This window comes from Eptatretus burgeri, chromosome 8, assembly GCF_056783735.1.
Source record: "Eptatretus burgeri isolate ZD-2024b chromosome 8, Ebu_testis_v1, whole genome shotgun sequence".
Lineage (NCBI taxonomy): Eukaryota > Metazoa > Chordata > Myxini > Myxiniformes > Myxinidae > Eptatretus > Eptatretus burgeri.
In genome coordinates, this window is record NC_140968.1 from 100,766,113 (window position 1) to 100,838,201 (window position 72,089).

Sequence of the window (72,089 nt, forward strand, 5' to 3'; positions counted from 1 at the left end):
GTCCCAACTTATAGTATTCCTATCAGTGAAGTGACAGGTAGTGTTTGATAGTCTAAAATACATACATCCAGCAAGTGGATTAGCAAACACTAGTCCCAGAATGCTTTCCCTCCATGCCCTTCGAATCTCCTCTCTCATCATCACTCGGTTATTACATAAACGAATAAACTCTCGACCATTCCATGAGCCATCGTGTTTGTATTTAAAACATTTCAAGATCATGTTGTTCTTATTTTGTAATGAACTTTGAGATTTTGTAAAATAATTGTGAAAACATTGTTTATTTAATTTTAAATGAAAAATAAACATTCCTCCGACTCCTGCCCTTGTCCATTTCCACAGGTTTTCCAGAATGATGCTGTTGAGGATGGAGGGATGTCTGTGGTTCGCGACGTCGCGTTCATCGTGATTTCCTTCCTTTTATTTTACGTTGTAATCACATTTGATCCGTCATGTTGGTTCAACAACAAGGGGAGCCCCAAAAGAAAGCTCTGCATTCACTGGTAAAGAACACAAGTGACTTATTCATCAATATCTATCATACCTTCATCCAGGAGAGAACAAGATCGCTCAGATATTTGGAGAGAGTTTATTGTGTACGATGTTATGTTGGATGAACAGGACGAGAATTTTTTTTGTTAAATATGAAATGTGTTGTTTAATTGCTGGAGGGGATGATAAGGTGTCCAAAATCCATTGGTAACATTTTTTCATCCAATGTTATGGGGCCATTTTGAATTTCAAGATGGCCACCATGTTTCACCAAATTTCCCAACAACTTGGGCTGTGAATGTCATATGAAGTCTATTTTGGTGGCAATACCCACATTTGTCATGCAAAAAGTTAGTTTTTTTAAACGTAATTAAAAAAAATTTAATTTTTAAAAAATTTAAAATTAAAAAAAAAAAAAGTCATGCAAAAATTTTCTCAAAGTTCTGGATGGTGGCCATCTTGGATTCAAAATGGCTGCCATGAACAAACCCACTTTTGCTGCATGAATCAAGTTAAATTTGGTGTAAATACCTCATTGGTCATTTGCAGGTCCGGTGGAACGTTGGAAAGCCTTCACTTTGGGAAGCTGTTTGTAATTATAGTTGTGTATTCACTAACCTGTGTGTCAAAAAAAAACCTGCAAAAGTTTCAGCAGTCTGTCTTGTAATTCATGAAAAATCTGCACTTCTGCAATTCAGCAATGTCGATATACTGCCCCTCATCAACTTGGTCTTGCAGAACACTGAAGAACTCTCAGTCTGTGGCAATAAATGCAACACTTACAAAAGGCTGGATGATTCGTACCCTGTTTTCAAGTGTTTTCGCTTCATAACCTGGACGCTGAATGTGCTTTTCCCAGTTTTTTGTGAAGCAGGACGTGCAGTGGTTCAAAACGTCACGAGACAGTGAATCTCCAGAAGACAGAAATCTCCAGAAGACGAGACAGTGAATCTCCAGAAGACAGAAACCTCCAGAAGACGAGACAGTAAATCTCCAGAAGACAGGATAGTGAATCTCCAGAAGACGGAAATCTCCAGAGGATGAGACAGTGAATCTCCAGAAGACAGCATGTCGGCAAGCCGAACTTTCCAGGCATCATTATGACTGCTGTTTACAATTAATTGGATTGTTTCCTCCCATGTTACCAGGAATTGTCCCTTCTGGAGTTTTTCAGGTGCTTTGGCTCTTCCTCATCTGTGATTCCTTGACAAAATACACATTTTGATTTGACAAACACTGTGCTGCTGAAACCAGTATACTTAATAGATTCTGAAGCGCTGGGTCGTCCTCTTTGTCAGTGAAGTTGTCTTGTGAAGGAACAGCAAGTTTGCGTCTTCTTTCATCTCGATCCAGGTGACTCAGTTTTATCCAGGTGACTCGGTTTTTTAATGTCAATCTCTGTGTAAAGTGGCTTTCTTCGCTTTAAGCTTGTCTGCTCCAATTCAAAGCAACCTTTGTCCAACTCACACAAATTCTGGATTGTCATAATCTGCCTTTTTCTGTGCACACTTTGGAAAAGTTTCAAATGCTGATTCTTTGAAGGTTCTTTCTGTTTTAAGTATCAACAAGCTTTTCATCAGTATCTGTCTGGCAATACAAGCAGAGTTTAATTATCTTGCCAAAACGAAGTTTTTGCAAGATATGTTAGTCAGCTTGTATGTTTTTTTTTTTTGTCTGTAATCACGTATAAAAAAATTCTGCAGAGCACAGTTATCATTGGAAATTTTTGTAACTTCGCATATCAGAGGCCTATAGAGGTCCCTTTCAGCACATAAGATTTTGAAGGTCAGGGTCAAAGGTCAAGGTCACTTTGTCGCAAATCAGGGGAGTCGACGAAACCCTTATTTTTTGAGTAATTTTGATCGGATCGTCTTCAAACTTCATGGGAATATAGTTCATGGTCTGACGCTCAGCTTATTCATTTTTGGTGGCGATTGGCCTTGACCTTCATTAGCACCTAAGGTCAAACATATTTGACCCCAAGGCCAAATTTTCAAGTTTTAGGAACCATATCGTGTAGTACCTCAAATTGAACACCTCGATGAGTGCTTTCTAGTTATGTCAAGCTTGAGACATTATGACGTCTTTTGGTGATGTTATGAGGAAAATGCATATTTTTCATGGTTACTCTGTAGAACGATTCTCATCGGAATCTCTCGTCGACAGATATTCCTCAAGGAGTCGCTCCTGGTGGATAGCAGCTCTGTTCACCTCAGTGTGACCTTAAAGAAGTCACACGTGGTCACCTTTTGGCAAGATACGGGTCACCCTGCGGGTGACATTGGTTTATTCTGTTGTTGGTTTGTTGAACAGGAGCTCTTTTGGAGATTCCATCATGTTTCCCATAAGATAATGTGAAACATGAGAAGTTGATGATTATTCAAGTGAAAGAACAACGAGCTTTTTGTTTTTGTCAGAACAATCTATCTGAAATAATGAAGGATAACCAGACATGGATAGATTCCACGTGATGATTTCCTTGATATTCAGATTGATTTTGTTATTGAATGTGTAAACAGTACATTTTCCAATTCACCAAATGCTTGTTCCTTGTTGCCTCCGTATTTTGTTAATTTTTAACACAGTTTCCTCATCGCACTTGCTATTTACTGAGTGATACTTTCTTCTCACACAGCTCTTTCTTTCTCACACTTCTTCCTTTGAAAACTTGATCCATGGTGAATGTTCTAAAAAAGTCCATTCACCATTATCTTCGTCTATGAAGTATAAGTGCTGTAATTTAATTTCTTTTTGCATAGCACGTGATTATATGAATGATGTTCCACGAATGTAACACAAGTTGAAACATCTGACTGGATTTTACGTTCACACAAACTGACAATGATGTTTTAAGGAAGACTCTTAAAGGTTACTCATTTAACATTTCTTGTCAAGATAAACTAAAACTCCAGCTACTAAGTGTTCATTTCCAAGGAAGAGTTTGTTGGTCAATATCAAAGTTGTGGGAAAAAATACTTCTGAAACGGCAGCTATTTTAAAAATCCAAGATGGCCACCAAATGACGTCAAAACAAAATGTTATCAATGGAATTCCAGCAAAGTTAGGCTTGATTTACAAAAAAGTCACAATTTCCATCTCCAGCAAAAACAAATGCAAAAGTTCATAACATCCTCGACCATTACATGAGATTCTTCAAATAATCAAGTGTGATTCATCGTTCCACACCGTTCCTACGGACATTGTTTAAGTTACATCTGCATACTCCATATTCCGTATCCTCCAGAATTGTAACACTCGTGGAACATGTTTGTTTATGCTTTACAAAACCATGTGTTCAATACTTTTCATGTGATGTAAAACTTTATTTAAGCTTGAACTGAGAATGTTTGTTTGTTTTGTTGCAGTTTACGATGTCGATGCAAAGTGAAACAGAAAAATGAATCAAAACTTAATCCACCGTTTGTAACGGAGGTTCGGGAAACCGAACACCTTGAGATTCAGAAAGCAGAGAGAAAGGAGGTTCTGGAAATTACTGACAAAATGGAGTTCACAGCAAAACAGAACTTTGGTGATGATGAACAAGAGGAGGAAGAATATCAAAAAGAGAAAGAAAAGGTTTTACGAGCAGAGGAAGAAAAGCTTCAGGAATATGAGGCTCGGTTGGTCGAAAATGAAAGAAATCTTGTACAAAGAGAGAAGTTTGTGCAGGAAATGGAACATGAGTTGATGGAAAAGGACGTGCAATGGAAACTGGAAAAAGAGTTATGGCAAAAGGAGGAAAAGGACCGGAAGAAAGGAGAGGAGGAACAGCAGAGGCAGAAAAATGAAAAAGAAGAGAGAAAGATAAATGAACAGGAGAGGAAAAATGAGGAAGAACAGAGGAAAAATGAAGAAAAGCTCAGGATGAGAAAGAAAGAAGAATCCGCACGAACCAAAGACCAATTCCAAGTCCGAATGTGGATCAAACGCAAAAATAAAGAACTTAACCAGAAAATGCTGGTTGTGGAAAATAGAATGTTCGAGATTCAGAACTGGAAGAAACGTGTGCAGCAGCAGGAGCAACACCTGCAGACAAGTAAAGAAGAGGAGCTGGAGCGACAAGGTGCGTTTGAAGCATTAATGAATGGGAAAGACGAGGAGATATATCAACGGCAGATTCGTATGCACGAAAAAGGAGAGGAGCTCAACGATGGAGAGTGCAGGCTGCGTAAATTGGAGGAAGAGATTGGTGTTCGAGCGAGAGAACACCAGGAAGAACGAAAACAATGTGAAATTAAATGGGAACTGAAAGAGTTCATGTTAACGGTAAGAGAGAAAGAGATGAGGGACAGAAAAAATAATGTGGAGGGAAGGGAGAAGGAGGTCTTGGAAAGAGAGACCAAAGTCAAAGATACAGGAAAGCTTCCTGAGAAAAACGAGGAAGAGATTCGTGTTCGAGAGAGAGAACACAAGGAAGAACGAAAACAATGTGAAGTTAAATGGAAACTGAAAGAGTTCATGTTAACGGTGAGAGAGAAAGAGATGAGGGACAGAAAAAATAATGTGGAGGGAAGGGAGAAGAAGGTCTTGGAAAGAGAGACCGAAGTAAAAAATACAGGAAAGCATGCCGACAAAAACGAGGAAGAGATTCGTGTTCGAGAGAGAGAACACAAGGAAGAACGAATACAATGTGAAGTTAAATGCAAACTTAAAGAGTTCATGTTAACGGTTCGAGAGAACGAGATGAGGGACAGAAAAAATAATGCGGAGGGAAGGGAGAAGGAGGTCTTGGAAATAGAGACCGAAGTAAAAAATACAGGAAAGCTTGCTGAGAAAAACGAGGAAGAAATGCTTGGAACGAATGACGAGCTGCAGCAGCAACAGCAGAAAGAGGGCAATGTTGGTTTGCTGCCGTCGACTGAACCGAACCCTCACAGTGATGACGAGCTGCAGCAGCAAAAACAACTGTACAGTGTTGTCCTCCAACAACAACCGAAGCCTCAACGTGAAGTCAGGTTACGTCAGCAGAAGCAGCACGATGTTCATCGGCTGCCACCCAAACGGGAGCCACAACATCCTTCTCAATCTGAGTTTCTCAAGGACGAAGGAGCGGAAATTGAAAGGCGCAAAAACAACCTCATGTTCCGTGGAGTGAAGGAGGGAAAAGGTGAACATGATACGGAGGCTGTGGCAAAATTAATAAAAGCCATGAACCTGGACATCGAGCCTGAACGGACTTTCCGCATTGGACGCCATGTTGAAAACAGCTTCAGACCCATAAAAGTTGTTTTCAGATGCGAGTCTGACAGGAATCAGGTTCTTACGAATAATAAGAAGATCCGGAATTTGAATGATCCCTCTCTGTGGACAAGAAATATATTTATCACTCCAGACTACACTCAGCTCCAAAGAGAAAAACAAGAGTTGCTGCTGAGTGAACTTGACAAAAAGAGAGAAAGTGATCCAAACGGGCAATACACCATCAGAGGAGACAAAGTCATCCTCGTGAAGAAGCCCAAGGACAACCCTCATCTCCGTAGATGAGGACCATCCCGCCTCATCTCCAAAGATCACCACCCTCGCTCCTCATGTCCCATCTCACATGATACAGTGTCCTCATGCTGCACACGATAAAAGAAAGACAGTATATTCTATTGAAAACAATTTCCATCAACACACAGTCTCTTCCAAACAAGTGAATTTACCTGAGATCATATCGGAGCCATAACCGAAACCTTTTTTGGAAACTCCAGTCAAGGATAGGGAATTTCACTCCTGATGGACATTTTACATTTCATCAGAACACGATCCTAAACTTTTGGAGTGAAGACACCAAAGCTTCAGAAAACCATGGTGGGGTCTCATTGTTGACAAAAAGCAATTAATCACCAACTTACGTTTCTCATTCGCTGCATCCTCAACGGAAACCTCACCATGACGAATGGCCGCAACAGCAGAAGCCATATGCGATGCAAGACCTTCAACAGGTAAGCACTTTTCGATACCTTTTGACAGGTCGGGTGAACACACCGAGTGCAAACACAGCTCACCCCAAGATCAAAACATGAAGTTGAAATAAATTTTGGCACTTTGTCTTTCACAGACATTGCTGTTTACACTTCCTTCGATGAAGAAGAATATCATTATAATTATAATTTTTGTGGGAAGGTATATTGTTGAAATGGTTATCCCCATGCAGAATATAGAACAAGAACTTCACCTCCCTTCGATTGGATGAGATCACCTGATTCACCTTTTCAACGATTACCTGTTCCATCCATGCATTTCCTTCTGTGGCCCTTTCTGAACAAGTTGTCAAACTGATGAAGATATCAATGTGTTTAATCTTTCATATTTGTGTTGTTTTTCCCAAAGGCTCCTCAGAAGGTGCTCTGTCCAGCTCACCTGAAACCATCGTACCAGTTGGAACGTAAGTTGCCAAGATTCTTGTCTTACATTATAAACTATTCCAAACATGGTCCAAACTACCTGTTCTTCACCTGCATCATGTCCCGTTTTGTCTGCGCCTCAACAGTGTTGAAGACAAACAAATATTTTGCTGAACTCGAATCCAGACAATCAGCAAACAAACCTTCCATTTGGTGGAAGTCCAGTATGAGTGTTAATGTACACGTGTCAGTCATTGCGTAGACATGGACGATCAATAAAATTAATTGTTTGAATCATCCAGTGGGAGCTTGTGATGAAGACAATGAAGATGTGAAATTGAATGCAAAAGAAAGAAGAAAAAATTAACTGAGATGCAGAAACCAATTGATAGGATATAATATTTCCAGGATTGCGATGGAAGACTTAATAATGATGGAGATGATGAGGACAATGGTATTGAGGGATTTTGACCTCCTTTTGTTGATGTGGGTGCAGAGGAAGAAGTTTCAGGAACGGCCACTGGAGAAGAAGATGTGATGCTCAGCAGTAGATCCATCATCACTCTGTCGTACAAGCACTCCAGGAAAGTAAGATGAAACATCAGACTCTGACAGACGGCTGATCCGACATTTTAAAAAGATAAACATCAGTCTCCAGAAGTACAGGTAATTAAACCTTCCATAGACCTTAATCACTTGCACCCTTTTCGTGTCCATGTGTCCATGCAACTCTACCTCCACGGGGGGTTGCTCGGTTTCAAACCAAAATTTGAAAGGTAAGGACACATAGCGATCTGTTTTTTGGATAAGATAGAAGACATTTATTTATTTTATTTTACTTTAGGGTTTTAAAAAATTTATTTCTTTTATTTATAAGAAAATGAGAAGTTTGTTCCTGAAGAAAAGGGTAACATCTGGTAGGTTTTTGATAAAAGTGTTGATGTACGTTGCGTAGATGGTCAAGTTGTGTAAAATAGCGGAGGCCTTACGTATTGAAAGGATCACCGAGTCTGGCAGCGCGGGAGACGTGGGATTGTTATAAAGAGTGACCGAGTCGAGAGGGCGGGAAGCGCAGGATTATCGCCAAGTCACTATTTGGGAGGATAGGCGAGGAAGGGGCCGCGGAGGGCTGGTAGAAAGCAGAAGTGGCCAAAGGGTTTAATCGCTCTAAAGGACACTGAGGAGTGGTAAGAACGAGATAGAGCAAGGGAAAGCACGCGCAGGTGCAAAGAACGACTCAACAGAAGAAATCGCTGACGAGTGTTTCAAGAGATCGAAAAGGAAACGCTGACGAGCAGTTATGGGGAATCAATAACAAAATATAGGAGACCAGGATGCGCTCCTGGCGGGTCAAATGCCAAGTGTATGAAAAAAACAAACGGGTCGAGAACTTCAAAAGATGTGAAGTTGTGGACAGAGAACAGAAAAAGCAAAGATTTCACCCCGAATAGAATTGAAAATCTAAGAAGAGAAAGATTGAAAGAGAAAAAAAAAATCAACTCGAAGACCAGTTGATTGGAGAGCTGAAAAGAGCCTCGAGAGGAGCAAGTGAAAAGCACAAGTTTTAGAGGAAGTTTGAAAGACTACAATATACTTTTTTTTTAAGTTCATAAAATATTACCAGCGATAGCTTTCCTCCCAACAGCGGCAGTGGCGAGACCAGGAACCAGAGTGATTTACAAGCCATAAAAATGCAAATGAAAGATTATGATGACAATCCAGAAGGATTCATGGAACAAATATTGTTTTGTAACAAAGGAAACCACGAGGATGTGGTAGGATTGACAGCGGTGTTGCCAGTCAGGATATGGCGGAAACCTAAGGAATTAGTCACGTGGCCGGATGTCGCACTGGAAGGACAAAACGAAAGAGGTTATAATGCTCGAGTGCAACAATGAATTCTTCATTTTAGAACAGCAATAATCCCACCTGAGATTAATTGAGGAAAGATACAAGGCTGTAAAAAAACAACAACAAAAGGAAAAACCGGAAGAGTTCAGGGGGGCGGGGGGGGTGTATCTGCAAAGTTGGTTGAAAGAACAATTGATCTTCAGATTTAGCATAAACGGGTGAGGTCATCATTCAGGATTCAGTGGAGAGTGTGCAAACGTCATTGGAATAATAAGATATTATTTAAAAAGAATATATAGTTTTACATTTCGAGAAAAGGAAAAGAATGAACCTTAAATGAAATGTAAACAACAGCAGTTCACGTACAGTGAGGCGGGGTAGGAGTACACCCTGCTGTGAGTGTGCTTGTTTCCTGGGCCGTGTGTGTGAGATTTAGCAGATGGGAGAACAGGTGGGGACCTGCTTGTGAGAATCTGGTTGTGGGATTAAAAACTAAAACAATTGTTCGATTGTTGTTGTCGTCAATGACAAAGTGCTCTGTCATTGACAATGATAAAACCGACAATTCTTTGAGCATAAACAATAGATCGGTTGTATAAGCACGATTGGTTGTATCACTGTATTATGATCTGAGTTTTTGCAGTCGACTGTTGCAGGAATTTGTGATTGATCGGTGTGCAAATAATGGCTTGCTTGCCTCGTGAAGCACGATTCGGGATGTTTGGTGCCTTGCGTGTGAAGCACCAGGACAGAGGTTTACAGTTGAAGGATATTGTAACTTCTTGAAGTCGAAGCCAATGTATTCATATCAAATTGAGAGAGAAATGAGTACCTCATGTGATGGAGAAAAGATTTAAAATTGACGGTAAAAACTATTCAGATTTGGTGGAAGGTGCTGCATGGAGGAGCATGCAGGTGCAGGTCGCTCATTGTGTGGGCGGATGCTGGCAGATGAGGATGCCAGGCGAAAGCCATGACGAACCGGTGACTACACTGGAGTTTATACCTCCGCAAAGATTACATAAGGTGGTTTGCCATTGCATTTCTGATTCCAGCTGTTTGTATAACTCCATGAACCATGGGTCAAGGTTTCTGATCACCATGGTTACCATGGCATGTTTGAATGAGTAATGATATAAATCGTTCACGATGGTGAAAAACCATTTTCTCTGTGTGACGGCTGGGGGTCTGTGGGTAATGCCTGTGCCTATGGACATAATACATACGCAACTCAGCCGGGCACAACGGCTACATGGATGTTGGAGGGTCGCCTGGTATTGGGGAGCACTTTTGAAGAGCAGAATTGGCATTCGAATGGTTATGCCAAGACTGTTGTGTAGTTTATGAAGTTGCTCATCATTGCCGAACAAATATGCAAATATAATATATAAATGGCCATCAATACTCATGCTGTTATGTTCGCAAACGGACTGCATCAAAGTACATTCCGCCTCTCGGATGGACGTTGATTGAACGTCTGAGAGCATTGGTTTATGAATATTGATGAGTTTGTTTGAAAGGAACTTTTTAAAATGGTATCTCAAATTGCACTATTTGAACTTGTGCGAGTTCCTTCGGGTTTCTGGAGGTGATTGTTCAAGTCACGTCTCTTGATCCACATTCAATGTTTATTAGAACAATGGGCCCATGTGAGAGATGGCTGAGCTGAATTTGGCAGAAAAACAAACAAATTTCCCGTTATAGAACATTGGGTATGGCATCACGATGGAAATATGGCAGAATGGAATGAACCCCTGCACTGTGTAGGATTCTATGATGTTTGAATGAGGGAATGTGAATTATGCAAATGAATTACAGAATGTGGAATTCAAAATCGCAACAATTGATATTTGGATTGGATTGGAGGTAGAATTTACACAACAGTGCTATTTTATGGACCAATCCATGAATATAACATCGCATGTTTCATTAACTGCTGCAAAAGGATAAAGAGCAAAGGAAATTGGGCCAATAATTATATAAGTGGGGGGTTTGTCAAGACAGTATTTGCTTCAGGTATGAGGCAGAAATGTGTATCGCCTGAAAGAGAATGGAGGGAACGAAGGGATGATGCCACATTGTACTGACTGAAGGGTCTACCTTGGTCAATGGCGTACCTAAGGTATAGCAGGTATGGCACATGCTCTGGGCGCTACTTGAAGGAGTGGCGCCACAGAGCAGGACTGCGTCTCTGTCAAGAATGGAATATTGAAGTTGAAAGACATCAAAGATTAGAGAAACGAATAGCTGATGACAACTCGAGTGACGCTGGGTTAACAACCAATGAGGAAATGGAAAGAGTCATGAAGGGAACACTCGACCGTCTTCACAGAGAAATGGACGGAATGTTCGCTCGTAAAGTGTCTATAAAACATATGGACATATACATGATGGACAAGACAAATATTAACTTTTGTGCTGCATTAACAAAGGTTGTCAAAGAGTTTGACTCACAGGTCAGACAAGCACGAGCAGACCAGCTGCAGAGGAACACCACAGCATCCAGCCTGGCGACGGATCGCTGTATGAACATCAAGGATGCGATTGAACATCAAGGTGTTTAGACGGAGGAATGCATTGAAGACACGTTGGACTGGACCACATCAGGTATTATTGGTCACCACCACAGTTATCATGTACAAAGATAAGATTCACGCATCTCATTGCAAAAAGCATACAGGAAGTTGTAAAGGGAAGAAAGGAAATCTGCAAGTGGGAAGAACGTTACCGGAGGTTTATGACACATGTGGCAGTGCTCTTGATTAGCACGTGCATAATTGGGAGAATATGGATGATAACAGACAGTGAGGGTATTATGAGAATGTCATGGAGAACAGAATGTTTGGTTGGTTGAGAGCAGGGGAAACGATGAATGGGTCGTGACAGAGGACGCAAAGAAGAAGGAGGAAAACATAGGGACCATTTGCATGAGATAGCCACGTATGGGGCAAACACCTGTATGACCCATCGATGTAATTATGCACCCCATGTCACACGGGATTAAGGGGACGTAGACACTGTATGCCTGAAATGAGGCATAAGTGTTACATGAAGGGATAACTGAACATCCATTGAACATCTTGTTAGCAATATCTTTACAACATGCTGAAAATATGAACAAAAGCAAGTGTTGGGTTTGCTCACAGCTTCCCCACTTCGTCAAGTATGAACTGCCCCTCTCAGCAGTCCCATTTTCAGGGGAAGATACAAGTCAGTACCTGGATTGTAGACAAGCTAATCCAGTCCGAACGAGAATAGGAGGGACAAAAGGGGATGTAAGTGCGCAAGTAAGAGAGATAACAAGTAACTGGAAAAAGGAGGGATACAAATGTACTGACTATTGGCACTGGAACTAACCTAGGAATTGGGTGAGACGTAACTTCCTTTATACAAGGGAAAAGATGATCACACTCCCCGATAAAGGACAAATTTTGCCTCAACATCTAAGGGGGAAGAAGAAGTAATCATTGAGGGACAAATTACTGGGACAAGGATAGAAATAAGGATTCGAATGAAAAATCTTGTAGAACCCCAGGCATTATTGAAGGTACATATCCATGACGTGGTACAACATGTAAGGAAGGTAGCTGCAGAGTAACATGGCTCTTTTAAGGAAGGAGGGTTTGGATCTTGGTTAATGGGAGTGTTTGGTGGAGGAGGAACATGGATACTCCACATGTTGATCGTTGGGCGATTATAATCATTGCTATTGTTGTCATCATAGCATGCATAAAAATTTTGATCGGTGTGTACGTGTGTGTGTTTGTGTATGTGTGTGTGTGTGTGTGTGTGTGTGTGTGTGTGTGTGTGTGTGTGTGTGTGTGTGTGTGTGTGTGTGTGTGTGTGTGTGTGTGTGTGTGTGTGTGTGTGAGTGAGAGAGAGAAAATTTACCACAGTAACAATGGTGGTGGCACATCAAGTTTCCCTGGACCAATCATCTCTGAAGATCCAGAAGATCCAGAAAACCCAGAAAATGAAGACCTTAGTATAAAATTAAGTCGAGACACCGTGACGGTGGAACCTTTTGGAAAATATGAAAGTACAGACACTTGTGCCTTTGGGAATGACAAAAACCCAGTTGAAAGAATTCACCAATGATTGCTAACGAGCCAAAAGCAGATGGTTGATTATAATAAAGAGATGTGGAATGATAGAAATACCTTTAAAACTTCAGGGGAAAATGAATTCAAGCGGTTTACTCAAATAAAATTTGATTAGTAAAAATGGAAAAGGCGATTACCTATTGGATGAATATGTTCAGTTTGCACAGGGTTCTTTCCTTCCAAAATCGCCTGGGCGCCCCAACTCTGTGGAGGGAGGTGGTGGCACCGCGTTGTATTGCATCCACTTGCCAGGTTGTTAACTCACCACAGAGCGCAAGTCTGGATGACGCGGTGGAAACGAGCCTACCGCTAACAAAACGACAAATGTTGATTTTTAGTTGGTTTGTCGTAACAGAACAAACTCTTAGGATTGCTCTGTCAAAAACAAAAGGGGGAAACTGTGAGAGCTGGATTATTAATCGGAATACAATAATCATATAAGAATCAAAATTTACTTCGTTATTTGCTTTCATGATTCAATCAACTGAGTTTCGAAATAATTTACTGGTTGAGCAAATAGACATGAAAACTGATAAAACTAAAATATACATGCTGAGTGAGCTTGGTATACATGCTGAGTGAGCTTGAAAGAAAAACACACACATAATCTTTCCTTTCATGCAAATAACCTCTTGTTAAGTCATATCTGATAATAAACTCTTGACCTGTGATCATGAAGTCAGCAGAATGAAACAATGACTCTCTCTTACTCCCCCCACACCCCTCCCCTTTTGTCAGAAAACAAACTCCAACCATTGTAAACCATTGTCGGAGGAATCTTTTGACAGACTAATACCATTGTATGTGGTTTATTTGAAATCAACACAGTTCCATCTGATATCTTGGTAAAAACTGTATAGAAACGCTCAGAAAAGCTCTGTAACCTTGTATTCAGCTTGCAACTATGTTTCTGGCTGGGTTCTTCCTTCCGTGCATGGAAGTGTCTTCTATCTTCCGGAATAAACGGCTGGTACATGAACTTACTTGATTTCTTTCCTTGAGGTAGTTGGCCTCGGCCCCGACAGAGGTAATAAAATCGAAGCTCACAGAAGTGCAAGGTGAAGGATGAAATGAGCTAAGAACGGCATCTAAGTTTTTTTTCCTATGGTATCCAAGGCCATCTCCACTCATGGCTCGCAGACTTCCTCTCCTGTCACAGTCATCGTGTGGCCCTCAATGGAGTTCTTTCATCCCCTCTTCCTGTCCAGGCTGGAGTTCCTCTACGCAGCGTTCTGAGCCCTGTTCTTTTTATGGTTTCATCAATGATTTCTCTGAATCTCTGGAAAATCCTCTTTATCTCTTTGCTGATGACTCCACCCTCTGCCGTACCATCTGTCATCCATCAGACCGGCAAGCAGCAGCTTCTTCGCTCACTGCAGTTCTGGGTAAAATCACAAACTGCTCCAACACATGGAACATGTCTTTCAATCCAGACAAATCTCACACTCTCACTGTGTCTCTCCGAAAGGACCATTTGGAAAAAAACCCCACCCACATTCTCAATAATCCTGTGGAAGAAGTCCTTTCTTTCAAGCTTCTGGGTCTCACCATCTGGCACGATCTTTCCTGGGAAAGCCACATTTCCAACCTGGCCTCAAAAGCCAGTTGCCGACTGGGAATCCTCCATCGTGCAAAGTCCTTCCTCAGCCCACCTGAGGTCCTGACCACATACAAAGCTTTCGTCCGCAGCCTGATGAAGTACTGCTCTCCCCTCTGGGCTCGTGCTCCTTCCTCTCACCTTTCTCGGCTTCACGCTGTGGAAACCAAGGCATTTCGAATCATTGGCATCTCTCGCACCAAGCCCTTTCTGGTAAAACTACCAAAATCACGAATCACTGCTCACCTTCACTCTTTCATGCCTCTTTTTTTCCCACCTTTGGAAATGAACTCCTTCACTCTGTTCAATCCCATTCTTCCCTCCAGGCCTTCAAAACACCTGTTCACCACCACCTCTCGTCGTCCACCATCCCAATCCTCAATCTTTTCTATTCACGTTAATTCACCCCAAACCCACCTCCTTCAAATTCCCTGCTTTCCTTCTTGAAAGTACCTGCTATGTCCATCTTGTATCCCCTGTGTTCCCTGCTGTTTTGCCCTTCCCACTCTTGCCCCTCTTACCTCATGCCCCCCCGAGTTGTGCATTGTGTTTTGCTCTCACACGAGCCTCGACAAGGTGTACAAAAAAGGAAAATAAAAGAAGGATGAGAGAGGGAGAAGCAGAGCAAACACAGCAACCTGAAAGGAAAAGGGTTTGCATTGGTGGCGTTTAAGAGCGGAGGTGGCCTATAGCGAGCGGAGAAAGGATCGTCAGTGGAAATGCGAGATGACAGTGACGCATCACTTGCTTGAAGTCCTGGAGAGAGCAAGGTGATTGAACCATGTGGAAGGAATTTCCACAAACGGGAGAAAAGACGTTGAAATCTGATGTGTGTATTTTGTGGGTTTAACCAAGAGGGAGCAACTGGAAGGATTAGAGGGCTGAAAGAGCAGAGCGAGCTATAGTAGAGCCAGACACATTATACATATCCACATAACATGACTGAAAGGATTCAGCTATTTCAGCCACACCCATTGCTGACAGGTGTATATAATCAAGCACACAGCCATGCAATCTCCATGGACAAACATTGGCAAACCGTGTTGAAGAGCTCAGTGACTTTCAACGTGGCATCGTTATAGGATGCCACCTTTCCAACAAGTCAGTTCGTCAAAGTTTTGCGCTGCTGGAGCTGCCACAGTCAACTGTAAGTGCTGTTATTGTGACGTGGAAACATCTCGGAGCAACAACAGCTCAGCCGCGAAGTGGAAGGCCACACAAGCTCACAGAACGGAACCGCCGAGTGCTGAAGCGCAGAGTGGAAAAATCGTCTATCGCCGATTGCAATACTCACTACTAAGTTCCAAACTGACTCTGGAAGCAACGTCAGCAGAGGCACTGTTCAGAAAGACCTTCAGGAAATGGGTTTCCATGGCCGAGCAGCCGCACACAAGCCTCAGATCAAGATTTGGAATGCCAAGCGTCAGCTGGAGTGGTGTAAAGCGCACCACCATTGGACTCTGGAGTGATGAATCACGCACCACCATCTGGAAGTCTGATGGATGAATCTAGGTTTGAAGAACGCTACCTGCCCGAATGCATCGGGCCAACTCTAATGTTTGGTGGAGGAGTAATCATGGTTCGGGCTCGGTCTCTTCCTTTGTTCCAGTGAAGGGAAATCTGAACGCAACAGCATACAATAACATTCTAGACGATTCTATGCTTCCAACTTTGAGGCAACAGTTTGAGGAAGGACCTTTCAGGTTTGGGAGCGACAATATATTCATATGTATTGTGAAGATTGTATGTTGAGGTTGTCATGATTTCTTATCAACAACACAAATTTCATTGTTTTCGTGTTTACTCATGTGCCTGCTCTAAAAACGAGAAGGGCACTCAGGAGAGCGCACACCTCCACCATGTAATACCTGATCCACGAGAACATATCGGGCCCAATACATTCTTGAAATATCATGCAATACAGTACTAAATTGTTTTGGGCTAATTCTCATATCCAGATCCAGATTCGGATCTTCACCAAATCACTCCGTCCTTGTGACACACCCAACCTGTCCACCAAGTTTCATCCGAATCCGTCCACAACGTTTTGAGATATTGTGCTATATATCGGTTTTGCCCCATCTCTCAATGATGAAGAATCACTTTAAAAATTCTAGTAGTCGGATCCAAATCCAGATCTTCATCAAAATCTAATCAGTTCGTCCTCGTCACATACCCAACCTGTCCTCAAAACTTCATTGGGATCCGTGCACAGCTTTTTGAGATATCCTGCACACAAACAGACAGAACGGGGTGAAAAAATGACCTCCTTCACCTTTGGCGATGGAGGAAAAGATTGCTTTACACAGGTTTATTACAACACCTCCTGATCGTTTACTCACGACGGACACACGTTACTTGTAGATTACTCATAAGTCGAAACACGTCAAGGTAATATTAAACATACCCGCAACCTAATTTTCAACCAATGGGTAACGTCCTTTTAACCTATGAGTTTAACCTATGAGCGTGCTCTGAAGCTATGTTTAACATGCTTGAAACCTATGAGTAACGTGCATTGAACCTATTTGTAACTTGCCTTGAACCAATGACTAGCGTGCTATGAACCTATGAGTAACATGCGTTTAACCTATGTGTAGCATGCTTTGAACCTAAGTATAACGTGCTTCTGACCTTTGAGTAACATGCTATGAACCTCTGTGTAAAGTATCTCAAACGCACATTGTCGTATGTCGACGAATTAGATTGACGTCTTCCGGACGACCACAGCACTTACTGAACGTGTTTCTAACTTACATCTACCATGTAATGGCATATTGGCAGCGTTAAGGGGATTTGGATTTTACAAATGGGCTTCACAAGAGAAACCCATCATTGTTCCAGACTCCATGTTGAGTAGATGTCAATGCCAGTAGTATCAGTAGTAGTAAAACTATTAGCAGTAGCATTGGTAGTAGTAGTAGTATGTCTCTGTCAGTAGGAGTATGTGAGCATGATGGGGAGGGTGTGGGTGATGAGGAATCCTCTTATCGTCCACGAATAGGAGACTACTTTGCACCATTGTTCAATGTTCTTTTCGGCTAATTTTTTTTCCTCATTCCCACGATGAAATATTTCTTTGCTTTACTTTTTAAAGTATTAAAAACGACTTTGCCAAATGCATAATGTACTAGTAATGAACACAGAACGCTTCGATAACTTATCGATAAGTTATACCAACAATTGTTTATCGTGTTTTAGTCGTCCACAACCTATGCCCAACGATAGTCGAGTGTATGCATAGCGTAATAATTCCCAAGCACGTTATTCAGAGGTTATAAATAAGTCACGGGTACCCTAAACATTACTTTGATGTGTTTCGACGTATGAGGAACTTTCAAGTAGCGTGTTGCGAAGTGTGAACAACATTCGTGTAGCATGCTTACAAAACGTTACTCATAGGTTAGAAATAAGTTTCGGGTACGCGAATGTTACCTCTGCGTGTTGACTAATGAGTAACACAATTAACGTGTGTCAACGATCGCATAACATGCCTACAACTTATGGCCAGCGTAGCGGAACGTGTAAGCCAAACGCCGAGTACGTCGTAAAATTTCAAGCATGCAAAATTTTTGGACAACCAAAAAGTACAACGTTTTAAACCAGCGTAATACGACCTATGGTAGTGTTTTTCAGCGTGCACCTAACGTACACAAAACGTACGCATTACGTATTCGACGTGTGCCATCGTTTTAGACAAATTTTTCATCAATCGGCATACGCTGGCTAAATCGTCAAGGTGTGACAGCCCCTTTACAGGTGTCGTGTTTTAACATATCTGCATTTGTTGTATTCCAAAATGTCGGAAAATACATCAATCAGTTTGCAGTGACTTGTCCAGTAACATTAAAAGGGGAAGAGCATTCTGATGCTTGATGGTGACTCGTGTGACATGTTATGAACTAAGCAAGGAGAGAACCGTAAGCTTTACATTCAGGTACTCCATTTGTTCAAGATCAAATGACATCATCATCTGAAGAAGTCTATGAAGATTATAATATTTGTAGCCTTCAAGGATATCAATGAAAGCTGCTCAGACTGCGTAAAGCCATAAACTTACAGGAACAGAGCAACAGGTTTCTGTCTGCACTGTCGCTGATGATTCGCTAACAAGCAATGAAACCGGCCCTGCAGTGTAGCATTTGGATTCTCATGTGTGTACTATTTGTGAATGTCTTTATGGCTGTGGAGGAACTCTGGTGTGGGTTTGAAACAGCAAAGCACTTACTTTGGGTAGCCTTTCATGGTTGCTTTATGCAGCTTCTTCGGCTGGAAGAGAATGGGAGGAGTCAATTTATTTATATAATCCAAGCCACCTGGGTTAATTGATTAGGGGAGAGCTGATTGGTCATTCCCTGCATACTTAGATGAGAGATGAGTTTGTTTTCGTGATTACATATGAATGTATGTATGTTTAGTATTCAAATCTATGTATTACTAAAACTCTCATCTTGTATGTATTGTTACGAATTCTCGCCCGCCTGGCGTGCGATCGGCCGCGTACCTCTAATGGCCGCCGCGTCGCCCACCGGACGGACAATTTAGTCGTGACCCTCCTGGAACTACTGCCAGGAGCCAGTCATGGGTGGAGGTTTAACCTCACCACAACCCAGTCCGCATTCTACCTGCGCGAAATAGGGTGAATCGCCGAATGTCGATATACCTAAATTCCCGCGCGGTTAACCGACCGAGGGGTTGCACCACGCCGCAGGTCGGCTTAGGACACGAACCGCATAAGCGGTTCTTTCCGTGCTACAGGGATAACCGAGCGGTGTTATCGCTGACCTCGACGTTTCAGATTATTTATCGGGTGTTTAAAACCCACGACTCATTCCACGATGCAAGACGGCATTTCAATGGGGTGAAAGGAGGATGTGACAAATGGGATACATTGCACACAAGGACATTTATTCCAGCAACACGTATCCAGTCATGCAATATACAAGCGACAAATAGAAGGCCAAGCAATACCACCGACTACGATTATTATCTACAGTCACTTACAGTCGTTACTTAACAGGACACGGCGCTACAGCATGCACACATAAACAACAGGAAAACCCTCCCCATAGGCAGGGAGGTCGACGGGGTTAGGAAACCTTTATGGTCGTGGGCCGGGGATGACCGAAAAGGCCCGCGAGACCGTGCTGGTTACCTGCCCCCTCGAGGTGTGACGGTGGGCAGGTCGCGGCGCCTTGTTCCCATGGCAGCTAGCGTAGCCGCACCTGCTCTCGGGCCTTTGCGATGACGTAGTCGGTGAGTTCTCTCCGGCATCCCTTGCCAGACGCGCAGATTCGCACCACACAGCCGGCAGGGCTGTGCCTCCTGTCTGCATCTCTGAGGCGTCGCCCCCACTCGCCACCGGCCCGCGCCTTCACCGACAGGTCGCCCAACGCCAAGATGAGAGGCCGACCTCGACCACCAAGAGAGAGCTCGAAGGTGAAGCGAGAGAATGACGTCCACCAAGAGAGCGAGTAGAATCCAACACGACCCCGACAGAGAGAGAGACGTCGACCACCGAGACAGAGAGAGTGAGCCTCGCGCGCGGTCCGGCTTATATAGCGCGGGGCTCCGCCCTTCGCTCCTCCCCGTTTTCGGCTCCACCTTTTTTCGAGAAGGTTCCCGAAAAGGGGCGTTCCTCATTCCGACCGCGTCACCCGGCGCGTCCACCAATCGGGGGCAAGCCGCCCCACCCCGCCTCCGACACACTTCTCGGAGAAACAGGCTGGAAAAATCCGCGCGCCCATCGCCGATATCCTCACATTTTCAGTTATACACGAGAAAAAGTTGTTCACATTTTCCTCACATTCCTTTGGTTTCCTTTTGCGTTCGACGGTTTTCAATGCGGCTTGTTGTTTGCGTGGAGGTTTTTTCAAAATAACAATAGAAAAAGAAAAACGGCTATCTCAAAGACTTGCAGCCTGGTGAACACGAAGAATTCCCTTTAAACAACGGTGGGGACCTATCTGCACATAAACTTCACGTCATAACTGATCTTGGGACCCTTTATGGTGTATTGCGAATTTCCACAGCCGTAACAGTATGTATGTATGTATGTATGTATGTATGATCTATGTATTACTAAAACTCTCATCTTGTATATATGTATGTATGTTCCCGAAATACATCCAAAACGGTACACGATAGCGCAAAACTTTTAGGGCCACCTTACTCACCATTTGCCTTCAGTGTGCAGTATCAAGTTTCGTTAAAATTGGGCAACGAAAAAAATTATTTAAAAATCAATTCCCGATTCAGCCAAGTACTCTTCGGGAGTATTTGATCAATTCAAACAACCTCAGCGGTATAGTTCGCTGGAGCTATCTTTTGTTTTTTGTTGAAATGATGTTTCTTCATCAACCGCTGTCACAACGTGAACCCAACGGGTTCACGGGTCTTCCAGTATAATATTGTATGAACAAGTCGAGGGATGGGTCTTGATGTTCATTTTCAACTGACATTGATATTCAAACGAAAGTGTTATATCGGGTGAAGCAAAACAGAATTACGAGAAAGAAACAAGTTAAAATGTTCAACAAATATGCAAATGGTAAGTTTAAAACACGAGGGGGTGGTTGAAGAGGGTTTCTTTTCTGAAGAATTTCTGCATTTAATTTTAGTATTTATGTTGATTTTTGTATTTTTACCTTGAATGTGAATTTTATCCAAATTCAACATGATGAATCCTGTGATTTATAACTTGTGTAGTTTCTTCATCCTGTGTCCAAAATGAGCAGTTGAGGCAGTTGTAACAAATTTATAAGATGGCAATTGTGATGACAAAGCAGTAGCAGAGATAGACAGCTTTCTTTTGTGTCTCCTTGCAACGCATACCAGTTGATACACTTGCAGTGGAAATTCACGTGTTTGTGCAAGTGCGACATTCCCAATAACATCAGCAGAGCCACCACATCATCCTTTCCCGCTGGGGTGAGTTGACAGTGCAATGAATGGCGACAGCAATTCAAGCTTTGACGAGGTGGTTTGCTGTTGCCTTCCCATCACTCAGAGCAGGAATTTATAATTTGTTCAGGGTGCCGGCAAAAGCTCACCTACTCTTCACGAAGGACACCAAGTAATGCTGGCAGACGGGACACCCAGCTTAATGTCCATCCGAGAGATGGCACACGCATTGATGCCCCACCCTGCATGTGAAACATCAGTGTGGTGGTTTCTTGCTGGGCGAAGATTGGAACCCAGGCCCGACAGGTCAATGACCATTGTGCACACATCTCGGTCGACTGGCTCTCCTGCTAGCCACACTCATGATTGGACAAGGTAAATCTTACGATAATAATATACAAACTATTACCGATTATATATCATGGTATTATGTATGTGCAAATTTATTGGAAGACTTCTTAACCTTTGCATTTTCTCAAAGGAACAAATGCAAAAAGCTATTACAAGAGCACTGTGTGTCTGTCTGTCAGTCGCTGAGTCCACACCGGTTCTCAGATCTCCTGCAATTTATTCCAACCACCTCCCTTCCTTCCTATTGTGATGCTCTGCATTGTCGAATGCTTCATCTTGAATTTTTATCTTTTCTTTACAATTCATAATGTGAAAAAATGGTGAAGTTCCAGAGGTCAACGTGTTCAGATCTACCCGAGTCACGCTATCGTATGATCGCAGAAGTACCTGCGTTGCCAAGGGGAAATTAAATGTTTTAAAATGTTTCCTGCATGACAAATTGGTTGATGTTGGCCCAATATGTTTTTGTATGAATTACAATTTTGAGCGTCACAAAATGTGCTTGGACCACTTGCCCTTCTTTTTATTAATTTTCTTTTTAAAATCGAACAAATCACGACAACCTCAACATACAATCTTCACAAAACATATTACTCGACCGCTTCTGGGAAAAACCCAGGCAGTGTATAAGAACATACAGTTGTGCTGAACATGGAAGTGAATTAATAAATCATTATGTGAATGTGTTTTTTTTTAACCTGGTTAAATAACATGGACACATGGAAACACTGATAATTAACTCTACCACCAAAGGTGAAGGAGGTTATGTTTTCACCCCTTTCTGTCCGTCTGTCTGTCTTTCTCACGGTACATTTACGCATTATTATGCGAATTTTAGAATCTCCTCCTGTCAGACGAATATTTTGATCTTGTTTGCCAAAGAACAGTGCAGACAAAGTTTGTTAAAAGGGACAAAAAAAACAATAACGTGAAAAAGGATCTATTTTTATTGACAGAAAGGTTAAACAATGTCTGGGATGAGCTGGTCCAACACGGCATCCAGTGTGGCTTTAAACGCAGCAATTGATGCCACTCGAAGCACATATTTTTAGGGAGGGCATTCCATGGGATTACAAATCGATGGGAAAAAGCTGAGGAGCAGAAATTCCTTCACTCTAACTGCTTGAAGATTTTCAAAGGGTGTCCACTCCGGGCGTTATCTTGATGAAAGATGAAAAACTCATTTCTGTCTCGGTTTTCATCACCACACACAATCTTAAACACTTCGAGAAGACCCCCACAGATGTTCCGGTGCCACATGGAAAAGAGGTTTTGGCGGGAAAGCCTGATGTGGTACAGGAAGGCACGAAGGCCGACAACCATGTGGGTCGTGAGCCGTTGAACACGTTTGATTTTGACGGGACCATGCTTGGACACAGTGTTCAGGTGGAGGTCGTGTGAAGGCCGAATAGGCAGGGATAAACACCCACAGTGAAAGACAATTAAAATGGCAGGTTTAATGATAAATAACATCCGCCAGGCCATTCGCACAACTGCATCACATTGAGCCGAGGATCAGAACTCGAAATCTGGAGTGAAATCAGAAAATGTGAGGAAATCGGCGATGTTTTGTATTTTGTCGGTTTGTGCGGACCTTTACCGATCGGCTTGCTATCGCTTGCCAAGCCAGCCGTTCCTCATCAACCCCAACCCGAGCACTCAATGGCGGTCCGGTTCGTGTCCCGATCGGGATGTACAGTTGGGAGATGAGTCCACAAATGTTAAAATATTCAATTTCTGCTTTTTCAGTTGAAAAACAATGAAAAAGCGAACTTAATATTTGAAATGTAAAAATCTTATTATTGTGATAAAGACCTTTATCGATACAACAGAAGGAATGAAATGGTCCGACACAGCGTGGCAGGGCCAGGGGGCCACAAAACAATGATGTAAAACCAGGACGGCCGTTCACAGTGACGTCACATTCCCACGGAAATCACATTCTCACAAATATCCATGAAGACTCCGGGATGAACAAAATGTCGAAATCCGTCACTGAAGCTTTTTAACGTTGATCAAACAAAGGAAATCGAACAAATTAAAATAAGGAGAAAAATATTATTATTATTAATGACGCAGTGAAGTGATTCTGGTTATGAAACAGATACCTGTGTGTTGCACGTGGATCCGAGGAGAAGAATTCCTTCAGTTCCTCCACGTTTCAACCAATCAAAACGACGCATCGCCTTTCCTCCTTGGTCATTACCTTCTGTCAGAGGTTATCACCTCCTCTCCACTACTTTGACCAATCAAAGCTCGCTCCGATCCAGAACTTGTCAGAAAGCAGCATGAGGTACATCGCCGAACGTGATTGGTCCAATGGTATCACGTGCCGCCGAGAATTGGCGATTCAGCATGAGGAACATCACGAACATGATTGGTCCGGTCCTGTTTGCTGGAATCCTCGTGCATCACACCGCCCACACAACACACGTGGTGTCCTTTGACCAATCAGGAGCAGTGCAGTTTCAGTATCGTTTCCTTCAGCTCGATTGGTGTTGTCCTGCTCGTGATGTTTTCGGTTTTTTTTTTCGTTGTTGAATCTGTGGAGATTATTTTTTCGATCTTGTTGAATCTCTGGGGAGATCATTTTTTCGTTCTTGTTGTAAGTAAATTTCAACTCCGAATGCATGATGAAACACTTGTTTATGGCTAATACGAGAAGCGAACGTAAAATTCTTCTTCCATTCGCTTCTTAAATATATCAAATTAAACAGTCTTTTTGCGATGAAAACATAAATATTACCTTCACATTACCTTCACAACAACAACTACAACGCCGAGAACACGATCTCATCTGCAAAAATAAATATGACCTCAACATCACCTTCACAACAACAACCACACCGCCTCGAACAGGATCTCATCTGAAAAAAAAAATTCCTCAACATCAGCTTCACAACAACAACGACACCGCCGAGAACAGGATTTCATCTAAAAAAATAAATATGACCTCAACAATACCTTCACAATGACAACTGCACCGCCGAGAACACGATCTCATCTGCAAAAATAAATACGACCTCAACATTACCTTCACAACAACAACTACACCGCCGAGAACAGGATCTCATCTAAAAAAATAAATACAAGAAGCGAATGCAGTATTCTTCTTCCATTCGCTTCTGACTTTACCGATAACTTCTTCACAATAGTTTCCACAATTTCTGGTTACTTCGGCCTGGATTCGGGATTCGCGATCAAATAATGTAAATCACGATTAAAAATTATTTTTTGATGATGCAGAAGATATCTTTATTAAAATCAGTGGAGGAAATATAAACCATGTCTGATATTATTTGGGTCTTTCATGTCTCCGACGATGCCTTTATCTCCCGGCATGCATCATTCCCCATGACAAAAACCGGAAACAAAAGAAAAAACAGAAGCAAAAAAAAAAAACGACAGCAAAAGGGTCATAGCCAACGACACGGATTCCAAATTGCCATGGTATTGTGTTGTTGTTGTTGTTGTTGTTTCCTATTCTCTCATGTGCACGCATTAAGTATGAAGCTCACTGCGTTCGCCATTAAAGAGAATGATGGCATAAGAAAAACTTAGCTTTCTTCGTTCAGCGCGAAATGCCATGGTGAGCTGAAGTGACGTCTTCCGTTCGTTCGAACATGAGAGGGAAGCGTTTCTTGGTTTTTTTTTTCCGTCAAACAATACATTCAATGGTTTTCACATACATAACACATTAGTTTCACAAATTTCCATTGAAATACTTGGGTATTTCCGTCAATTGTCGCCATTTCCGTCTGGGATACGCACCGCCATCTACCGGACGGCCGTCATTGGCTGTCTTGAGGCACGTGGGGGGGGGGGGGGGAGCAGCGGAGACGTGGTAGACACCGGGGACATTTCAAACTCGATGCAATTGTATACAGCGCACACGAGATGTGCCATTACTCACTATATAAGCTACTTTATGACAAGGGTTATCATGAATAATATTAATTAAATAAACACACGTCTGTTGTGCAATGTTTCTAAAGAGAATCCCAATTGATCAAAATCAACGTTTGAAATTCTGTTCTCATTGGGGAAAGGAGTCGTATTGTTCATCAACCTTGGGTCACGTGGTTTTCACCGGAAGAGGATATTTGGAACAAAAATATATAATTATATCTCGGTTGAGATACCAATGCAGACGAGGGAAGGGGGCGTGGCCACAGTCCATTGTGACATCACAATAAGAACTGCAACAATAGAGAACTCTTGAGACAGGGCGGTATCATTAAATCTTCAGTTCGTGGAGAGCTGTGCACCAGCCATGTTGTTTCGCATCGTGCTGTTCGTGCTCAACATCCTCGGAAGTGGAGCGTCCCGTCCATCACAGCAGGTAAGTGAGGATTGTGAGAAATAACAACGTATTGTACTTGGGGAAGTTAAACAACACGATCGGAGTCACTTTCTTTGGAGCTTGGTAAACCCAGACTGGGATTGAATGAATAAACAGGATGAAAACAGGAAACACCAGGTACCCCAGCTCGTGTATAATTAATAAACAGGATTAAAACAGGTAACACCAGGTACACCAGCTCGTATTTAATTAATAAACAGGATTAAAACAGGTAACACCAGGAACCCCAGCTCGTATTTAATTAATAAACAGGATGAAAACAGGTAACATCAGGAACACCAGCTCATGTATAATTAATATACAGGATTAAAACAGGTAACACCAGGCACCCCAGCTCGTATTTAATTAATAAACATGATTAAAACAGGTAACATCAGGAACACCAGCTCATGTATAATTAATTTACAGGATTAAAACAGGAAACACCAGGTATCCCAGCTCGTATTTAATTAATAAACAGGATTAAAACAGGAAACACCAGGTATCCCAGCTCGTATTTAATTAATAAACAGGATTAAAACAGGTAACACCAGGTACCCCAGCTCGTATTTAATTAATAAACAGGATTAAAACAGGTAACACCAGGTACCCCAGCTCGTATTTAATTAATAAACAGGATTAAAACAGGTAACACCAGGTACCCCAGCTCGTATTTAATTAATTTACAGGATTAAAACAGGTAACACCAGGTACCCCAGCTCGTATTTAATTAATAAACAGGATTAAAACAGGAAACACCAGGTATCCCAGCTCGTATTTAATTAATAAACAGGATTAAAACAGGTAACACCAGGTACCCCAGCTCGTATTTAATTAATAAACAGGATTAAAACAGGTAACACCAGGTATCCCAGCTCGTATTTAATTAATAAACGGTATAAGGTTTCCAAGATTTATTAATTGACTCCATGGTATTTTTATTTTTTTTGTGAGTATTTGACGGAGACGCCATTTTCCCCGTGCTGTCCCGACCGATGGAGAACAACACTCCCCACCAAACAACGTTATACTAATTTACAAATGTTCGATTTCACAAGGAACAAACATGGGTGGAAACATCACCTACGTCCACCTTGAGTCGTGGATGTGTTGAGAATACGAGGTGGTTCGGTGTGAATCTATAAAAAGTTATCTATTTATTACGTATGCACGTACAAACACAAAATGAATGTTCGTTCACACGAATACCAAAGAGATATAAATAAATAAGGAGGGAGGTGAACCATTACTCACGATGTGAGCTCCTTTATAACAACAAGGGTTATCATGAATAACATTAATTAAATCAACACACATCTGTTGTGCAAGGTTTCTAATGAGAATCCCAACTGATCAAAATGAACGTTTTAAATCCTGTTCTCATTGGGGTGAAATATTTGAAAGAGAAATGACTCGTGTTGTTCTTCAACCTTGGGTCACGTGGTTTTCACTGGAAGAGGTTATTTGGAACAAAATATATATAATTATATCTCGGTTGAGATATCAATGCAGACGAGGTTAGGGGGCGTGGCCACAGACCATTGTGACATCACAATAAGAAGTGCAACAACAGAGAACTCTTAAGACAGAACGGTTTCATTAACTCTTCAGTTCGGGGAGAGCCGTGCACCAGCCATGTTGTTTCCCTTCGTGCTGTTCGTACTCACCATCCTCGGAAGTGGAGCGTCCCGTCCATCACAGCAGGTAAGTGGGGATTGTGAGAAATGACAACGTATTGCACTTGGGGAAGTTAAACAACACGTTCTGAGTCTCTTTCTTTACAGCTTGGTAAATCAGGACCGTACGGAGGATTTAAAATGGGGGGAGTTGGTTGGTGGGTGAGTGAGGGGTTTGTTGCTTTTACAAGTTTGACCAATCAGAGCATGATGGGCCGCCCCATCGAGTTCCGATCAAAGTTTGAATTTAAGTTCAATTCACCAAGTGATACGTGACAGGAAACACAACATGTCAGAAAAGGGAATACAATGTGAATACATAGATTTACATACATGTCGCCAACTTTACTTTTTATAATACCACAAGTACATTCATCATCTTGAAACATCTAAATTCAATCTTGTTTTCATAATTTGTTTATTTAAATTCTCCCATAACAAGGCTGAAAGCCACTCAAGGTTTTTGGGTTGTATACAGTACGTATTGCATTCAGTCATCACACCTACTCCAATCAGGTGATTACCAAAAAATTGGCAATATTGGCCGTGTGTGTGTGTGTGTGTCTGTGTGTGTTGTTCAAAAGCATAACATTCTCGCGTCTGACTTCCCTACCTCACCACCCCTCTCTGTCTCTCTTTCTTTGTCCCATCCACACTCCTACCCCTCCTCATACAGTGCAGCACCCTCCTTCCATATCCCTCTCCATTGTTCCTTCCGCTCTCTCTCTCTCTCACTGGATGGTGGTTGTATCCGGACAGTGGTTTTCTCTGGACGTGTCTGGACAGTGGTTACGTCCGAGCGATGTTTGTATCCAGACTTGCCCGGGTTGTATTTATCTCCGGACCTGGCCAGGTCGTGTGTTTATGTCTCGACAGGTGTTTGTCTCCGGACATGGCCGGGTGGTGATTAATTCCAGACAGCTTGGATCCAGACGCGTCCGGGCATTGCTTTTCTCTGGATGCGTCTGGGCAGTGTTTGTCTCTGGACTTCTCTGGGCGCTGTTTGTCTCTGGGCGGTGTGTGTCTCCGGGTGATGTTTGTCTCCAAGCGGTGTTTGTCTCCAGACATGTCTGAGTGGTGTTGGTCTCCAGGCAGTATTTTTCGTATTATCAGTAGAAAATGGAAAATCATTTTGATGAGACTATGAATCGTAATTAATGCTCCACCACACGTGTGCCTTCCATTCCTCTCACCTCACGGTGCCATCACTTCCCCCACCCCTCCTCTCTCTCCTTTCCTCCTTGCTCCCACACCCCTCCTTGCTCTCCCCCTCCACCCTCCCTCTGTCCCCCTATTTTTGTCCCAACTTATAGTATTCCCATCAGTGAAGTGACAGGTAGTGTTTGATAGTCTAAAATACATACATCCAGCAAGTGGATTAGCAAACACTAGTCCCAGAATGCTTTCCCTCCATGCCCTTCGAATCTCCTCTCTCATCATCACTCGGTTATTACATAAACGAGTAAACTCTCGACCATTCCATGAGCCATCGTGTTTGTATTTAAAACATTTCAAGATCATGTTCTTATTTTTTAATGAACTTTGAGATTTTGTAAAATAATTGTGAAAACATTGTTTATTTAATTTTAAATGAAAAATAAACATTCCTCCTACTCCTGCCCTTGTCCATTTCCACAGGTTTTCCAGAATGATGCTGTTGAGGATGGAGGGATGTCTGTGGTTCGCGACGTCGCGTTCATCGTGATTTCCTTCCTTTTATTTTATGTTGTAATCACATTTGATCCGTCATGTTGGTTCAACAACAAGGGGAGCCCCAAAAGAAAGCTCTGCATTCACTGGTAAAGAACACAAGTGACTTATTCATCAATATCTATCATACCTTCATCCACGAGAGAACAAGATCGCTCAGATATTTGGAGAGAGTTTATTGTGTACGATGTTATGTTGGATTAACAGGACGAGAATTTTTTTTTGTTAAATATGAAATGTGTTGTTTAATTGCTGGAGGGGATGATAAGGTGTCCAAAATCCATTGGTAACATTTTTTCATCCAATGTTATGGGGCCATTTTGAATTTCAAGATGGCCACCATGTTACACCAAATTTCCCAACAACTTGGGCTGTGAATGTCATATGAAGTCTATTTTGGTGGCAATACCCACATTTGTCATGCAAAAAGTTAGTTTTTTTAAACGTAATTAAAAAAAATTTAATTTTTAAAAAATTTAAAATTAAAAAAAAAAAAAGTCATGCAAAAATTTTCTCAAAGTTCTGGATGGTGGCCATCTTGGATTCAAAATGGCTGCCATGAACAAACCCACTTTTGCTGCATTAATCAAGTTAAATTTGGTGTAAATACCTCATTGGTCATTTGCAGGTCCGGTGGAACTTTGGAAAGCCTTCACTTTGGGAAGCTGTTTGTAATTATAGTTGTGTATTCACTAACCTGTGTGTCAAAAAAAAACCTGCAAAAGTTTCAGCAGTCTGTCTTGTAATTCATGAAAAATCTGCATTTCTGCAATTCAGCAATGTCGATATACTGCCCCTCATCAACTTGGTCTTGCAGAACACTGAAGAACTCTCAGTCTGTGGCAATAAATGCAACACTTACAGAAGGCTGGATGATTCGTACCCTGTTTTCAAGTGTTTTCGCTTCATAACCTGGACGCTGAATGTGCTTTTCCCAGTTTTTTGTGAAGCAGGACGTGCAGTGGTTCAAAACGTCACGAGACAGTGAATCTCCAGAAGACAGAAATCTCCAGAAGACGAGACAGTGAATCTCCAGAAGACGAGACAGTAAATCTCCAGAAGACAGGATAGTGAATCTCCAGAAGACGGAAATCTCCAGAGGACGAGACAGTGAATCTCCAGAAGACAGAAATCTCCAGAGGATGAGACAGTGAATCTCCAGAAGACAGCATGTCGGCAAGCCTAACTTTCCAGGCATCATTATGACTGCTGTTTACAATTTATTGGATTGTTTCCTCCCATGTTACCAGGAATTGTCCCTTCTGGAGTTTTTCAGGTGCTTTGGCTCTTCCTCATCTGTGATTCCTTGACAAAATACACATTTTGATTTGACAAACACTGTGCTGCTGAAACCAGTATACTTAATAGATTCTGAAGCGCTGGGTCGTCCTCTTTGTCAGTGAAGTTGTTTTATGAAGGAACAGCAAGTTTGCGTCTTCTTTCATCTCGATCCAGGTGACTCAGTTTTATCCAGGTGACTCGGTTTTTTAATGTCAATCTCTGTGTAAAGTGGCTTTCTTCGCTTTAAGCTTGTCTGCTCCAATTCAAAGCAACCTTTGTCCAACTCACACAAATTCTGGATTGTCATAATCTGCCTTTTTCTGTGCACACTTTGGAAAAGTTTCAAATGCTGATTCTTTGAAGGTTCTTTCTGTTTTAAGTATCAACAAGCTTTTCATCAGTGTCTGTCTGGCAATACAGGCAGAGTTTAATTATCTTGCCAAAACGAAGTTTTTGCAAGATATGTGAGTCAGCTTGTATGTTTTTTTTTTTTTGTCTGTAATCACGTATAAAAAAATTCTGCAGAGCACAGTTATCATTGGAAATTTTTGTAACTTCGCATATCAGAGGCCTATAGAGGTCCCTTTCAGCACATAAGATTTTGAAGGTCAGGGTCAAAGGTCAAGGTCACTTTGTCGCAAATCAGGGGAGTCGACGAAACCCTTATTTTTTGAGTAATTTTGATCGGATCGTCTTCAAACTTCATGGGAATATAGTTCATGGTCTGACGCTCAGCTTATTCATTTTTGGTGGCGATTGGCCTTGACCTTCATTAGCACCTAAGGTCAAACATATTTGACCCCAAGGCCAAATTTTCAAGTTTTAGGAACCATATCGTGTAGTACCTCAAATTGAACACCTCGATGAGTGCTTTCTAGTTATGTCAAGCTTGAGACATTATGACGTCTTTAGGTGATGTTATGAGGAAAATGCATATTTTTCATGGTTACTCTGAAGAACGATTCTCATCGGAATCTCTCGTAGACAGATATTCCTCAAGGAGTCGCTCCTGGTGGATAGCAGCTCTGTTCACCTCAGTGTGACCTTAAAGAAGTCACACGTGGTCACCTTTTGGCAAGATACGGGTCACCCTGCGGGTGACATTGGTTTATTCTGTTGTTGGTTTGTTGAACAGGAGCTCTTTTGGAGATTCCATCATGTTTCCCATAAGATAATGTGAAACATGAGAAGTTGATGATTATTCAAGTGAAAGAACGAGCTTTTTGTTTTTGTAAGAACAATCTATCTGAAATAATGAAGGATAACCAGACATGGATAGATTCCACGTGATGATTTCCTTGATATTCAGATTGATTTTGTTATTGAATGTGTAAACAGTACATTTTCCAATTCACCAAATGCTTGTTCCTTGTTGCCTCCGTATTTTGTTAATTTTTAACACAGTTTCCTCATCGCTCTTGCTATTTACTGAGTGATACTTTCTTCTCACACAGCTCTTTCTTTCTCACACTTCTTCCTTTGAAAACTTGATCCATGGTGAATGTTCTAAAAAAGTCCATTTACCATTATCTTCGTCTATGAAGTATAAGTGCTGTAATTTAATTTCTTTATACACAGCACGTGATTATATGAATGATGTTCCACGAATGTAACACAAGTTGAAACATCTGACTGGATTTTACGTTCACACAAACTGACAATGATGTTTTAAGGAAGACTCTTAAAGGTTACTCATTTAACATTTCTTGTCAAGATAAACTAAAACTCCAGCTACTAAGTGTTCATTTCCAAGGAAGAGTTTGTTGGTCAATATCAAAGTTGTGGGAAAAAATACTTCTGAAACGGCAGCTATTTTAAAAATCCAAGATGGCCACCAAATGACGTCAAAACAAAATGTTACCAATGGAATTCCAGCAAAGTTAGGCTTGATTTACAAAAAAGTCACAATTTCCATCTCCAGCAAAAACAAATGCAAAAGTTCATAACATCCTCGACCATTACATGAGATTCTTCAAATAATCAAGTGTGATTCATCGTTCCACACCGTTCCTACGGACATTGTTTAAGTTACATCTGCATACTCCATATTCCGTATCCTCCAGAATTGTAACACTCGTGGAACATGTTTGTTTATGCTTTACAAAACCATGTGTTCAATACTTTTCATGTGATGTAAAACTTTATTTAAGCTTGAACTGAGAATGTTTGTTTGTTTTGTTGCAGTTTACGATGTCGATGCAAAGTGAAACAGAAAAATGAATCAAAACTTAATCCACCATTTGTAACGGAGGTTCGGGAAACCGAACACCTTGAGATTCAGAAAGCAGAGAGAAAGGAGGTTCTGGAAATTACTGACAAAATGGAGTTCACAGCAAAACAGAACTTTGGTGATGATGAACAAGAGGAGGAAGAATATCAAAAAGAGAAAGAAAAGGTTTTACGAGCAGAGGAAGAAAAGCTTCAGGAATATGAGGCTCGGTTGGTCGAAAATGAAAGAAATCTTGTACAAAGAGAGAAGTTTGTGCAGGAAATGGAACATGAGTTGATGGAAAAGGACGTGCAATGGAAACTGGAAAAAGAGTTATGGCAAAAGGAGGAAAAGGACCGGAAGAAAGGAGAGGAGGAACAGCAGAGGCAGAAAAATGAAAAAGAAGAGAGAAAGATAAATGAACAGGAGAGGAAAAATGAGGAAGAACAGAGGAAAAATGAAGAAAAGCTCAGGATGAGAAAGAAAGAAGAATCCGCACGAACCAAAGACCAATTCCAAGTCCGAATGTGGATCAAACGCAAAAATAAAGAACTTAACCAGAAAATGCTGGTTGTGGAAAATAGAATGTTCGAGATTCAGAACTGGAAGAAACGTGTGCAGCAGCAGGAGCAACACCTGCAGACAAGTAAAGAAGAGGAGCTGGAGCGACAAGGTGCGTTTGAAGCATTAATGAATGGGAAAGACGAGGAGATATATCAACGGCAGATTCGTATGCACGAAAAAGGAGAGGAGCTCAACGATGGAGAGTGCAGGCTGCGTAAATTGGAGGAAGAGATTGGTGTTCGAGCGAGAGAACACCAGGAAGAACGAAAACAATGTGAAATTAAATGGGAACTGAAAGAGTTCATGTTAACGGTAAGAGAGAAAGAGATGAGGGACAGAAAAAATAATGTGGAGGGAAGGGAGAAGGAGGTCTTGGAAAGAGAGACCAAAGTCAAAGATACAGGAAAGCTTCCTGAGAAAAACGAGGAAGAGATTCGTGTTCGAGAGAGAGAACACAAGGAAGAACGAAAACAATGTGAAGTTAAATGGAAACTGAAAGAGTTCATGTTAACGGTGAGAGAGAAAGAGATGAGGGACAGAAAAAATAATGTGGAGGGAAGGGAGAAGGAGGTCTTGGAAAGAGAGACCGAAGTAAAAAATACAGGAAAGCATGCCGACAAAAACGAGGAAGAGATTCGTGTTCGAGAGAGAGAACACAAGGAAGAACGAATACAATGTGAAGTTAAATGCAAACTTAAAGAGTTCATGTTAACGGTTCGAGAGAACGAGATGAGGGACAGAAAAAATAATGCGGAGGGAAGGGAGAAGGAGGTCTTGGAAATAGAGACCGAAGTAAAAAATACAGGAAAGCTTGCTGAGAAAAACGAGGAAGAAATGCTTGGAACGAATGACGAGCTGCAGCAGCAACAGCAGAAAGAGGGCAATGTTGGTTTGCTGCCGCCGACTGAACCGAACCCTCACAGTGATGACGAGCTGCAGCAGCAAAAACAACTGTACAGTGTTGTCCTCCAACAACAACCGAAGCCTCAACGTGAAGTCAGGTTACGTCAGCAGAAGCAGCACGATGTTCATCGGCTGCCACCCAAACGGGAGCCACAACATCCTTCTCAATCTGAGTTTCTCAAGGACGAAGGAGCGGAAATTGAAAGGCGCAAAAACAACCTCATGTTCCGTGGAGTGAAGGAGGGAAAAGGTGAACATGATACGGAGGCTGTGGCAAAATTAATAAAAGCCATGAACCTGGACATCGAGCCTGAACGGACTTTCCGCATTGGACGCTATGTTGAGAACAGCCTCAGACCCATAAAAGTTGTTTTCAGATGCGAGTCTGACAGGAATCAGGTTCTTACGAATAATAAGAAGATCCGGAATTTGAATGATCCCTCTCTGTGCACAAGAAATATATTTATCACTCCAGACTACACTCAGCTCCAAAGAGAAAAACAAGAGTTGCTGCTGAGTGAACTTGACAAAAAGAGAGAAAGTGATCCAAACGGGCAATACACCATCAGAGGAGACAAAGTCATCCTCGTGAAGAAGCCCAAGGACAACCCTCATCTCCGTAGATGAGGACCATCCCGCCTCATCTCCAAAGATCACCACCCTCCCTCCTCATGTCCCATCTCACATGATACAGTGTCCTCATGCTGCACACGATAAAAGAAAGACAGTATATTCTATTGAAAACAATTTCCATCAACACACAGTCTCTTCCAAACAAGTGAATTTACCTGAGATCATATCGGAGCCATAACCGAAACCTTTTTTGGAAACTCCAGTCAAGGAGAGGGAATTTCACTCCTGATGGACATTTTACATTTCATCAGAACACGAACCTAAACTTTTGGAGTGAAGACACCAAAGCTTCAGAAAACCATGGTGGGGTCTCATTGTTGACGAAAAGCAATTAATCACCAACTTACGTTTCTCATTCGCTGCATCCTCAACGGAAACCTCACCATGACGAATGGCCGCAACAGCAGAAGCCATATGCGATGCAAGACCTTCAACAGGTAAGCACTTTTCGATACCTTTTGACAGGTCGGGTGAACACACCGAGTGCAAACACAGCTCACCCCAAGATCAAAACATGAAGTTGAAATAAATTTTGGCACTTTGTCTTTCACAGACATTGCTGTTTACACTTCCTTCGATGAAGAAGAATATCATTGTAATTATAATTTTTGTGGGAAGGTATATTGTTGAAATGGTTATCCCCATGCAGAATATAGAACAAGAACTTCACCTCCCTTCGATTGGATGAGATCACCTGATTCACCTTTTCAACGATTACCTGTTCCATCCATGCATTTCCTTCTGTGGCCCTTTCTGAACAAGTTGTCAAACTGATGAAGATATCAATGTGTTTAATCTTTCATATTTGTGTTGTTTTTCCCAAAGGCCCCTCAGAAGGTGCTCTGTCCAGCTCACCTGAAACCATCGTACCAGTTGGAACGTAAGTTGCCAAGATTCTTGTCTTACATTATAAACTATTCCAAACATGGTCCAAACTACCTGTTCTTCACCTGCATCATGTCCCGTTTTGTCTGCGCCTCAACAGTGTTGAAGACAAACAAATATTTTGCTGAACTCGAATCCAGACAATCAGCAAACAAACCTTCCATTTGGTGGAAGTCCAGCATGAGTGTTAATGTACACGTGTCAGTCATTGCGTAGACATGGACGATCAATAAAATTAATTGTTTGAATCATCCAGTGGGAGCTTGTGATGAAGACAATGAAGATGTGAAATTGAATGCAAAAGAAAGAAGAAAAAATTAACTGAGATGCAGAAACCAATTGATAGGATATAATATTTCCAGGATTGCGATGGAAGACTTAATAATGATGGAGATGATGAGGACAATGGTATTGAGGGATTTTGACCTCCTTTTGTTGATGTGGGTGCAGAGGAAGAAGTTTCAGGAATGGCCACTGGAGAAGAAGATGTGATGCTCAGCAGTAGATCCATCATCACTCTGTCGTACAAGCACTCCAGGAAAGTAAGATGAAACATCAGACTCTGACAGACGGCTGATCCGACATTTTAAAAAGATAAACATCAGTCTCCAGAAGTACAGGTAATTAAACCTTCCATAGACCTTAATCACTTGCACCCTTTTCGTGTCCATGTGTCCATGCAACTCTACCTCCACGGGGGGTTGCTCGGTTTCAAACCAAAATTTGAAAGGTAAGGACACATAGCGATCTGTTTTTTGGATAAGATAGAAGACATTTATTTATTTTATTTTACTTTAGGGTTTTAAAAAATTTATTTCTTTTATTTATAAGAAAATGAGAAGTTTATTCCTGAAGAAAAGGGTAACATCTGGTAGGTTTTTGATAAAAGTGTTGATGTACGTTGCGTAGATGGTCAAGTTGTGTAAAATAGCGGAGGCCTTACGTATTGAAAGGATCACCGAGTCTGGCAGCGCGGGAGATGTGGGATTGTTATAAAGAGTGACCGAGTCGAGAGGGCGGGAAGCGCAGGATTATCGCCAAGTCACTACTTGGGAGGATAGGCGAGGAAGGGGCCGCGGAGGGCTGGTAGAAAGCAGAAGTGGCCAAAGGGTTTAATCGCTCTAAAGGACACTGAGGAGTGGTAAGAACGAGATAGAGCAAGGGAAAGCACGCGCAGGTGCAAAGAACGACTCAACAGAAGAAATCGCTGACGAGTGTTTCAAGAGATCGAAAAGGAAACGCTGACGAGCAGTTATGGGGAATCAATAACAAAATATAGGAGACGAGGATGCGCTCCTGGCGGGTCAAATGCCAAGTGTATGAAAAAAACAAACGGGTCGAGAACTTCAAAAGATGTGAAGTTGTGGACAGAGAACAGAAAAAGCAAAGATTTCACCCCGCTTAGAATTGAAAATCTAAGAAGAGAAAGATTGAAAGAGAAAAAAAAAAATCAACTCGAAGACCAGTTGATTGGAGAGCTGAAAAGAGCCTCGAGAGGAGCAAGTGAAAAGCACAAGTTTTAGAGGAAGTTTGAAAGACTACAATATACTTTTTTTAAAAGTTCATAAAATATTACCAGCGATAGCTTTCCTCCCAACAGCGGCAGTGGCGAGACCAGGAACCAGAGTGATTTACAAGCCATAAAAATGCAAATGAAAGATTATGATGACAATCCAGAAGGATTCATGGAACAAATATTGTTTTGTAACAAAGGAAACCACGAGGATGTGGTAGGATTGACAGCGGTGTTGCCAGTCAGGATATGGCGGAAACCTAAGGAATTAGTCACGTGGCCGGATGTCGCACTGGAAGGACAAAACGAAAGAGGTTATAATGCTCGAGTGCAACAATGAATTCTTCATTTTAGAACAGCAATAATCCCACCTGAGATTAATTGAGGAAAGATACAAGGCTGTAAAAAACAACAACAAAAGGAAAAACCGGAAGAGTTCAGGGGGGCGGGGGGGTGTATCTGCAAAGTTGGTTGAAAGAACAATTGATCTTCAGATTTAGCATAAACGGGTGAGGTCATCATTCAGGATTCAGTGGAGAGTGTGCAAACGTCATTGGAATAATAAGATCTTATTTAAAAAGAATATATAGTTTTACATTTCGAGAAAAGGAAAGAATGAACCTTAAATGAAATGTAAACAACAGCAGTTCACGTACAGTGAGGCGGGGTAGGAGTACACCCTGCTGTGAGTGTGCTTGTTTCCTGGGCCGTGTGTGTGAGATTTAGCAGATGGGAGAACAGGTGGGGACCTGCTTGTGAGAATCTGGTTGTGGGATTAAAAACTAAAACAATTGTTCGATTGTTGTTGTCGTCAATGACAAAGTGCTCTGTCATTGACAATGATAAAACCGACAATTCTTTGAGCATAAACAATAGATCGGTTGTATAAGCACGATTGGTTGTATCACTGTATTATGATCTGAGTTTTTGCAGTCGACTGTTGCAGGAATTTGTGATTGATCGGTGTGCAAATAATGGCTTGCTTGCCTCGTGAGGCACGATTCGGGATGTTTGGTGCCTTGCGTGTGAAGCACCAGGACAGAGGTTTACAGTTGAAGGATATTGTAACTTCTTGAAGTCGAAGCCAATGTATTCATATCAAATTGAGAGAGAAATGAGTACCTCATGTGATGGAGAAAAGATTTAAAATTGACGGTAAAAACTATTCAGATTTGGTGGAAGGTGCTGCATGGAGGAGCATGCAGGTGCAGGTCGCTCATTGTGTGGGCGGATGCTGGCAGATGAGGATGCCAGGCGAAAGCCATGACGAACCGGTGACTACACTGGAGTTTATACCTCCGCAAAGATTACATAAGGTGGTTTGCCATTGCATTTCTGATTCCAGCTGTTTGTATAACTCCATGAACCATGGGTCAAGGTTTCTGATCACCATGGTTACCATGGCATGTTTGAATGAGTAATGATATAAATCGTTCACGATGGTGAAAAACCATTTTCTCTGTGTGACAGCTGGGGGTCTGTGGGTAATGCCTGTGCCTATGGACATAATACATACGCAACTCAGCCGGGCACAACGGCTACATGGATGTTGGAGGGTCGCCTGGTATTGGGGAGCACTTTTGAAGAGCAGAATTGGCATTCGAATGGTTATGCCAAGACTGTTGTGTAGTTTATGAAGTTGCTCATCATTGCCGAACAAATATGCAAATATAATATATAAATGGCCATCAATACTCATGCTGTTATGTTCGCAAACGGACTGCATCAAAGTACATTCCGCCTCTCGGATGGACGTTGATTGAATGCCCAGTCTGAGAGCATTGGTTTATGAATATTGATGAGTTTGTTTGAAAGGAACTTTTTAAAATGGTATCTCAAATTGCACTATTTGAACTTGTGCGAGTTCCTTCGGGTTTCTGGAGGTGATTGTTCAAGTCACGTCTCTTGATCCACATTCAATGTTTATTAGAACAATGGGCCCATGTGAGAGATGGCTGAGCTGAATTTGGCAGAAAAACAAACAAATTTCCCGTTATAGAACATTGGGTATGACATCACGATGGAAATATGGCAGAATGGAATGAACCCCTGCACTGTGTAGGATTCTATGATGTTTGAATGAGGGAATGTGAATTATGCAAATGAATTACAGAATGTGGAATTCAAAATCGCAACAATTGATATTTGGATTGGATTGGAGGTAGAATTTACACAACAGTGCTATTTGATGGACCAATCCATGAATATAACATCGCATGTTTCATTAACTGCTGCAAAAGGATAAAGAGCAAAGGAAATTGGGCCAATAATTATTTCAGTGGGGGGTTTGTCAAGACAGTATTTGCTTCAGGTATGAGGCAGAAATGTGTATCGCCTGAAAGAGAATGGAAGGAACGAAGGGATGATGCCACATTGTACTGACTGAAGGGTCTACCTTGGTCGATGGCGTACCTAAGGTATAGCAGGTATGGCACATGCTCTGGGCGCTACTTGAAGGAGTGGCGCCACAGAGCAGGACTGCGTCTCTGTCAAGAATGGAATATTGAAGTTGAAAGACATCAAAGATTAGAGAAACGAATAGCTGATGACAACTCGAGAGACGCTGGGTTAACAACCAATGAGGAAATGGAAAGAGTCATGAAGGGAACACTCGACCGTCTTCACAGAGAAATGGACGGAATGTTCGCTCGTAAAGTGTCTATAAAACATATGGACATATACATGATGGACAAGACAAATATTAACTTTTGTGCTGCATTAACAAAGGTTGTCAAAGAGTTTGACTCACAGGTCAGACAAGCACGAGCAGACCAGCTGCAGAGGAACACCACAGCATCCAGCCTGGCGACGGATCGCTGTATGAACATCAAGGATGCGATTGAACATCAAGGTGTTCAGACGGAGGAATGCATTGAAGACACGTTGGACTGGACCACATCAGGTATTATTGGTCACCACCACAGTTATCATGTACAAAGATAAGATTCACGCATCTCATTGCAAAAAGCATACAGGAAGTTGTAAAGGGAAGAAAGGAAATCTGCAAGTGGGAAGAACGTTACCGGAGGTTTATGACACATGTGGCAGTGCTCTTGATTAGCACGTGCATAATTGGGAGAATATGGATGATAACAGACAGTGAGGGTATTATGAGAATGTCATGGAGAACAGAATGTTTGGTTGGTTGAGAGCAGGGGAAACGATGAATGGGTCGTGACAGAGGACGCAAAGAAGAAGGAGGAAAACATAGGGACCATTTGCATGAGATAGCCACGTATGGGGCAAACACCTGTATGACCCTTCAATGTAATTATGCACCCCATGTCACACGGGATTAAGGGGACGTAGACACTGTATGCCTGAAATGAGGCATAAGTGTTACATGAAGGGATAACTGAACATCCATTGAACATCTTGTTAGCAATATCTTTACAACATGCTGAAAATATGAACAAAAGCAAGTGTTGGGTTTGCTCACAGCTTCGCCACTTCGCCAAGCATGGACTGCCCCTCTCAGCAGTCCCATTTTCAGGGGAAGATACAAGTCAGTACCTGGATTGTAGACAAGCTAATCCAGTCCGAACGAGAATAGGAGGGACAAAGAGAGATGTAAGTGCGCAAGTACGAGAGATAACAAGTAACTGGAAAAAGGAGGGATACAAATGTACTGACTATTGGCACTGGAACTAACCTAGGAATTGGGTGAGACGTAACTTCCTTTATACAAGGGAAAAGATGATCCCACTCCCCGATAAAGGACAAATTTTGCCTCAACATCTAAGGGGGAAGAAGAAGTAATCATTGAGGGACAAATTACTGGGACAAGGATAGAAAGAAGGATTCGAATGAAAAATCTTGTAGAACCCCAGGCATTAGTGAAGGTACATATCCATGACGTGGTACAACATGTAAGGAAGGTAGCTGCAGAGTAACATGGCTCTTTTAAGGAAGGAAGGTTTGGATCCTGGTTAATGGGAGTGTTTGGTGGAGGAGGAACATGGATACTCCACATGTTGATCGTTGGGCGATGATAATCATTGCTATTGTTGTCATCATAGCATGCATAAAAATTTTGATCGGTGTGTGTGTGTGTGTGTGTGTGTGTGTGTGTGTGTGTGTATGTGTGTGTGTGTGTGTGTGTGTGTGTGTGTGTGTGTGTGTGTGTGTGTGTGTGTGTGTGTGTGTGTGTGAGAGAGAGAAAATTTACCACAGTAACAACGGTGGTGGCACATCACGTTTCCCTGGACCAATCATCTCTGAAGATCCAGAAGATCCAGAAAACCCAGAAAATGAAGACCTTAGTATAAAATTAAGTCGAGACACCGTGACGGTGGAACCTTTTGGAAAATATGAAAGTACAGACACTTGTGCCTTTGGGAATGACAAAAACCCAGTTGAAAGAATTCACCAATGATTGCTAACGAGCCAAAAGCAGATGGTTGATTATAATAAAGAGATGTGGAATGATAGAAATACCTTTAAAACTTCAGGGGAAAATGAATTCAAGCGGTTTACTCAAATAAAATTTGATTAGTATAAATGGAAAAGCCGATTGCCTATTGGATGAATATGTTCAGTTTGCACAGGGTTCTTTCCTTCCAAAAATCGCCTGGGCGCCCCAACTCTGTGGAGGGAGGTGGTGGCACCGCGTTGTATTGCATCCACTTGCCAGGTTGTTAACTCACCACAGAGCGCAAGTCTGGATGACGCGGTGGAAACGAGCCTACCGCTAACAAAACGACAAATGTTGATTTTTCGTTGGTTTGTCGTAACAGAACAAACTCTTAGGATTGCTCTGTCAAAAACAAAAGGGGGAAACTGTGGGAGCTGGATTATTAATCGGAATACAATAATCATATAAGAATCAAAATTTACTTCGTTATTTGCTTTCATGATTCAATCAACTGAGTTTCGAAATAATTTACTGGTTGAGCAAATAGACATGAAAACTGATAAAACTAAAATATACATGCTGAGTGAGCTTGGTATACATGCTGAGTGAGCTTGAAAGAAAAACACACACATAATCTTTCCTTTCATGCAAATAACCTCTTGTTAAGTCATATCTGATAATAAACTCTTGACCTGTGATCATGAAGTCAGCAGAATGAAACAATGACTCTCTCTTACTCCCCCCACACCCCTCCCCTTGTATCAGAAAACAAACTCCAACCATTGTAAACCATTGTAAACCATTGTCGGAGGAATCTTTTGACAGACTAATACCATTGTATGTGGTTTATTTGAAATCAACACAGTTCCATCTGATATCTTGGTAAAAACTGTATAGAAACGCTCAGAAAAGCTCTGTAACCTTGTATTCAGCTTGCAACTATGTTTCTGGCTGGGGTTCTTCCTTCCGTGCATGGAAGTGTCTTCTATCTTCCGGAATAAACGGCTGGTACATGAACTTACTTGATTTCTTTCCTTGAGGTAGTTGGCCTCGGCCCCGACAGAGGTAATAAAATCGAAGCTCACAGAAGTGCAAGGTGAAGGATGAAATGAGCTAAGAACGGCATCTAAGTTTTTTTTCCTATGGTATCCAAGGCCATCTCCACTCATGGTTCGCTGAATTCCTCTCCTGTCGCAGTCATCGTGTGGCCCTCAATGGAGTTCTTTCATCCCCTCTTCCTGTCCAGGCTGGAGTTCCTCTACGCAGCGTTCTGAGCCCAGTTCTTTTTATGGTTTTCATCAATGATTTCTCTGAATCTCTGGAAAATCCTCTTTATCTCTTTGCTGATGACTCCACCCTCTGCCGTACCATCTGTCATCAATCAGACCGGCAAGCAGCAGCTTCTTCGCTCACTGCAGTTCTGGGTAAAATCACAAACTGCTCCAACACATGGAACATGTCTTTCAATCCAGACAAATCTCACACTCTCACTGTGTCTCTCCGAAAGGACCATTTGGAAAAAAACCCCACCCACATTCTCAATAATCCTGTGGAAGAAGTCCTTTCTTTCAAGCTTCTGGGTCTCACTATCTGGCACGATCTTTCCTGGGAAAGCCACATTTCCAACCTGGCCTCAAAAGCCAGTTGCCGACTGGGAATCCTCCATCGTGCAAAGTCCTTCCTCAGCCCACATGAGGTCCTGACCACATACAAAGCTTTCGTCCGCAGCCTGATGAAGTACTGCTCTTCCCTCTGGGCTCGTGCTCCTTCCTCTCACCTTTCTCGGCTTCACGCTGTGGAAACCAAGGCATTTCGAATCATTGGCATCTCTCGCACCAAGCCCTTTCTGGTAAAACTACCAAAATCACGAATCACTGCTCACCTTCACTCTTTCATGCCTCTTTTTTCCCACCTTTGGAAATGAACTCCTTCACTCTGTTCAATCCCATTCTTCCCTCCAGGCCTTCGAAACACCTGTTCACCACCACCTCTCGTCGTCCACCATCCAAATCCTCAATCTTTTCTATTCACGTTAATTCACCCCAAACCCACCTCCTTCAAATTCCCTGCTTTCCTTCTTGAAAGTACCTGCTATGTCCATCTTGTATCCCCTGTGTTCCCTGCTGTTTTGCCCTTCCCACTCTTGCCCCTCTTACCTCATGCCCCCCCGAGTTGTGCATTGTGTTTTGCTCTCACACGAGCCTCGACAAGGTGTACAAAAAAGGAAAATAAAAGAAGGATGAGAGAGGGAGAAGCAGAGCAAACACAGCAACCTGAAAGGAAAAGGGTTTGCATTGGTGGCGTTTAAGAGCGGAGAAAGGATCGTCAGTGGAAATGCGAGATGACAGTGACGCATCACTTGCTTGAAGTCCTGGAGAGAGCAAGGTGATTGAACCATGTGGAAGGAATTTCCACAAACGGGAGAAAAGACGTTGAAATCTGATGTGTGTATTTTGTGGGTTTAACCAAGAGGGAGCAACTGGAAGGATTAGAGGGCTGAAAGAGCAGAGCGAGCTATAGTAGAGCCAGACACATTATACATATCCACATAACATGACTGAAAGGATTCAGCTATTTCAGCCACACCCATTGCTGACAGGTGTATATAATCAAGCACACAGCCATGCAATCTCCATGGACAAACATTGGCAAACCGTGTTGAAGAGCTCAGTGACTTTCAACGTGGCATCGTTATAGGATGCCACCTTTCCAACAAGTCAGTTCGTCAAAGTTTTGCGCTGCTGGAGCTGCCACAGTCAACTGTAAGTGCTGTTATTGTGACGTGGAAACATCTCGGAGCAACAACAGCTCAGCCGCGAAGTGGAAGGCCACACAAGCTCACAGAACGGAACTGCTGAGTGCTGAAGCGTAGAGTGGAAAAATCGTCTATCGCCGATTGCAATACTCACTACTAAGTTCCAAACTGACTCTGGAAGCAACGTCAGCAGAGGCACTGTTCAGAAAGACCTTCAGGAAATGGGTTTCCATGGCCGAGCAGCCGCACACAAGCCTCAGATCAAGATTTGGAATGCCAAGCGTCAGCTGGAGTGGTGTAAAGCGCACCACCATTGGACTCTGGAGTGATGAATCACGCACCACCATCTGGAAGTCTGATGGATGAATCTAGGTTTGAAGAACGCTACCTGCCCGAATGCATCGGGCCAACTCTAATGTTTGGTGGAGGAGTAATCATGGTTCGGGCTCGGTCTCTTCCTTTGTTCCAGTGAAGGGAAATCTGAACGCAACAGCATACAATAACATTCTAGATGATTCTATGCTTCCAACTTTGAGGCAACAGTTTGAGGAAGGACCTTTCAGGTTTGGGAGCGACAATATATTCATATGTATTGTGAAGATTGTATGTTGAGGTTGTCATGATTTCTTATCAACAACACAAATTTCATTGTTTTCGTGTTTACTCATGTGCCTGCTCTAAAAACGAGAAGGGCACTCAGGAGAGCGCACACCTCCACCATGTAATACCTGATCCACGAGAACATATCGGGCCCAATACATTCTTGAAATATCATGCAATACAGTACTAAATTGTTTTGGGCTAATTCTCATATCCAGATCCAGATTCGGATCTTCACCAAATCACTCCGTCCTTGTGACACACCCAACCTGTCCACCAAGTTTCATCCGAATCCGTCCACAACGTTTTGAGATATTGTGCTATATATCGGTTTTGCCCCATCTCTCAATGATGAAGAATCACGGAAAGATCACAGTTTCGAAATCACAGAAATCACAGAAATCACAGAAAGATGAAGAATTCTAGTAGTCGGATCCAAATCCAGATCTTCATCAAAATCTAATCAGTTCGTCCTCGTCACATACCCAACCTGTCCTTAAAACTTCATTGGGATCCGTGCACAGCTTTTTGAGATATCCTGCACACAAACAGACAGAACGGGGTGAAAAAATGACCTCCTTCACCTTTGGCGATGGAGGAAAAGATTGCTTTACACAGGTTTATTACAACACCTCCTGATCGTTTACTCACGACGGACACACGTTACTTGTAGATTACTCATAAGTCGAAACACGTCAAGGTAATATTAAACATACCCGCAACCTAATTTTCAACCAATGGGTAACGTCCTTTTAACCTATGAGTTTAACCTATGAGCGTGCTCTGAAGCTATGTTTAACATGCTTGAAACCTATGAGTAACGTGCATTGAACCTATTTGTAACTTGCCTTGAACCAATGACTAGCGTGCTATGAACCTATGAGTAACATGCGTTTAACCTATGTGTAGCATGCTTTGAACCTAAGTATAACGTGCTTCTGACCTTTGAGTAACATGCTATGAACCTCTGTGTAAAGTATCTCAAACGCACATTGTCGTATGTCGACGAATTAGATTGACGTCTTCCGGACGACCACAGCACTTACTGAACGTGTTTCTAACTTACATCTACCATGTAATGGCATATTGGCAGCGTTAAGGGGAATTGGATTTTACAAATGGGCTTCACAAGAGAAACCCATCATTGTTCCAGACTCCATGTTGAGTAGATGTCAATGCCAGTAGTATCAGTAGTAGTAAAACTATTAGCAGTAGCATTGGTAGTAGTAGTAGTATGTCTCTGTCAGTAGGAGTATGTGAGCATGATGGGGAGGGTGTGGGTGATGATGGATCCTCTTATCGTCCACGAATAGGAGACTACTTTGCACCATTGTTCAATGTTCTTTTCGGCTAATTTTTTTTCCTCATTCCCACGATGAAATATTTCTTTGCTTTACTTTTTAAAGTATTAAAAACGACTTTGCCAAATGCATAATGTACTAGTAATGAACACAGAACGCTTCGATAACTTATCGATAAGTTATACCAACAATTGTTTATCGTGTTTTAGTCGTCCACAACCTATGCCCAACGATAGTCGAGCGTATGCATAGCGTAATAATTCCCAAGCACGTTATTCAGAGGTTATAAATAAGTCACGGGTACCCTAAACATTACTTTGATGTGTTTCGACGTATGAGGAACTTTCAAGTAGCGTGTTGCGAAGTGTGAACAACATTCGTGTAGCATGCTTACAAAACGTTACTCATAGGTTAGAAATAAGTTTCGGGTACGCGAATGTTACCTCTGCGTGTTGACTAATGAGTAACACAATTAACGTGTGTCAACGATCGCATAACATGCCTACAACTTATGGCCAGCGTAGCGGAACGTGTAAGCCAAACGCCGAGTACGTCGTAAAATTTCAAGCATGCAAAATTTTTTGGACAACCAAAAAGTACAACGTTTTAAACCAGCGTAATACGACCTATGGTAGTGTTTTTCAGCGTGCACCTAACGTACACAAAACGTACGCATTACGTATTCGACGTGTGCCATCGTTTTAGACAAATTTTTCATCAATCGGCATACGCTGGCTAAATCGTCAAGGTGTGACAGCCCCTTTACAGGTGTCGTGTTTTAACATATCTGCATTTGTTGTATTCCAAAATGTCGGAAAATACATCAATCAGTTTGCAGTGACTTGTCCAGTAACATTAAAAGGGGAAGAGCATTCTGATGCTTGATGGTGACTCGTGTGACATGTTATGAACTAAGCAAGGAGAGAACCGTAAGCTTTACATTCAGGTACTCCATTTGTTCAAGATCAAATGACATCATCATCTGAAGAAGTCTATGAAGATTATAATATTTGTAGCCTTCAAGGATATCAATGAAAGCTGCTCAGACTGCGTAAAGCCATAAACTTACAGGAACAGAGCAACAGGTTTCTGTCTGCACTGTCGCTGATGATTCGCTAACAAGCAATGAAACCGGCCCTGCAGTGTAGCATTTGGATTCTCATGTGTGTACTATTTGTGAATGTCTTTATGGCTGTGGAGGAACTCTGGTGTGGGTTTGAAACAGCAAAGCACTTACTTTGGGTAGCCTTTCATGGTTGCTTTATGCAGCTTCTTCGGCTGGAAGAGAATGGGAGGAGTCAATTTATTTATATAATCCAAGCCACCTGGGTTAATTGATTAGGGGAGAGCTGATTGGTCATTCCCTGCATACTTAGATGAGAGATGAGTTTGTTTTCGTGATTACATATGAATGTATGTATGTTTAGTATTCAAATCTATGTATTACTAAAACTCTCATCTTGTATGTATTGTTACGAATTCTCGCCCGCCTGGCGTGCGATCGGCCGCGTACCTCTAATGGCCGCCGCGTCGCCCACCGGACGGACAATTTAGTCGTGACCCTCCTGGAACTACTGCCAGGAGCCAGTCATGGGTGGAGGTTTAACCTCACCACAACCCAGTCCGCATTCTACCTGCGCGAAATAGGGTGAATCGCCGAATGTCGATATACCTAAATTCCCGCGCGGTTAACCGACCGAGGGGTTGCACCACGCCGCAGGTCGGCTTAGGACACGAACCGCATAAGCGGTTCTTTCCGTGCTACAGGGATAACCGAGCGGTGTTATCGCTGACCTCGACGTTTCAGATTATTTATCGGGTGTTTAAAACCCACGACTCATTCCACGATGCAAGACGGCATTTCAATGGGGTGAAAGGAGGATGTGACAAATGGGATACATTGCACACAAGGACATTTATTCCAGCAACACGTATCCAGTCATGCAATATACAAGCGACAAATAGAAGGCCAAGCAATACCACCGACTACGATTATTATCTACAGTCACTTACAGTCGTTACTTAACAGGACACGGCGCTACAGCATGCACACATAAACAACAGGAAAACCCTCCCCATAGGCAGGGAGGTCGACGGGGTTAGGAAACCTTTATGGTCGTGGGCCGGGGATGACCGAAAAGGCCCGCGAGACCGTGCTGGTTACCTGCCCCCTCGAGGTGTGACGGTGGGCAGGTCGCGGCGCCTTGTTCCCATGGCAGCTAGCGTAGCCGCACCTGCTCTCGGGCCTTTGCGATGACGTAGTCGGTGAGTTCTCTCCGGCATCCCTTGCCAGACGCGCAGATTCGCACCACACAGCCGGCAGGGCTGTGCCTCCTGTCTGCATCTCTGAGGCGTCGCCCCCACTCGCCACCGGCCCGCGCCTTCACCGACAGGTCGCCCAACGCCAAGATGAGAGGCCGACCTCGACCACCAAGAGAGAGCTCGAAGGTGAAGCGAGAGAATGACGTCCACCAAGAGAGCGAGTAGAATCCAACACGACCCCGACAGAGAGAGAGACGTCGACCACCGAGACAGAGAGAGTGAGCCTCGCGCGCGGTCCGGCTTATATAGCGCGGGGCTCCGCCCTTCGCTCCTCCCCGTTTTCGGCTCCACCTTTTTTCGAGAAGGTTCCCGAAAAGGGGCGTTCCTCATTCCGACCGCGTCACCCGGCGCGTCCACCAATCGGGGGCAAGCCGCCCCACCCCGCCTCCGACACACTTCTCGGAGAAACAGGCTGGAAAAATCCGCGCGCCCATCGCCGATATCCTCACATTTTCAGTTATACACGAGAAAAAGTTGTTCACATTTTCCTCACATTCCTTTGGTTTCCTTTTGCGTTCGACGGTTTTCAACGCGGCTTGTTGTTTGCGTGGAGGTTTTTTCAAAATAACAATACAAAAAGAAAAACGGCTATCTCAAAGACTTGCAGCCTGGTGAACACGAAGAATTCCCTTTAAACAACGGTGGGGACCTGTCTGCACATAAACTTCGCGTCATAACTGATCTTGGGACCCTTTATGGTGTATTGCGAATTTCCACAGCCGTAACAGTATGTATGTATGTATGTATGTATGTATGTATGTATGATCTATGTATTACTAAAACTCTCATCTTGTATATATGTATGTATGTATGTTCCCGAAATACATCCAAAACGGTACACGATAGCGCAAAACTTTTAGGGCCACCTTACTCACCATATGCCTTCAGTGTGCAGTATCAAGTTTCGTTAAAATTGGGCAACGAAAAAAATTATTTAAAAATCAATTCCCGATTCAGCCAAGTACTCTTCGGGAGTATTTGATCAATTCAAACAACCTCAGCGGTATAGTTCGCTGGAGCTATCTTTTGTTTTTTGTTGAAATGATGTTTCTTCATCAACCGCTGTCACAACGTGAACCCAACGGGTTCACGGGTCTTCCAGTATAATATTGTATGAACAAGTCGAGGGATGGGTCTTGATGTTCATTTTCAACTGACATTGATATTCAAACGAAAGTGTTATTTCGGGTGAAGCAAAACAGAATTACGAGAAAGAAACAAGTTAAAATGTTCAACAAATATGCAAATGGTAAGTTTAAAACACGAGGGGGTGGTTGAAGAGGGTTTCTTTTCTGAAGAATTTCTGCATTTAATTTTAGTATTTATGTTGATTTTTGTATTTTTACCTTGAATGTGAATTTTATCCAAATTCAACATGATGAATCCTGTGATTTATAACTTGTGTAGTTTCTTCATCCTGTGTCCAAAATGAGCAGTTGAGGCAGTTGTAACAAATTTATAAGATGGCAATTGTGATGACAAAGCAGTAGCAGAGATAGACAGCTTTCTTTTGTGTCTCCTTGCAACGCATACCAGTTGATACACTTGCAGTGGAAATTCACGTGTTTGTGCAAGTGCGACATTCCCAATAACATCAGCAGAGCCACCACATCATCCTTTCCCGCTGGGGTGAGTTGACAGTGCAATGAATGGCGACAGCAATTCAAGCTTTGACGAGGTGGTTTGCTGTTGCCTTCCCATCACTCAGAGCAGGAATTTATAATTTGTTCAGGGTGCCGGCAAAAGCTCACCTACTCTTCACGAAGGACACCAAGTAATGCTGGCAGACGGGACACCCAGCTTAATGTCCATCCGAGAGATGGCACACGCATTGATGCCCCACCCTGCATGTGAAACATCAGTGTGGTGGTTTCTTGCTGGGCGAAGATTGGAACCCAGGCCCGACAGGTCAATGACCATTGTGCACACATCTCGGTCGACTGGCTCTCCTGCTAGCCACACTCATGATTGGACAAGGTAAATCTTACGATAATAATATACAAACTATTACCGATTATATATCATGGTATTATGTATGTGCAAATTTATTGGAAGACTTCTTAACCTTTGCATTTTCTCAAAGGAACAAATGCAAAAAGCTATTACAAGAGCACTGTGTGTCTGTCTGTCAGTCGCTGAGTCCACACCGGTTCTCAGATCTCCTGCAATTTATTCCAACCACCTCCCTTCCTTCCTATTGTGATGCTCTGCATTGTCGAATGCTTCATCTTGAATTTTTATCTTTTCTTTACAATTCATAATGTGAAAAAATGGTGAAGTTCCAGAGGTCAACGTGTTCAGATCTACCCGAGTCACGCTATCGTATGATCGCAGAAGTACCTGCGTTGCCAAGGGGAAATTAAATGTTTTAAAATATTTCCTGCATGACAAATTGGTTGATGTTGGCCCAATATGTTTTTGTATGAATTACAATTTTGAGCGTCACAAAATGTGCTTGGACCACTTGCCCTTCTTTTTATTAATTTTCTTTTTAAAATCGAACAAATCACGACAACCTCAACATACAATCTTCACAAAACATATTACTCGACCGCTTCTGGGAAAAACCCAGGCAGTGTATAAGAACATACAGTTGTGCTGAACATGGAAGTGAATTAATAAATCATTATGTGAATGTGTTTTTTTTAACCTGGTTAAATAACATGGACACATGGAAACACTGATAATTACCTCTACCACCAAAGGTGAAGGAGGTTATGTTTTCACCCCTTTCTGTCCGTCTGTCTGTCTTTCTCACGGTACATTTACGCATTATTATGCGAATTTTAGAATCTCCTCCTGTCAGACGAATATTTTGATCTTGTTTGCCAAAGAACAGTGTGGACAAAGTTTGTTAAAAAGGGACAAAAAAAAAACAATAACGTGAAAAAGGATCTATTTTTATTGACAGAAAGGTGAAACAATGTCTGGGATGAGCTGGTCCAACACGGCATCCAGTGTGGCTTTAAACGCAGCAATTGATGCCACTCGAAGCACATATTTTTAGGGAGGGCATTCCATGGGATTACAAATCGATGGGAAAAAGCTGAGGAGCAGAAATTCCTTCACTCTAACTGCTTGAAGATTTTCAAAGGGTGTCCACTCCGGGCGTTATCTTGATGAAAGATGAAAAACTCATTTCTGTCTCGGTTTTCATCACCACACACAATCTTAAACACTTCGATAAGATCCCCACAGATGTTCCGGTGCCACATGGAAAAGAGGTTTTGGCGGGAAAGCCTGATGTGGTACAGGAAGGCACGAAGTCCGACAACCATGTGGGTCGTGAGCCGTTGAACACGTTTGATTTTGACGGGACCATGCTTGGACACAGTGTTCAGGTGGAGGTCGTGTGAAGGCCGAATAGGCAGGGATAAACACCCACAGTGTAAGACAATTAAAATGGCAGGTTTAATGATAAATAACATCCGCCAGGCCATTCGCACAACTGCATCACATTGAGCCGAGGATCAGAACTCGAAATCTGGAGTGAAATCTGAAAATGTGAGGAAATCGGCGATGTTTTGTATTTTGTCGGTTTGTGTGGACCTTTACCGATCGGCTTGCTATCGCTTGCCAAGCCAGCCGTTCCTCATCAACCCCAACCCGAGCACTCAATGGCGGTCCGGTTCGTGTCCCGATCGGGATGTACAGTTGGGAGATGAGTCCACAAATGTTAAAATATTCAATTTCTGCTTTTTCAGTTGAAAAACAATGAAAAAGCGAACTTAATATTTGAAATGTAAAAATCTTATTATTGTGATAAAGACCTTTATCGATACAACAGAAGGAATGAAATGGTTCGACACAGCGTGGCAGGGCCAGGGGGCCACAAAACAATGATGTAAAACCAGGACGGCCGTTCACAGTGACGTCACATTCCCACGGAAATCACATTCTCACAAATATCCATGAAGACTCCGGGATAAACAAAATGTCGAAATCCGTCACTGAAGCTTTTTAACGTTGATCAAACAAAGGAAATCGAACAAATTAAAATAAGGAGAAAAATATTATTATTATTAATGACGCAGTGAAGTGATTCTGGTTATGAAACAGATACCTGTGTGTTGCACGTGGATCCGAGGAGAAGAATTCCTTCAGTTCCTCCACGTTTCAACCAATCAAAACGACGCATCGCCTTTCCTCCTTGGTCATTACCTTCTGTCAGAGGTTATCGCCTCCTCTCCACTACTTTGACCAATCAAAGCTCGCTCCGATCCAGAACTTGTCAGAAAGCAGCATGAGGTACTTCGCCGAACGTGATTGGTCCAATGGTATCACGTGCCGCCGAGAATTGGCGATTCAGCATGAGGAACATCACGAACATGATTGGTCCGGTCCTGTTTGCTGGAATCCTCGTGCATCACACCGCCCACACAACACACGTGATGTCCTTTGACCAATCAGGAGCAGTGCAGTTTCAGTATCGTTTCCTTCAGCTCGATTGGTGTTGTCCTGCTCGTGATGTTTTCGGGTTTTTTTTTCGTTGTTGAATCTGTGGAGATTATTTTTTCGATCTTGTTGAATCTCTGGGGAGATCATTTTTTCGTTCTTGTTGAAAGTAAATTTCAACTCCGAATGCATGATGAAACACTTGTTTATGGCTAATACGAGAAGCGAACGTAAAATTCTTCTTCCATTCGCTTCTTAAATATATCAAATTAAACAGTCTTTTTGCGATGAAAACATAAATATTACCTTCACATTACCTTCACAACAACAACAACTACAACGCCTAGAACACGATCTCATCTGCAAAAATAAATATGACCTCAACATCACCTTCACAACAACAACCACACCGCCTCGAACAGGATCTCATCTGAAAAAAAAAATTCCTCAACATCAGCTTCACAACAACAACGACACCGCCGAGAACAGGATTTCATCTAAAAAAATAAATATGACCTCAACAATACCTTCACAATGACAACTACACCGCCGAGAACACGATCTCATCTGCAAAAATAAATACGACCTCAACATTACCTTCACAACAAGAACTACACCGCCGAGAACAGGATCTCATCCAAAAAAATAAATACAAGAAGCGAATGTTGTATTCTTCTTCCATTCGCTTCTGACTTTACCTTTAACTTCTTCACAATAGTTTCCGCAATTCTGGTTACTTCGGCCTGGATTCGGGATTAGCGATCAAATAATGTAAATCACGATTAAAAATTATTTTTTGATGATGCGGAAGATATCTTTATTAAAATCAGTGGAGGAAATATAAACCATGTCTGATATTATTTGGGTCTTTCATGTCTCCGACGATGCCTTTATCTCCCGGCATGCATCATTCCCCATGACAAAAACCGGAAACAAAAAAAAAACAGAAGCAAAAAAAAAAACGACAGCAAAAGGGTTATAGCCAACGACACGGATTCCAAATTGCCATGGTATTGTGTTGTTGTTGTTGTTGTTTCCTATTCTCTCATGCACACGCGTTAAGTATGAAGCTCACTGCGTTCGCCATTAAAGAGAATGATGGCAGAAGAAAAACTTAGCTTTCATCGTTCAGCGCGAAATGCCATGGTGAGCTGAAATGACGTCTTCCGTTCGTTCGAACATGAGAGGGAAGCGTTTCTTGGTTTTTTTCCGTCAAGCAATACATTCAATGGTTTTCACATACATAACACATTAGTTTCACAAATTTCCATTGAAATACTTGGGTATTTCCGTCAATTGTCGCCATTTCCATCTGGGATACGCACCGCCATCTACCGGACGGCCGTCATTGGCTGTCTTGAGGCACGTGGGGGGGGGGGGGGGAGCAGCGGAGACGTGGTAGACACCGGGGACATTTCAAACTCGATGCAATTGTATACAGCGCACACGAGATGTGCCAATACTCACTATATAAGCTACTTTATGACAAGGGTTATCATGAATAATATTAATTAAATAAACACACGTCTGTTGTGCAATGTTTTGAAAGAGAATCCCAATTGATCAAAATCAACGTTTGAAATTCTGTTCTCATTGGGGTAAAGGAGTCGTGTTGTTCATCAACCTTGGGTCACGTGGTTTTCACCGGAAGAGGATATTTGGAACAAAAATATATAATTATATCTCGGTTGAGATACCAATGCAGACGAGGGAAGGGGCGTGGCCACAGTCCATTGTGACATCACAATAAGAACTGCAACAATAGAGAACTCTTGAGACAGGGCGGTATCATTAAATCTTCAGTTCGTGGAGAGCCGTGCACCAGCCATGTTGTTTCGCATCGTGCTGTTCGTGCTCAACATCCTCGGAAGTGGAGCGTCCCGTCCATCACAGCAGGTAAGTGAGGATTGTGAGAAATAACAACGTATTGTACTTGGGGAAGGTAAACAACACGATCGGAGTCACTTTCTTTGGAGCTTGGTAAACCCAGACTGGGATTGAATGAATAAACAGGATGAAAACAGGAAACACCAGGTACCCCAGCTCGTATTTAATTAATAAACAGGATTAAAACAGGTAACACCAGGTACCCCAGCTCGTGTATAATTAATAAACAGGATTAAAACAGATAACACCAGGTACCCCAACTCGTGTATAATTAATAAACAGGATTAAAACATAACACCAGGTACCCCAGCTCGTATTTAATTAATAAACAGGATTAAAACAGGTAACACCAGGTACCCCAGCTCGTATTTAATTAATAAACAGGATTAAAACAGGTAACATCAGGAACACCAGCTCATGTATAATTAATTTACAGGATTAAAACAGGAAACACCAGGTATCCCAGCTCGTATTTAATTAATAAACAGGATTAAAACAGGAAACACCAGGTATCCCAGCTCGTATTTAATTAATAAACAGGATTAAAACAGGTAACACCAGGTACCCCAGCTCGTATTTAATTAATAAACAGGATTAAAACAGGTAACACCAGGTACCCCAGCTCGTATTTAATTAATAAACAGGATTAAAACAGGTAACATCAGGAACACCAGCTCATGTATAATTAATTTACAGGATTAAAACAGGAAACACCAGGTATCCCAGCTCGTATTTAATTAATAAACAGGATTAAAACAGGAAACACCAGGTATCCCAGCTCGTATTTAATTAATAAACAGGATTAAAACAGGTAACACCAGGTTCCCCAGCTCGTATTTAATTAATAAACAGGATTAAAACAGGTAACACCAGGTACCCCAGCTCGTATTTAATTAATAAACAGGATTAAAACAGGTAACACCAGGTACCCCAGCTCGTATTTAATTAATAAACAGGATTAAAACAGGTAACACCAGGTTCCCCATCTCGTATTTAATTAATAAACGGTATAAGGTTTCCAAGACTTATTAATTGACTCCATCGTATTTTTAAACGGATCATTTTGTGAGTATTTCACGGAGCCGCCATTTTCCCCGTGCTGTCCCGACAGATGGAGAACAACACTCCCCACCAAACTACGTTATACTAATTTACAAATGTTCGATTTCACAAGGAACAAACATGGGTGGAAACATCACCTTCATCCACCTTCAGTAGTGGATGTGTTGAGAATACGAGGTGGTTCGGTGTGAATCTATCAAAAGTTATCTATTTATTACGTATGCACGTACAAAAACAAAATGAATGTTCGTTCACACGAATACCAAAGAGATATAAATAAATAAGGAGGGAGGTGAACCATTACTTACGATGTAAGCTCCTTTATAACAACAAGGGTTATCATGAATAACATTAATTAAATCAACACACGTCTGTTGTGCAAGGTTTCTAATGAGAATCCCAACTGATCACAATGAACGTTTTAAATCCTGTTCTCATTGGGGTGAAATATTTGAAAGAGAAATGACTCGTGTTGTTCTTCAACCTTAGGTCACGTGGTTTTCACTGGAAGAGGTTATTTGGAACAAAAAATATATAATTATATCTCGGTTGGGATATCAATGCAGACGAGGTTGGGGGGCGTGGCCACAGACCACTGTGACATCACAATAAGAAGTGCAACAACAGAGAACTCTTTAGACAGAACGGTTTCATTAACTCTTCAGTTCGGGGAGAGCCGTGCACCAGCCATGTTGTTTCCCTTCGTGCTGTTCGTACTCACCATCCTCGGAAGTGAAGCGTCCCGTCCATCACAGCAGGTAAGTGGGGATTGTGAGAAATGACAACGTATTGTACTTGGGGAAGGTAAACAACACGTTCTGAGTCTCTTTCTTTACAGCTTGGTAAATCAGGACCGTACGGAGGATTTAAAATGGGGGGAGTTGGTTGGTGGGTGAGTGAGGGGTTTGTTGCTTTTACAAGTTTGACCAATCAGAGCATGATGGGCCGCCCCATCGAGTTCCGATCAAAGTTTGAATTTAAGTTCAATTCACCAAGTGATACGTGACAGGAAACACAACATGTCAGAAAAGGGAATACAATGTGAATACATAGATTTACATACATGTCGCCAACTTTACTTTTTATAATACCACAAGTACATTCATCATCTTGAAACATCTAAATTCAATCTTGTTTTCATAATTTGTTTATTTAAATTCTCCCATAACAAGGCTGAAAGCCTCTCAAGGTTTTTGGGTTGTATACAGTACGTATTGCATTCAGTTATCACACCTACTCCAATCCGTTGATTACCAAAAAATTGGCAATATTGGCCCAGTGTGTGAGCGTGTGTGTGTCTGTGTGTGTTGTTCAAAAGCATAACATTCTCGCGTCTGACTCCCCTACCTCACCACCCCTCTCTGTCTCTCTTTCTTTGTCCCATCCACACTCCTCCCCCTCCTCCTCATACAGTGCAGCACCCTCCTTCCATATCCCTCTCCATTGTTCCTTCCGCTCTCTCTCTCACTGGATGGTGGTTGTATCCGGACAGTGGTTATCTCTGGACGTGTGTGGACAGTGGTTACGTCCGAGCGATGTTTGTATCCAGACTTGCCCGGGTTGTATTTATCTCCGGACCTGGCCAGGTCGTGTGTTTATGTCTCGACAGGTGTTTGTCTCCGGACATGGCCGGGTGGTGATTAATTCCAGACAGCTTGGATCCAGACGCGTCCGGGCATTGCTTTTCTCTGGATGCGTCTGGGCAGTGTTTGTCTCTGGACTTCTCTGGGCGCTGTTTGTCTCTGGGCGGTGTGTGTCTCCGGGTGATGTTTGCCTCCAAGCGGTGTTTGTCTCCAGACATGTCTGAGTGGTGTTGGTCTCCAGGCAGTATTTTTCGTATTATCAGTAGAAAATGGAAAATCATTTTGATGAGACTATGAATCGGAATTAATGCTCCACCACACGTGTGCCTTCCATTCCTCTCACCTCACGGTGCCATCACTTCCCCCACCCCTCCTCTCTCTCCTTTCCTCCTTGCTCCCACACCCCTCCTTGCTCTCCCCCTCCACCCTCCCTCTGTCCCCCTATTTTTGTCCCAACTTATAGTATTCCCATCAGTGAAGTGACAGGTAGTGTTTGATAGTCTAAAATACATACATCCAGCAAGTGGATTATCAAACACTAGTCCCAGAATGCTTTCCATCCATGCCCTTCGAATCTCCTCTCTCATCATCACTCGGTTATTACATAAACGAGTAAACTCTCGACCAGTCCATGAGCCATCGTGTTTGTATTTAAAACATTTCAAGATCATGTTGTTCTTATTTTGTAATGAACTTTCAGATTTTGTAAAATAATTGTGAAAACATTGTTTATTTAATTTTAAATGAAAAATAAACATTCCTCCGACTCCTGCCCTTGTCCATTTTCACAGGTTTTCCAGAATGATGCTGTTGAGGATGGAGGGATGTCTGTGGTTCGCGATGTCGCTTTCATCGTGATTTCCTTCCTTTTATTTTATGTTGTAATCACATTTGATCCGTCATGTTGGTTCAACAACAAGGGGAGCCCCAAAAGAAAGCTCTGCATTCACTGGTAAAGAACACAAGTGACTTATTCATCAATATCTATCATACCTTCATCCACGAGAGAACAAGATCGCTCAGATATTTGGAGAGAGTTTATTGTGTACGATGTTATGTTGGATTAACAGGACGAGAATTTTTTTTGTTAAATATGAAATGTGTTGTTTAATTGCTGGAGGGGATGATAAGGTGTCCAAAATCCATTGGTAACATTTTTTCATCCAATGTTTTGGGGCCATTTTGAATTTCAAGATGGCCACCATGTTACACCAAATTTCCCAACAACTTGGGCTTTGAATGTCATATGAAGTCTATTTTGGTGGCAATACCCACATTTGTCATGCAAAAAGTTAAAATTTTCTCAAAGTTCTGGATGGTGGCCATCTTGGATTCAAAATGGCTGCCATGAACAAACCCACTTTTGCTGCATGAATCAAGTTAAATTTGGTGTAAATACCTCATTGGTCATTTGCAGGTCCGGTGGAACGTTGGAAAGCCTTCACTTTGGAAAGCTGTTTGTAATTATAGTTGTGTATTCACTAACCTGTGTGTCAAAAAAAAACCTGCAAAAGTTTCAGCAGTCTGTCTTGTAATTCATGAAAAATCTGCACTTTTGCAGTTCAGCAATGTCGATATACTGCCCCTCATCAACTTGGTCTTGCAGAACACTGAAGAACTCTCAGTCTGTGGCAATAAATGCAACACTTACAGAAGGTTGGATGATTCGTACCCTGTTTTCAAGTGTTTTCGCTTCATAACCTGGACGCTGAATGTGCTTTTCCCAGTTTTTTGTGAAGCAGGACGTGCAGTGGTTCAAAACGTTACGAGACAGTGAATCTCCAGAAGACGAGACAGTGAATCTCCAGAAGACGAGACAGTAAATCTCCAGAAGACGAGACAGTGAATCTCCAGAAGACGAGACAGTAAATCTCCAGAAGACAGGATAGTGAATCTCCAGAAGACGGAAATCTCCAGAGGACGAGACAGTGAATCTCCAGAAGACGGAAATCTCCAGAGGATGAGACAGTGAATCTCCAAAAGACAGCATGTCGGCAAGCCTAACTTTCCAGGCATCATTATGACTGCTGTTTACAATTTATTGGATTGTTTCCTCCCATGTTACCAGGAATTGTCCCCTCTGGAGTTTTTCAGGTGCTTTGGCTCTTCCTCATCTGTGATTCCTTGACAAAATACACATTTTGATTTGACAAACACTGTGCTGCTGAAACCAGTATACTTAATAGATTCTGAAGCGCTGGGTCGTCCTCTTTGTCAGTGAAGTTGTCTTGTGAAGGAACAGCAAGTTTGCGTCTTCTTTCATCTCGATTCAGGTGACTCAGTTTTATCCAGGTGACTCGGTTTTTTAATGTCAATCTCTGTGGAATGTGGCTTTCTTCGCTTTAAGCTTGTCTGCTCCAATTCAAAGCAACCTTTGTCCAACTCACACAAATTCTGGATTGTCATAATCTGCCTTTTTCTGTGCACACTTTGGAAAAGTTTCAAATGCTGATTCTTTGAAGGTTCTTTCTGTTTTAAGTATCAACAAGCTTTTCATCAGTGTCTGTCTGGCAATACAAGCAGAGTTTAATTATCTTGCCAAAACGAAGTTTTTGCAAGATATGTTAGTCAGCTTGTATGTTTTTTTTTTTGTCTGGAATCACGTATAAAAAAAATTCTGCAGAGCACAGTTATCATTGGAAATTTTTGTAACTTCGCATATCAGAGGCCTATAGAGGTCCCTTTCAGCACATAAGATTTTGAAGGTCAGGGTCAAAGGTCAAGGTCACTTTGTCGCAAATCAGGGGAGTCGACGAAACCCTTATTTTTTGAGTAATTTTGATCGGATCGTCTTCAAACTTCATGGGAATATAGTTCATGGTCTGGCGCTCAGCTGATTAATTTTTGGTGGCGATTGGCCTTGACCTTCATTAGCACCTAAGGTCAAACATATTTGACCCCAAGGCCAAATTTTCAAGTTTTAGGAACCATATCGTGTAGTACCTCAAATTGAACACCTCGATGAGTGCTTTCTAGTTATGTCAAGCTTGAGACATGATGACGTCTTTAGGTGATGTTATGAGGCAAATGCATATTTTTCATGGTTACTCTGTAGAACGATTCTCATCGGAATCTCTCGTAGGCAGATATTCCTCAAGGAGTCGCTCCTGGTGGATAGCAGCTCTGTTCACCTCAGTGTGACCTTAAAGAAGTCACACGTGGTCACCTTTTGGCAAGATACGGGTCACCCTGCGGGTGACATTGGTTTATTCTGTTGTTGGTTTGTTGAACAGGAGCTCTTTTGGAGATTCCATCATGTTTCCCATAAGATAATGTGAAACATGAGAAGTTGATGATTATTCAAGTGAAAGAACAACGAACTTTTTGTTTTTGTAAGAACAATCTATCTGAAATAATGAAGGATAACCAGACATGGATAGATTCCACGTGATGATTTCCTTGATATTCAGATTGATTTTGTTATTGAATGTGTAAACAGTACATTTTCCAATTCACCAAATGCTTGTTCCTTGTTGCCTCCGTATTTTGTTAATTATTAACAGTTTCCTCATCGCTCTTGCGATTTACTGAGTGATACTTTCTTCTCACACAGCTCTTTCTTTCTCACACTTCTTCCTTTGAAAACTTGATCCATGGTGAATGTTCTAAAAAAGTCCATTTACCATTATCTTCGTCTATGAAGTATAAGTGATGTAATTTAATTTCTTTATACACAGCACGTGATGATATGAATGATGTTCCACGAATGTAACACAAGTTGAAACATCTGACTGGATTTTACGTTCACACAAACTGACAATGATGTTTTAAGGAAGACTCTTAAAGGTTACTCATTTAACATTTCTTGTCAAGATAAACTAAAACTCCAGCTACTAAGTGTTCATTTCCAAGGAAGAGTTTGTTGGTCAATATCAAAGTTGTGGGAAAAAATACTTCTGAAACGGCAGCTATTTTAAAAATCCAAGATGGCCACCAAATGACGTCAAAACAAAATGTTACCAATGGAATTCCAGCAAAGTTAGGCTTGATTTACAAAAAAGTCACAATTTCCTTCTCCAGCAAAAACAAATGCAAAAGTTCATAACATCCTCGACCATTACATGAGATTCTTCAAATAATCAAGCGTGATTCATCGTTCCACACCGCTCCTACGGACATTGTTTAAGTTACATCTGCATGCTCCATATTCCGTATCCTCCAGAATTGTAACACTCGTGGAACATGTTTGTTTATGCTTTACAAAACCATGTGTTCAATACTTTTCATGTGATGTAAAACTTTATTTAAGCTTGAACTGAGAATGTTTGTTTGTTTTGTTGCAGTTTACGATGTCGATGCAAAGTGAAACAGAAAAATGAATCAAAACTTAATCCACCATTTGTAACGGAGGTTCGGGAAACCGAACACCTTGAGATTCAGAAAGCAGAGAGAAAGGAGGTTCTGGAAATTACTGACAAAATGGAGTTCACAGCAAAACAGAACTTTGGTGATGATGAACAAGAGGAGGAAGAATATCAAAAAGAGAAAGAAAAGGTTTTACGAGCAGAGGAAGAAAAGCTTCAGGAATATGAGGCTCGGTTGGTCGAAAATGAAAGAAATCTTGTACAAAGAGAGAAGTTTGTGCAGGAAATGGAACATGAGTTGATGGAAAAGGACGTGCAATGGAAACTGGAAAAAGAGTTATGGCAAAAGGAGGAAAAGGACCGGAAGAAAGGAGAGGAGGAACAGCAGAGGCAGAAAAATGAAAAAGAAAAGAGAAAGATAAATGAACAGGAGAGGAAAAATGAGGAAGAACAGAGGAAAAATGAAGAAAAGCTCAGGATGAGAAAGAAAGAAGAATCCGCACGAACCAAAGACCAATTCCAAGTCCGAATGTGGATCAAACGCAAAAATAAAGAACTTAACCAGAAAATGCTGGTTGTGGAAAATAGAATGTTCGAGATTCAGAACTGGAAGAAACGTGTGCAGCAGCAGGAGCAACACCTGCAGACAAGTAAAGAAGAGGAGCTGGAGCGACAAGGTGCGTTTGAAGCATTAATGAATGGGAAAGACGAGGAGATATATCAACGACAGATTCGTATGCACGAAAAAGGAGAGGAGCTCAACGATGGAGAGTGCAGGCTGCGTAAATTGGAGGAAGAGATTGGTGTTCGAGCGAGAGAACACCAGGAAGAACGAAAACAATGTGAAATTAAATGGGAACTGAAAGAGTTCATGTTAACGGTAAGAGAGAAAGAGATGAGGGACAGAAAAAATAATGTGGAGGGAAGGGAGAAGGAGGTCTTGGAAAGAGAGACCAAAGTCAAAGATACAGGAAAGCTTCCTGAGAAAAACGAGGAAGAGATACGTGTTCGAGAGAGAGAACACAAGGAACAACGAAAACAATGCGAAGTTAAATGGAAACTGAAAGAGTTCATGTTAATGGTGAGAGAGAAAGAGATGAGGTACAGAAAAAATAATGTGGAGGGAAGGGAGAAGGAGGTCTTGGTAAGAGAGACCGAAGTAAAAAATACAGGAAAGCATGCCAAGAAAAACGAGGAAGAGATTCGTGTTCGAGAGAGAGAACACAAGGAAGAACGAATACAATGTGAAGTTAAATGCAAACTTAAAGAGTTCATGTTAACGGTTCGAGAGAACGAGATGAGGGACAGAAAAAATAATGCGGAGGGAAGGGAGAAGGAGGTCTTGGAAATAGAGACCGAAGTAAAAAATACAGGAAAGCTTGCTGAGAAAAACGAGGAAGAAATGCTTGGAACGAATGACGAGCTGCAGCAGCAACAGCAGAAAGAGGGCAATGTTGGTTTGCTGCCGCCGACTGAACCGAACCCTCACAGTGATGACGAGCTGCAGCAGCAAAAACAACTCTACAGTGTTGTCCTCCAACAACAACCGAAGCCTCAACGTGAAGTCAGGTTACGTCAGCAGAAGCAGCACGATGTTCATCGGCTGCCACCCAAACGGGAGCCACAACATTCTTCTCAATCTGAGTTTCTCAAGGACGAAGGAGCGGAAATTGAAAGGCGCAAAAACAACCTCATGTTCCGTGGAGTGAAGGAGGGAAAAGGTGAACATGATACGGAGGCTGTGGCAAAATTAATAAAAGCCATGAACCTGGACATCGAGCCTGAACGGACTTTCCGCATTGGACGCTATGTTGAGAACAGCTTCAGACCCATAAAAGTTGTTTTCAGATGCGAGTCTGACAGGAATCAGGTTCTTACGAATAATAAGAAGATCCGGAATTTGAATGATCCCTCTCTGTGGACAAGAAATATATTTATCACTCCAGACTACACTCAGCTCCAAAGAGAAAAACAAGAGTTGCTGCTGAGTGATCTTGACAAAAAGAGAGAAAGTGATCCAAACGGGCAATACACCATCAGAGGAGACAAAGTCATCCTCCTGAAGAAGCCCAAGGACAACCCTCATCTCCGTAGATGAGAGGACCATCCCGTCTCATCTCCAAAGATCACCACCCTCCCTCCTCATGTCCCATCTCACATGATACAGTGTCCTCATGCTGCACACAATAAAAGAAAGACAGTATATTCTATTGAAAACAATTTCCATCAACACACGGTCTCTTCCAAACAAGTGAATTTACCCGAGATCATATCGGAGCTATAACCGAAACCTTTTTTGGAAACTCCAGTCAAGGATAGGGAATTTCACTCCTGATGGACATTTTACATTTCATCAGAACACGAACCTAAACTTTTGGCGTGAAGACACCAAAGCTTCAGAAAACCATGGTGGGGTCTCATTGTTGACGAAAAGCAATTAATCACCAACTTACGTTTCTCATTCGCTGCATCCTCAACGGAAACCTCACCATGACGAATGGCCGCAACAGCAGAAGCCATATGCGATGCAAGACCTTCAACAGGTAAGCACTTTTCAATACCTTTTGACAGGTTGGGTGAACACACCGAGTGCAAACACAGCTCACCCCAAGATCAAAACATGAAGTTGAAATAAATTTTGGCACTTTGTCTTTCACACACATTGCTGTTTACACTTCCTTCGATGAAGAAGAATATCATTGTAATTATAATTTTTGTGGGAAGGTATCTTGTTGAAATGGTTATCCCCATGCAGAATATAGAACAAGAACTTCACCTCCCTTCGATTGGATGAGATCACCTGATTCACCTTTTCAACGATTACCTGTTCCATCCATGCATTTCCTTCTGTGGCCTTTTCTGAACAAGTTGTCAAACTGATGAAGATATCAATGTGTTTAATCTTTCATATTTGTGTTGTTTTTCCCAAAGGCCCCTCAGAAGGTGCTCTGTCCAGCTCACCTGAAACCATCGTACCAGTTGGAACGTAAGTTGCCAAGATTCTTGTTTTACATTATAAACTATTCCAAACATGGTCCAAACTACCTGTTCTTCACCTGCATCATGTCCCGTTTTGTCTGCGCCTCAACAGTGTTGAAGACAAACAAATATTTTGCTGAACTCGAATCCAGACAATCAGCAAACAAACCTTCCATTTGGTGGAAGTCCAGCATGAGTGTTAATGTACACGTGTCAGTCATTGCGTAGACATGGACGATCAGTACAATTAATACAATTTGAATCATCCAGTGGGAGCTTGTGATGAAGACAATGAAGATGTGAAATTGAATGCAAAAGAAAGAAGAAAAATTTAACTGAGATGCAGAAACCAATTGATAGGATATAATATTTCCAGGATTGCGATGGAAGACTTAATAATGATGGAGATGATGAGGACAATGGTATTGAGGGATTTTGACCTCCTTTTGTTGATGTGGGTGCAGAGGAAGAAATTTCAGGAACGGCCACTGGAGAAGAAGATGTGATGCTCAGCAGTAGATCCATCATCACTCTGTCGTACAAGCACTCCAGGAAAGTTAGATGAAACATCAGACTCTTACAGACGGCTGATCCGACATTTTAAAAAGACAAACATCAGTCTCCAGAAGTACAGGTAATTAAACCTTCCATAGACCTTAATCACTTGTACCCTTTTCGTGTCCATGTGTCCATGCAACTCCACCTCCACGGGGGGTTGCTCGGTTTCAAACCAAAATTTGAAAGGTAAGGACACATAGCGATCTGTTTTTTGGATAAGATAGAAGACATTTATTTATTTTATTTTACTTTCGGGTTTTAAAAAATTTATTTCTTTTATTTATAAGAAAATGAGAAGTTTATTCCTGAAGAAAAGGGTAACATCTGGTAGGTTTTTGATAAAAGTGTTGATGTACGTTGCGTAGATGGTCAAGTTGTGTGAAATAGCGGAGGCCTTACGTATTGAAAGGATCACCGAGTCTGGCAGCGCGGGAGACGTGGGATTGTTATAAAGAGTGACCGAGTCGAGAGGGCGGGAAGCGCAGGATTATCGCCAAGTCACTACTTGGGAGGATAGGAGAGGAAGGGGCCGCGGAGGGCTGGGAGAAAGCAGAAGTGGCCAAAGGGTTTAATCGCTACAAAGGACACTGAGAAGTGGTAAGAACGATGTAGAGCAAGGGAAAGCGCCAGCAGGTGCAAAGAACGACTCAAGAGAAGAAAACGCTGACGAGTGTTTAAAGAGATCGAAAAGGAAACGCTGACAACAGTTATGGGGAATCAACAACAAAATATAGGAGACCAGGATGCGCTCCTGGTGGGTCAAATGCCAAGTGTATGAACAAAACAAATGGGTCGAGAACTTCAAAAGATGTGAAGTTGTGGACAGAGAACAGAAAAAGCAAAGATTTCACCCCGAATAGAATTGAAAATCTAAGAAGAGAAAGATTGAAAGAGAAAAAAAAAATCAACTCGAAGACCAGTTGGTTGGAGAGCTGAAAAGAGCCTCGAGAGGAGCAAGTGAAAAGCACAAGTTTTAGAGGAAGTTTGAAAGACTACAATATACTTTTTTTTAAGTTCATAAAATATTACCAGCGATAGCTTTCCTTCCAACAGCGGCAGTGGCGAGACCAGGAACCAGAGTGATTTACAAGCCATAAAAATGCAAATGAAAGATTATGATGACAATCCAGAAGGATTCATGGAGCAAATATTGTTTTGTAACAAAGGAAACCACGAGGATGTGGTAGGATTGACAGCAGTGTTGCCAGTCAGGATATGGCGGAAACCTAAGGAATTAGTCACGTGGCCGGATGTCGCACTGGAAGGACAAAACGAAAGAGGTTATAATGCTCGAGTGCAACAATGAATTCTTCATTTTAGAACAGCAATAATCCCACCTGAGATTAATTGAGGAAAGATACAAGGCTGTAAAAAACAACAACAAAAGGAAAAACCGGAAGAGTTCAGGGGGGCGGGGGGGGGGTGTATCTGCAAAGTTGGTTGAAAGAACAATTGATCTTCAGATTTAGCATAAACGGGTGAGGTCATCATTCAGGATTCAGTGGAGAGTGTGCAAACGTCATTGGAATAATAAGATCTTATTTAAAAAGAATATATAGTTTTACATTTCGAGAAAAGGAAAGAATGAACCTTAAATGAAATGTAAACAACAGCAGTTCACGTACAGTGAGGCGGGGTAGGAGTACACCCTGCTGTGAGTGTGCTTGTTTCCTGGGCCGTGTGTGTGAGATTTAGCAGATGGGAGAACAGGTGGGGACCTGCTTGTGAGAATCTGGTTGTGGGATTAAAAACTAAAACAATTGTTCGATTGTTGTTGTCGTCAATGACAAAGTGCTCTGTCATTGACAATGATAAAACCGACAATTCTTTGAGCATAAACAATAGATCGGTTGTATAAGCACGATTGGTTGTATCACTGTATTATGATCTGAGTTTTTGCAGTCGACTGTTGCAGGAATTTGTGATTGATCGGTGTGCAAATAATGGCTTGCTTGCCTCGTGAGGCACGATTCGGGATGTTTGGTGCCTTGCGTGTGAAGCACCAGGACAGAGGTTTACAGTTGAAGGATATTGTAACTTCTTGAAGTCGAAGCCAATGTATTCATATCAAATTGAGAGAGAAATGAGTACCTCATGTGATGGAGAAAAGATTTAAAATTGACGGTAAAAACTATTCAGATTTGGTGGAAGGTGCTGCATGGAAGAGCATGCAGGTGCAGGTCGCTCATTGTGTGGGCGGATGCTGGCAGATGAGGATGCCAGGCGAAAGCCATGACGAACCGGTGACTACACTGGAGTTTATACCTCCGCAAAGATTACATAAGGTGGTTTGCCATTGCATTTCTGATTCCAGCTGTTTGTATAACTCCATGAACCATGGGTCAAGGTTTCTGATCACCATGGTTACCATGGCATGTTTGAATGAGTAATGATATAAATCGTTCACGATGGTGAAAAACCATTTTCTCTGTGTGACAGCTGGGGGTCTGTGGGTAATGCCTGTGCCTATGGACATAATACATACGCAACTCAGCCGGGCACAACGGCTACATGGATGTTGGAGGGTCGCCTGGTATTGGGGAGCACTTTTGAAGAGCAGAATTGGCATTCGAATGGTTATGCCAAGACTGTTGTGTAGTTTATGAAGTTGCTCATCATTGCCGAACAAATATGCAAATATAATATATAAATGGCCATCAATACTCATGCTGTTATGTTCGCAAACGGACTGCATCAAAGTACATTCCGCCTCTCGGATGGACGTTGATTGAATGCCCAGTCTGAGAGCATTGGTTTATGAATATTGATGAGTTTGTTTGAAAGGAACTTTTTAAAATGGTATCTCAAATTGCACTATTTGAACTTGTGCGAGTTCCTTCGGGTTTCTGGAGGTGATTGTTCAAGTCACGTCTCTTGATCCACATTCAATGTTTATTCGAACAATGGGCCCATGTGAGAGATGGCTGAGCTGAATTTGGCAGAAAAACAAACAAATTTCCCGTTTTCGAACATTGGGTATGGCATCACGATGGAAATATGGCAGAATGGAATGAACCCCTGCACTGTGTAGGATTCTATGATGTTTGAATGAGGGAATGTGAATTATGCAAATGAATTACAGAATGTGGAATTCAAAATCGCAACAATTGATATTTGGATTGGATTGGAGGTAGAATTTACACAACAGTGCTATTTGATGGACCAATCCATGAATATAACATCGCATGTTTCATTAACTGCTGCAAAAGGATAAAGAGCAAAGGAAATTGGGCCAATAATTATATAAGTGGGGGGTTTGTCAAGACAGTATTTGCTTCAGGTATGAGGCAGAAATGTGTATCGCCTGAAAGAGAATGGAGGGAACGAAGGGATGATGCCACATTGTACTGACTGAAGGGTCTACCTTGGTCGATGGCGTACCTAAGGTATAGCAGGTATGGCACATGCTCTGGGCGCTACTTGAAGGAGTGGCGCCACAGAGCAGGACTGCGTCTCTGTCAAGAATGGAATATTGAAGTTGAAAGACATCAAAGATTAGAGAAACGAATAGCTGATGACAACTCGAGAGACACTGGGTTAACAACCAATGAGGAAATGGAAAGAGTCATGAAGGGAACACTCGACCGTCTTCACAGAGAAATGGACGGAATGTTCGCTCGTAAAGTGTCTATAAAACATATGGACATATACATGATGGACAAGACAAATATTAACTTCTGTGCTGCATTAACAAAGGTTGTCAAAGAGTTTGACTCACAGGTCAGACAAGCACGAGCAGACCAGCTGCAGAGGAACACCACAGCATCCAGCCTGGCGACGGATCGCTGTATGAACATCAAGGATGCGATTGAACATCAAGGTGTTCAGACGGAGGAATGCATTGAAGACACGTTGGACTGGACCACATCAGGTATTATTGGTCACCACCACAGTTATCATGTACAAAGATAAGATTCACGCATCTCATTGCAAAAAGCAGACAGGAAGTTGTAAAGGGAAGAAAGGAAATCTGCAAGTGGGAAGAACGTTACCGGAGGTTTATGACACATGTGGCAGTGCTCTTGATTAGCACGTGCATAATTGGGAGAATATGGATGATAACAGACAGTGAGGGTATTATGAGAATGTCATGGAGAACAGAATGTTTGGTTGGTTGAGAGCAGGGGAAACGATGAATGGGTCGTGACAGAGGACGCAAAGAAGAAGGAGGAAAACATAGGGACCATTTGCATGAGATAGCCACGTATGGGGCAAACACCTGTATGACCCTTCGATGTAATTATGCACCCCATGTCACACGGGATTAAGGGGACGTAGACACTGTATGCCTGAAATGAGGCATAAGTGTTACATGAAGGGATAACTGAACATCCATTGAACATCTTGTTAGCAATATCTTTACAACATGCTGAAAATATGAACAAAAGCAAGTGTTGGGTTTGCTCACAGCTTCCCCACTTCGCCAAGTATGAACTGCCCCTCTCAGCAGTCCCATTTTCAGGGGAAGATACAAGTCAGTACCTGGATTGTAGACAAGCTAATCCAGTCCGAACGAGAATAGGAGGGACAAAGGGAGATGTAAGTGCGCAAGTACAAGAGATAACAAGTAACTGGAAAAAGGAGGGATACAAATGTACTGACTATTGGCACTGGAACTAACCTAGGAATTGGGTGAGACGTAACTTCCTTTATACAAGGGAAAAAGATGATCCCACTCCCCGATAAAGGACAAATTTTGCCTCAACATCTAAGGGGGAAGAAGAAGTAATCATTGAGGGACAAATTACTGGGACAAGGATAGAAATAAGGATTCGAATGAAAAATCTTGTAGAACCCCAGGCATTATTGAAGGTACATATCCATGACGTGGTACAACATGTAAGGAAGGTAGCTGCAGAGTAACATGGCTCTTTTAAGGAAGGAGGGTTTGGATCCTGGTTAATGGGAGTGTTTGGCGGAGGAGGAACATGGATACTCCACATGTTGATCGTTGGGCGATGATAATCATTGCTATTGTTGTCATCATAGCATGCATAAAAATTTTGATCGGTGTGTGTGTGTGTGTGTGTGTGTGTGTGTGTGTGTGTGTGTGTGTGTGTGTGTGTGTGTGTGTGTGTGTGTGTGTGTGTGTGTGTGTGTGTGTGTGTGTGTGTGTGTGTGAGAGAGAGAAAATTTACCACAGTAACAACGGTGGTGGCACAACACGTTTCCCTGGACCAATCATCTCTGAAGATCCAGAAGATCCAGAAAACCCAGAAAATGAAGACCTTAGTATAAAATTAAGTCGAGACACCGTGACGGTGGAACCTTTTGGAAAATATGAAAGTACAGACACTTGTGCCTTTGGGAATGACAAAAACCCAGTTGAAAGAATTCACCAATGATTGCGAACGAGCCAAAAGCAGATGGTTGATTATAATAAAGAGATGTGGAATGATAGAAATACCTTTAAAACTTCAGGGGAAAATGAATTCAAGCGGTTTACTCAAATAAAATTTGATTAGTATCAATGGAAAAGGCGATTGCCTATTGGATGAATATGTTCAGTTTGCACAGGGTTCTTTCCTTCCAAAATCGCCTGGGCGCCCCAACTCTGTGGAGGGAGGTGGTGGCACCGCGTTGTATTGCATCCACTTGCCAGGTTGTTAACTCACCACAGAGCGCAAGTCTGGATGACGCGGTGGAAACGAGCCTACCGCTAACCAAACGACAAATGTTGATTTTTAGTTGGTTTGTCGTAACAGAACAAACTCTTAGGATTGCTCTGTCAAAAACAAAAGGGGGAAACTGTGGGAGCTGGATTATTAAACGGAATACAATAATCATATAAGAATAAAAATTTACTTCGTGATTTGCTTTCATGATTCAATCAACTGAGTTTCGAAATAATTTACTGGTTGAGCAAATTGACATGAAAACTGATAAAACTAAAATATACATGCTGAGTGAGCTTGGTATCCATGCTGAGTGAGCTTGAAAGAAAAACACACACATAATCTTTCCTTTCATGCAAATAACCTCTTGTTAAGTCATATCTGATAATAAACTCTTGACCTGTGATCATGAAGTCAGCAGAATGAAACAATGACTCTCTCTTACTCCCCCCACACCCCTCCCCTTGTATCAGAAAACAAACTCCAACCATTGTAAACCATTGTAAACCATTGTCGGAGGAATCTTTTGACAGACTAATACCATTGTATGTGGTTTATTTGAAATCAACACAGTTCCATCTGATATCTTGGTAAAAACTGTATAGAAACGCTCAGAAAAGCTCTGTAACCTTGTATTCAGCTTGCAACTATGTTTCTGGCTGGGGTTCTTCCTTCCGTGCATGGAAGTGTCTTCTATCTTCCGGAATAAACGGCTGGTACATGAACTTACTTGATTTCTTTCCTTGAGGTAGTTGGCCTCGGCCCCGACAGAGGTAATAAAATCGAAGCTCACAGAAGTGCAAGGTGAAGGATGAAATGAGCTAAGAACGGCATCTAAGTTTTTTTTCCTATGGTATCCAAGGCCATCTCCACTCATGGCTCGCAGACTTCCTCTCCTGTCGCAGTCATCGTGTGGCCCTCAATGGAGTTCTTTCATCCCCTCTTCCTGTCCAGGCTGGAGTTCCTCTACGCAGCGTTCTGAGCCCTGTTCTTTTTATGGTTTTCATCAATGATTTCTCTGAATCTCTGGAA

General features: G+C 42.1%; 3 protein-coding genes and 3 long non-coding RNA genes across 6 annotated transcripts; all 6 read left to right on the plus strand.

Annotated features, from left to right (window-relative positions):
- Positions 1–324: 324 nt before the first annotated feature.
- Positions 325–5,713, plus strand: LOC147022405 (uncharacterized). Its single transcript, XM_085890498.1, has 3 exons — positions 325–503; positions 3,858–5,599; positions 5,700–5,713. The coding sequence occupies exons 1-3, from the start codon at positions 376–378 to the stop codon at positions 5,711–5,713; spliced, it is 1,884 nt and encodes a 627-aa protein (XP_085746624.1). The 5' UTR covers positions 325–375.
- A 238-nt stretch (positions 5,714–5,951) lies between these two features.
- LOC147022406 (uncharacterized) lies at positions 5,952–13,991 on the plus strand. The gene is made up of 4 exons (XR_015061233.1): positions 5,952–6,419; positions 6,808–6,862; positions 7,318–11,279; positions 12,569–13,991. It is a non-coding gene; the product is annotated as an uncharacterized LOC147022406 (long non-coding RNA).
- Positions 13,992–27,635: 13,644 nt separating this feature from the next.
- On the plus strand, positions 27,636–34,665 carry LOC147022407 (uncharacterized; the record flags this gene model as incomplete). The annotated part of the gene is made up of 3 exons (XM_085890500.1): positions 27,636–27,672; positions 29,283–29,443; positions 32,820–34,665. Coding segments are annotated over exons 2-3 (1,974 nt in total), but the record flags the coding sequence as incomplete, so codon positions are not given.
- Positions 34,666–35,264: 599 nt separating this feature from the next.
- LOC147022408 (uncharacterized) lies at positions 35,265–37,722 on the plus strand. The gene is made up of 3 exons (XR_015061234.1): positions 35,265–35,381; positions 35,770–35,824; positions 36,280–37,722. It is a non-coding gene; the product is annotated as an uncharacterized LOC147022408 (long non-coding RNA).
- A 20,673-nt stretch (positions 37,723–58,395) lies between these two features.
- Positions 58,396–64,037, plus strand: LOC147022409 (uncharacterized). Its single transcript, XM_085893267.1, has 2 exons — positions 58,396–58,553; positions 61,885–64,037. The coding sequence occupies exons 1-2, from the start codon at positions 58,426–58,428 to the stop codon at positions 64,001–64,003; spliced, it is 2,247 nt and encodes a 748-aa protein (XP_085749393.1). The 5' UTR covers positions 58,396–58,425; the 3' UTR covers positions 64,004–64,037.
- Positions 64,038–64,046: 9 nt separating this feature from the next.
- Positions 64,047–65,754, plus strand: LOC147022410 (uncharacterized). Its single transcript, XR_015061235.1, has 3 exons — positions 64,047–64,448; positions 64,837–64,891; positions 65,349–65,754. It is a non-coding gene; the product is annotated as an uncharacterized LOC147022410 (long non-coding RNA).
- The last annotated feature ends 6,335 nt before the right edge of the window (positions 65,755–72,089 follow it).

Excerpts from the sequence above, each read along its gene's own strand:
- LOC147022409 (XM_085893267.1), top strand. The coding sequence starts at position 58,426 with ATGTCTGTGGTTCGCGATGTCGCTTTCATCGTGATTTCCTTCCTTTTA. Across the intron at positions 58,554-61,884 it reads AGAAAGCTCTGCATTCACTG|TTTACGATGTCGATGCAAAG; the intron begins GTAAAGAACACA and ends GTTTTGTTGCAG.
- LOC147022405 (XM_085890498.1), top strand. The coding sequence starts at position 376 with ATGTCTGTGGTTCGCGACGTCGCGTTCATCGTGATTTCCTTCCTTTTA. Across the intron at positions 504-3,857 it reads AGAAAGCTCTGCATTCACTG|TTTACGATGTCGATGCAAAG; the intron begins GTAAAGAACACA and ends GTTTTGTTGCAG.